Raw genomic sequence first — 72,089 nt, 5'->3', positions numbered from 1 at the left:
TGCATCCCAAAAAGCAATTTAGGAATCGCAAACGGCCGATTTTTGCGAATCGCACCGTTTGCGATTCCTAAAACACTAGGGGGCACATGCATCAATGTAGGAATTTGCATTTCCTAAATTGCTAATATTAAGGAATCGCAATTTAGGAATTGCAAAATCCTATGCATCAAGAAATCCTAATTTTTTTTAGGATTTCTTAATTTTCGGAATTTGCGATTCCTTAATTGCGAATCGCAATTAAGGAATGGCATTACATTGATTCCTATGGGCCTAGAGGCCCATAGGAATCAATGCCGTTTTGCATTTCTTTTTTTTGGAATTCGCAATTTGTTGATGCATTGCAAGGGTGCAGAGGGGGGTCCAAAGGACCCCCCCCCCCTGCACCCCTGAAATGTATTTTAAAGTGCATGTTTCGCACACACATGTCCTAAGGACATGTGTGTGTGTAACATGACACTTTCCAAAATGCATTTTTGTGCTTTTTTAAAGAATTTCGCAAATTAACACGAGGGTCAACCTCGTGTTAATTTGCACTTCCTATTTCAAAATTCAAATTTTTTTAAAAATGGATGCATTGCATTTAAGGAATTGCACAAATGCGATTCCTTAAATGCATTTGCATTTTTAGGAAATGCAAAAAAAAGCGAATTTTGAAAAACTGTTTCATGCATCCCAAAAACGTACATGGTCATTGACTGGCTGCCGCCCCCTCCGGATGACCACACCAACCCCCGGAAACAAGGACATGTAAACATTGTTATCTTTGGAAGGCGGGGGGGGGTCGCGAGACCCCCCCGGCGGTATTTATTAAGATATAAAACAACAACATTTTAATTGTATACAAAAAAATCAGCAGGACATTAGATACATGATTGTCAACAGGTGTGATAGACTATCCTTAACAAAAACTCTAATACAGATTATTTCCTAGCCGAATCTAACATGCTCATCTGAAATTTAATATACTAACATTTCTGGCCATATGGCAAGGTCGCTAACCGGTGTCAGGTCCTACTAGCTGCGCCTCACCACAAGATGTGTGCATGCGCAGCCGGGCCCGGTAATTACCCGGTCCACGCCGTGAACTCCATTTACCCACTTAAGGAGGGCCTTTACTCAGCGCCATCTGTTGACGTCATAAGTATGCGCGCGCGGGGTGGCTACCAGCCTAAGGAAAGCGTGACTCCTCCAACCTGCGCCCTTTTGAAGCACCAGTTACCTTGCCCCTGAAGTTCTAGGAAGGGCCAATGGCCCCTCCCCCTGGACGGGAACCTCCATAGGATGATGCCCGCCCCCTCAGACCTTAAAATAGCTGCTCACCGGTCATGACCTTACCGCCACAGGCCAGCATTGTTAACCGACGATCTGGCCTCCCCCTTCCTAACCCTAAACATGAACTGACTTACTTAGCGAATCCCTCTACCCACGCCCAGATATTATTAGACCACAGGACATTCGCCGCCTCAGTCAGGTGTACCCCGTCCCCCAGATAGAACTGCTTACCCCAGATACACCCGTGTGGAATCGTCTGCAACCGGGGGGCTCGGAATAGTTTGTCCAACTGTGTGTTGATCCTCTTTACCGAGTGATTCAACGCCCTGACAGAGTTCCCCCCTCGCCACTGCCACCGGGGGATAAGTTGCGACCATACTACTGTGCAGCCCGGGCAAATCCTCGTGACCCACCCAGCAGTGGAGATGATTTCCTCAATAAGGATGCGCCTCCCTAATCTGGTCAAATCATTCTCCCCCAGGTGAAGTATCACCACTGACGAGGGGGCAGGCTGCTGCGCTAAGAGTCCCTGGAAGAAGCTCCTAAACTGGCTGAGGCACAGACCCCCTCTACCGAAAAAGGAGATCAGAAACCCTTTCTGTGCGGCCCTTTTCTTACGGTCTCCTGAAAGAAAAACATGTTCCGCACGCCTCACATAAGAATGGCCCACAATCCAAGTCACCACTTCCTTGTGTCCCTCCTGTTGTTTGTGCTGTGATGGTGTTGATCGTTAACGCCCGCCGGCGAGTTCCTCCCCTGCGTCACAGGTTTGAGAAACTGCAAAAAACCAGAAAGACACCAGGCGTGAGCACCATCCTGTCACAACAAGTCAATTCGGACATATCGTTTGTAACACTCTGACGACCACCTCCCTATTCTCTTTACATTCTCTACCGGGAGACCCCTTGCCACTGCTTCAGTTGCTGCCCCAATCCTGAATGAGTGAGTGCCAAATTCCTTGGGGTCGAAACCTGTCTGTCTGACCGTCAGCTCCAAAACTCGCCTAAACTGGTACCTGGTCAATGGTGTGCCATCGGCGTGACACAACAGTGCACCCCCCGACGTGCCCTCTCGCTGCCTGTGGAGTAACTCCACGTGTGAAACCGGGCAGCAAGGGTTGGCCCGTGCCCGGTGGAGCACTAAGATGTGACCCCGAGACTCCTGGTCGGTCTTTGACCTCTGAATTGTCACCCACATGGTATCCTCACTGATCTTTACACAAGCCCGCTGCAGGCCGCCTAGCGTATCCCCTTTTGACCCTGCCACTAATTCACTAATTCTCAGAGCCCCATAGAAGGCCAAGGCAAATGCAGCCTTAAACAGAAGTACCTCCCACTCGGAGCTACAAACACTGTGAAGCGCTCCCAATAAGGCTGTCAGCCGAGCCAGTCCAATGGGCCTTCTTCCATCTGGCGCGTGACCTTGTAGGCGGCGCCAACCCCTCAAAGCCTTGCGCACCATGAAGGTGTTAGTAGGATCCCGCATGCCCTACACCTGCGCGAAGAAGGAGACCGCAGCCCTATGTCTGCTCGCCGCCGCCACTGAGCGCCATCCCTGTGCATTGATTCCAAGTAGGCCGCAAAACTGTCCTCCTGCGCCCACCTAGCCTCCCATTCCATCCCCAAGAAAGCCTGGTAAGACAAAAACGCCCCTTCATAAGCTGTCTTGGTCCTGGGGGCTAAGCTAGCAACCACGAGGTCCTGTAGTCTGGGGCACCAATCTGCCAAAGTACTGCCGAGAAGTGAGCTGGCGAGCGGTCTGCTGCAGGAAGATGCTCCCTGAATACCTGCATTTTAAAGCGAGAGAGGGAATCAGCTGCATTGTTGAGGATTCCTGGGACATGCTTGGCTCTGAAGACCACATTCCATTTTAAGCACTGTAACACAATCTCCTTTATCAGGCGGAGTATGAAGGGGCAGCGTGCTCCCTGTTGATTTATACATTCCACAACTGTCATGTTATCCGACCAGAACACCACTGATTGATTACATAGGTGTTTCGGCCAGACCTTCAAGGCCACCCATATTGGAAAGAGTTCTAGGAAGCCAATATTGGTGGTCAGACCCCACGCTTTCCATTCCGCCGGCCACCGTTGGGCGAATCACTTGGTCCCCAGAATGGCACCGAAGCCCACACTACCAGCAGCGTCAGTCCATAAACCCAACTCTGCTGATGTGGCGGGCGGACCGTGCCACACTATCCTGCCATTAAAATCCGCCAGGAATGCCATCCATATATGCATATCCTGGCGAACCTCAGATGACAGCCTCGTGCGGTGATGTTTCTCTCGTAGACCTCTCATCGCTTGTGCAATGGAGCGCGAAAATGGGCGTGCCATTGGGATGACCCGCAGGGCAAAATTCAGTTGCCCCACTACTTCCTGCAGCTGTTGCAAGGTCACCTTGTCCCTGCGTAGGCATTGTGAAAGCGCTGCTCTAAATCTAGCCACCTTGTCCCTAGGCAGCCTGAAGCATCCCTCCACTGAGTCGATTTCGATCCCAAGGAACTCTAAGCAGGTGGCCGGGCCAACCGTCTTCCCTGGTGCCAGCGGGACCCCAAAAGCCCGCATGAGCACGCAAAATTCCTGCAATGCCCAAGCACACTCCTGAGTGCCCGCTGCACCTAAGAAAAGGAAATCGTCTAGATAATGCATGACCTGTTGGTGGCCCGTCGCTTGTCTCATGACCCACTCTAGAAATGAGCTAAACGTCTCAAAGTAAGCACATGAAATGGAACAGCCCATGGGCATGCATTTGTCCATGTAAAACTTGCCTTCGAAATTGAATCCTAGGAGGTGGTGATCCAACGGATGGACTGGGAGGAGACGGAAAGCCGATTCAATGTCCGACTTTGCCATCAATGCCCCCGGCCCCAGGGCTCGCAATAAATCAACTGCCTGGTCAAATGAGGCATATTTCACACTACAAATCCCTTCATCTATTGCATCATTCAAGGATGCTCCTCTTGGAGCCGACGGGTTGTGAATCAGTCTAAACTCGCCTCTCTCTTTTTTAGGTACTACTCCCAGCGGTGAACACACAAAATTGGGGACAGGCACCTCCTGGAAGGGGCCCGCTATCCTGCCCAGTGACAGTTCCTTGCTAATCTTCGCCCCCACAACCTCAGGGTTATGCTTCACCGACAATTGGTTCCTGCAAAGTGCGCTACCTGTGTACCCCCCCGCCGGGATCCTAAAACCTTGTGAGAAACCTTCCTGTAGGAGGGTGGCCGCTGTGTGGTCCGGGTATCTATTCAACCATGGGATCATTGCCAAAACGTCTATCGGTGTGGGAAGTCCCGAATCGTCTGCACTACTCAGGCTTCCCCCTTCCCCTCTGGCCGTGGTTGCCTTGCTTGGACCTGCAGGTTGTCTCAGAATGGGATGGGTGACCACAGATTGCGCATGCATGTCTGAATCTACAGGTGCCCTGGGCCCTTGTGCAGGAGCGCTTATTAAAGTCCCAGCAAACACCCTTTCTCTCCGACCCTCCCCCCCCCCTATTTTTCCCCGAGACCTCACTCCCCTGGGAAGACCGAAAGGGCTGTTGGGGTCTGGCGGAGAACACCTTGACTGCATTATTGGCCTGGGATGGGGCTGTGTCCCCCGAGAACTGTTTATGCCAAGACATAGAATCTACTCTGTCCCATGCCAGTGATGAGTCAAATTCCTTTGCTTTCCTGAAATTCACATCATACTCTTTCCACGCATCCCCAGTGTATTGATCGCTCCACCCCGCAATCCTGCTTTGATAGCAAGCCATAGCTGCCTGTACATTAGGGGGGCGTTCGGCTGTGATAGCCGTAAGGACGGAAAAGGCCCTGATCCAATTCTTCAAAGTCTCATCTACCCTGAACCTGGAGCACTGTGCCCTCCATTCATTCGGATGCATCCATTCCTTCAGTAACTTGGCCTGTTCCATTTCCCTATTGTCTAGCAGCAATGAAAAAATGTAAACATACTTTCCCGCCCAAATCAACTCTTTCACTGCTTGCGACACATGTTGTGCCAAATTTTCACTCCTGGATGGCACTGAGCCGTCCCCCAAGAGAGGCATAGCCACCTCCTTACCATTGCCGGTTGGGCGGGACTGGAACCTGTAAGTGAAGAAGATGAGGGCACCGCAACATTGTCAGCCGCCGTTGCAGCTTTAATCTTTTCTACCAGCTTTGCCGCTTCTGCCGCATGATCTGATGAGGCAGGAAACACACCACCCTTTTGCAACCAAGGTAATAAAGCGGTTATCTGGGATACCAACTCAGCAGGGACCGGGTCCAGATTGCCAGCTGGCACATCTGGGACCCTGAGAGGCATGTCCGGTGGCGCTGGCGCGACAGCCAAGGAAGCGGGTGTCGGCGGCACACTCGTGACCGGAAGCAGCACCACAGGCGGGGGATTAGGGAGTGCCGGCGTTATGACCGGCACTGGTGGTGTGGGCACAGAAACTACTGGCAGAGGTGCGAGGGGGACCAATACCGGAGGTACGGGTGTATTCGGGACCGGCACTAAGGGCACGAGGGCTAGGGCACTGTACCTCGGCTTCTTGGCCTTCGATCTCTTTGGTGGGTTAACAAAATCCCCTCTCGGCAAAGGTGCTGCTCTCTGACGCATGGGCCTGCCCGATGGGGGCACATGCATCAATGTAGGAATTTGCATTTCCTAAATTGCGAAAATTAAGGAATCGCAATTTAGGAATTGCAAAATCCTATGCATCAAGAAATCCTAATTTTTTTAGGATTTCTTAATTTTCGGAATTTGCAATTCCTTAATTGCGAATCGCAATTAAGGAATGGCATTACATTGATTCCTATGGGCCTAGAGGCCCATAGGAATCAATGCCGTTTTGCATTTCTTTTTTTGGGAATTCGCAATTTGTTGATGCATTGCAAGGGTGCAGAGGGTGGTCCAAAGGACCCCCTCTGCACCCATGAAATGTATTTTAAAGTGCATGTTTCGCACACACATGTCCTAAGGACATGTGTGTGTGTAACATGACACTTTCCAAAATGCTTCTTTGTGCTTTTTTAAAGAATTTCGCAAATTAACACGAGGGTCAACCTCGTGTTAATATGCACTTCCTATTTCAAAATTCGCATTTTTTTAAAAATTGATGCATTGCATTTAAGGAATTGCACAAATGCGATTCCTTAAATGCATTCGCATTTTTAGGAAATGCAAAAAAAAGCGAATTTTGAAAAACTGTTTCATGCATCCCAAAAACGTATTTAGGAAGCACAAACGGCCGAATTTACCGATTCGCACCGTTTGCACTTCCTAAATAGGTTGATGCATGTACCTGGATATCTATAGAATAGCGTTTGTGAGGCTCGTGGTGACCTGCTGATGTGTTCCACCATTCAGAGACGAGCTCCGTGTGTGCTCTCGCGCATTCATCTAGACATGTTTGTGTTTTACAGTGTTGCTGCGACGACACGTTTCTAAGGTGAGTTTGCAGCACTCGGGGCAGTAAGTAGTGAGACGTATTCTAAGGGTTTGTTATGGTTACATTACTCATATAAATGGGTTATTATAAAGTACACCCACACTTGTGACTGGCAGAATTGGGTGGTGTGCATTCTTGATTCATTCAGCTCCAGGAATATTCGATTATCCCAAAACAGTGCTGGCCTTGCCGTGTGCTTTGCATTGAGAGGAGTGACGTTGCTATTTCGCCATAGGGTGAATGTTTTGAATGGTCAGCTATGTCGGTGTCTGTGCACCGGAGTTCATTTCATTGGCATGTAACAGGCAGCGTATCCTAGCCTCCTCGTCTGTCCGGACGCCCGCCTAGCCTCGTAGCCCAGAGCGGAATCGACGCGCAAATACAGGGTGTGGGAAGCAGGACCGAGGAGAACCCGCCTGCCCCGCCACGGCCCACCCCGAAAAATGAGCTGCTTCTTCGTCTGAGCACCGAGAGAAGGCCCTCGAGTCATCCAGGGATGGTGCAGCCGGAGCAGAGTTGGGCTCTTTCCAAACAAGGCCATGGGCAGCGCTGGACAAAGACGGCTGCAATGCCAGAAACCGGTCCCCGGAAGCTTGTTTCCTTTCCAGTAAAGAATTGGCTTGGTAGTTTGGTCTGCCCTGTTCCCATGATGCACTGGGCCAGGGACAGACTAATTTGCATGTAGCCAGGTTCTGAACTGGGATGGTGCAGTGAGCTAAAAAACGGTGATGGATCAAGCCCTGATCTTTTGACTGGGTAGGAGTGTTCTGCTTAATTCAGATGCTCTGTCCATCACCACCCCCTTTTATGAATCGTTTTGGCCTCTACAGGTGTGGAAGGGTATGCTCAGACATGAGTCCCTTGCTCACTGCACCATCAGGATTCAAGCAAGCCGGGCCGAAGACGGCTGCAATGCCAGAAACCGGTCCCCGGAAGCTTGTTTCCTTTCCAGTAAAGAATTGGCTTGGTAGTTTGGTCTGCCCTGTTCCCATGATGCACTGGGCCAGGGACAGACTAATTTGCATGTAGCCAGGTTCTGAACTGGGATGGTGCAGTGAGCTAAAAAAAAGGTGATGGATCAAGCCCTGATCTTTTGACTGGGTAGGAGTGTTCTGCTTAATTCAGATGCTCTGTCCATCACCACCCCCTTTTATGAATCGTTTTGGCCACTACAGGTGTGGAAGGGTATGCTCAGACATGAGTCCCTTGCTCACTGCACCATCAAGATTCAAGCAAGCCGGGCCGAAGACGGCTGCAATGCCAGAAACCGGTCCCCGGAAGCTTGTTTCCTTTCTAGTAAAGAATTGGCTTGGTAGTTTGGTCTGCCCTGTTCCCATGATGCACTGGGCCAGGGACAGACTAATTTGCATGTAGCCAGGTTCTGAACTGGGATGGTGCAGTGAGCTAAAAAACAGTGATGGATCAAGCCCTGATCTTTTGACTGGGTAGGAATGTTCTGCTTAATTCAGATGCTCTGTCCATCACCACCCCCTTTTATGAATCATTTTGGCCACTACAGGTGTGGAAGGGTATGCTCAGACATGAGTCCCTTGCTCACTGCACCATCAGGATTCAAGCAAGACGGGCCGAAGACGGCTGCAATGCCAGAAACCGGTCCCCGGAAGCTTGTTTCCTTTCAAGTAAAGAATTGGCTTGGTAGTTTGGTCTGCCCTGTTCCCATGATGCACTGGGCCAGGGACAGACTAATTTGCATGTAGCCAGGTTCTGAACTGGGATGGGGCAGTGAGCTAAAAAACGGTGATGGATCAAGCCCTGATCTTTTGACTGGGTAGGAGTGTTCTGCTTAATTCAGATGCTCTGTCCATCACCACCCCCTTTTATGAATCGTTTTGGCCACTACAGGTGTGGAAGGGTATGCTCAGACATGAGTCCCTTGCTCACTGCACCATCAGGATTCAAGCAAGCCGGGCCGAAGACGGCTGCAATGCCAGAAACCGGTCCCCGGAAGCTTGTTTCCTTTCCAGTAAAGAATTGGCTTGGTAGTTTGGTCTGCCCTGTTCCCATGATGCACTGGGCCAGGGACAGACTAATTTGCATGTAGCCAGGTTCTGAACTGGGATGGTGCAGTGAGCTAAAAAACGGTGATGGATCAAGCCCTGATCTTTTGACTGGGTAGGAGTGTTCTGCTTAATTCAGATGCTCTGTCCATCACCACCCCCTTTTATGAATCGTTTTGGCCACTACAGGTGTGGAAGGGTATGCTCAGACATGAGTCCCTTGCTCACGGCACCATCAGGATTCAAGCAAGCCGGGTCGAAGACGGCAGCAATGCCAGAAACCGGTCCCCGGAAGCTTGTTTCCTTTCCAGTAAAGAATTGGCTTGGTAGTTTGGTCTGCCCTGTTCCCATGATGCACTGGGCCAGGGACAGACTAATTTGCATGTAGCCAGGTTCTGAACTGGGATGGTGCAGTGAGCTAAAAAACGGTGATGGATCAAGCCCTGATCTTTTGACTGGGTAGGAGTGTTCTGCTTAATTCAGATGCTCTGTCCCTCACCACCCCCTTTTATGAATCGTTTTGGCCACTACAGGTGTGGAAGGGTATGCTCAGACATGAGTCCCTTGCTCACTGCACCATCAGGATTCAAGCAAGCCGGGCCGAAGACGGCTGCAATGCCAGAAACCGGTCCCCGGAAGCTTGTTTCCTTTCCAGTAAAGAATTGGCTTGGTAGTTTGGTCTGCCCTGTTCCCATGATGCACTGGGCCAGGGACAGACTAATTTGCATGTAGCCAGGTTCTGAACTGGGATGGTGCAGTGAGCTAAAAAACGGTGATGGATCAAGCCCTGATCTTTTGACTGGGTAGGAGTGTTCTGCTTAATTCAGATGCTCTGTCCATCACCACCCCCTTTTATGAATCGTTTTGGCCACTACAGGTGTGGAAGGGTATGCTCAGACATGAGTCCCTTGCTCACTGCACCATCAGGATTCAAGCAAGCCGGGCCGAAGACGGCTGCAATGCCAGAAACCGGTCCCCAGAAGCTTGTTTCCTTTCCAGTAAAGAATTGGCTTGGTAGTTTGGTCTGCCCTGTTCCCATGATGCACTGGGCCAGGGACAGACTAATTTGCATGTAGCCAGGTTCTGAACTGGGATGGTGCAGTGAGCTAAAAAACAGTGATGGATCAAGCCCTGATCTTTTGACTGGGTAGGACTGTTCTGCTTAATTCAGATGCTCTGTCCATCACCACCCCCTTTTATGAATCATTTTGGCCACTACAGGTGTGGAAGGGTATGCTCAGACATGAGTCCCTTGCTCACTGCACCATCAGGATTCAAGCAAGCCGGGCCGAAGACGGCTGCAATGCCAGAAACCGGTTCCCGGAAGCTTGTTTCCTTTCCAGTAAAGAATTGGCTTGGTAGTTTGGTCTGCCCTGTTCCCACGATGCACTGGGCCAGGGACAGACTAATTTGCATGTAGCCAGGTTCTGAACTGGGATGGGGCAGTGAGCTAAAAAACGGTGATGGATCAAGCCCTGATCTTTTGACTGGGTAGGAGTGTTCTGCCTAATTCAGATGCTCTGTCCATCACCACCCCCTTTTATGAATCGTTTTGGCCACTACAGGTGTGGAAGGGTATGCTCAGACATGAGTCCCTTGCTCACTGCACCATCAGGATTCAAGCAAGCCGGGCCGAAGACGGCTGCAATGCCAGAAACTGGTCCCCGGAAGCTTGTTTCCTTTCCAGTAAAGAATTGGCTTTGTAGTTTGGTCTGCCCTGTTCCCATGATGCACTGGGCCAGGGACAGACTAATTTGCATGTAGCCAGGTTCTGAACTGGGATGGTGCAGTGAGCTAAAAAACGGTGATGGATCAAGCCCTGATCTTTTGACTGGGTAGGAGTGTTCTGCTTAATTCAGATGCTCTGTCCATCACCACCCCCTTTTATGAATCGTTTTGGCCACTACAGGTGTGGAAGGGTATGCTCAGACATGAGTCCCTTGCTCACTGCACCATCAGGATTCAAGCAAGCCGGGCCGAAGACGGCTGCAATGCCAGAAACCGATCCCCGGAAGCTTGTTTCCTTTCCAGTAAAGAATTGGCTTGGTAGTTTGGTCTGCCCTGTTCCCATGATGCACTGGGCCAGGGACAGACTAATTTGCATGTAGCCAGGTTCTGAACTGGGATGGTGCAGTGAGCTAAAAAAAGGTGATGGATCAAGCCCTGATCTTTTGACTGGGTAGGAGTGTTCTGCTTAATTCAGATGCTCTGTCCATCACCACCCCCTTTTATGAATCGTTTTGGCCACTACAGGTGTGGAAGGGTATGCTCAGACATGAGTCCCTTGCTCACTGCACCATCAAGATTCAAGCAAGCCGGGCCGAAGACGGCTGCAATGCCAGAAACCGGTACCTGGAAGCTGGTTTCCTTTCTAGTAAAGAATTGGCTCGGTAGTTTGGTCTGCCCTGTTCCCATGATGCACTGGGCCAGGGACAGACTAATTTGCATGTAGCCAGGTTCTGAACTGGGATGGTGCAGTGAGCTAAAAAACAGTGATGGATCAAGCCCTGATCTTTTGACTGGGTAGGAATGTTCTGCTTAATTCAGATGCTCTGTCCATCACCACCCCCTTTTATGAATCGTTTTGGCCTCTACAGGTGTGGAAGGGTATGCTCAGACATGAGTCCCTTGCTCACTGCACCATCAGGATTCAAGCAAGCCGGGCCGAAGACGGCTGCAATGCCAGAAACCGGTCCCCAGAAGCTTGTTTCCTTTCCAGTAAAGAATTGGCTTGGTAGTTTGGTCTGCCCTGTTCCCATGATGCACTGGGCCAGGGACAGACTAATTTGCATGTAGCCAGGTTCTGAACTGGGATGGTGCAGTGAGCTAAAAAACAGTGATGGATCAAGCCCTGATCTTTTGACTGGGTAGGAATGTTCTGCTTAATTCAGATGCTCTGTCCATCACCACCCCCTTTTATGAATCATTTTGGCCACTACAGGTGTGGAAGGGTATGCTCAGACATGAGTCCCTTGCTCACTGCACCATAAGGATTCAAGCAAGCCGGGCCGAAGACGGCTGCAATGCCAGAAACCGGTTCCCGGAAGCTTGTTTCCTTTCCAGTAAAGAATTGGCTTGGTAGTTTGGTCTGCCCTGTTCCCACGATGCACTGAGCCAGGGACAGACTAATTTGCATGTAGCCAGGTTCTGAACTGGGATGGGGCAGTGAGCTAAAAAACGGTGATGGATCAAGCCCTGATCTTTTGACTGGGTAGGAGTGTTCTGCTTAATTCAGATGCTCTGTCCATCACCACCCCCTTTTATGAATCGTTTTGGCCACTACAGGTGTGGAAGGGTATGCTCAGACATGAGTCCCTTGCTCACTGCACCATCAGGATTCAAGCAAGCCGGGCCGAAGACGGCTGCAATGCCAGAAACCGGTCCCCGGAAGCTTGTTTCCTTTCCAGTAAAGAATTGGCTTTGTAGTTTGGTCTGCCCTGTTCCCATGATGCACTGGGCCAGGGACAGACTAATTTGCATGTAGCCAGGTTCTGAACTGGGATGGTGCGGTGAGCTAAAAAACGGTGATGGATCAAGCCCTGATCTTTTGACTGGGTAGGAGTGTTCTGCTTAATTCAGATGCTCTGTCCATCACCACCCCCTTTTATGAATCGGACAGCGGAACGGAGCACACTAATGGAGGGGTCACAAGAGCCTGCAATATATTATTTTGTCAGTTGAAAAAAAACAAGTGCCAAGTGGTATTTCTGCAGCTTCGTGTCATTTCATCTCTGCAGGAGAGCAGGGAAACAAACAAGTAGCACAGCAGGTCTGCCGGCAGCAGGAGGAGGCACGCGCATGCCTCGCACGCGGACATTGGCCGCGTGGCAGTGAAAGTGGCAGCAGGGAGAGGGGGCATGGGCGATTTCCTTTTGGGAGGATGCGACCCAGCATCGGATTGGTAACGTGGGCACTTGGGAAAAGCCCGAGGGGCCGGTGTCCAGTTCCAGCTGTGGGCTGCTTTTTTTGAGCAGTCTGGGGCTCGATTTGGTGGTTTCTGTGCATTGTTCAGATGCCAGCAGCCCAGTGGTTGCCTGAGTGGCCTCAATCACCTCCCTTTTATTAAAGGGCAAATGTGTCACTCCCTTTCTCAAGCTGGGGCCGGCCCATTTACATATGAATATTGAGCGGGGCAAGTGTCCGGAGCAAAGTGGCCTCACTTGTATTCAGGTGTTTCACTAGTGCAAGCTAGTCTGAGCATTTTTTTACCCCACCCCATTTTTTTTGTAAAAGTTCGCTGAAGCAGCGTTTTGCAAAGGCAATATGTAAATGTGGGCCGCTTTTTTTATCTTGCCGGGCCGATTTTTAATCCCAATCAAACCCTGGTGCGACCATAGGGCGCCACCATATGGCGCCGCGCGCTCGACAAGATATGCACGCTACCGATGGCATTAGGTCCCTGAATGCGTTGCATAGGATGAGACCGAAAAAGAGGACGATGAAAGCGAAGGAAGCCTTTTGGAGGTGGAAATCTTATAGGCCATTTTGAAAATGAACCGCTTACATTTTGTATCAGTCTGGTTGCAGAAATTGTTATGCCCCGTTAAAAGAATGTATTGGAGTATGGGGAGCCCGTTGGGCAACTGAGTGAAAGCTCAGATTTGGGATAAGATGAGGAAATGCAAATCCACATGTTATTAGAGGTCTCTAAATCTACACTTCCCTCTGGAGCTGCAACTGCTATGGTATTAGCTGCTTCAATTGGTTTTCCTTTGAGAAATGTAAAACCACCCTGCAGTGGGCAAAGATATGTATCATTGGATTGCACAAATAATGCATTGACTCCTGACAACCTCTGACTCCTCCCCTCCAAAACACATTTTTACTCATCCAAAAACCTCCTACTACTGTTAAGCCCTAAAAACAAAACAAACAAAAAAAACCTTCCCTCTTTTATCCCTCCACTATCATTTTCAATCAAAATTACCAGACTAAAGTGTTCACTTCTCAAATTCCATATTCAACTATACTAATTCACCACTAATCCTTTTTGGGTTCTAGAGTGGCGTGCTTCAACAACCCATCAGGGGTAACAAGCGCTACATAAATACAAACCTTTTTTCCTCCTCTATCCTTCTACTATCATTCCAAATCCAAATAACTGACTAACCTATCCACCACTTCAAATGTACTTGCATATTTCACTATAATAATTCAACACTAATCCTCTATGGGTCCTGGAGTAGCGTGCTACCCGCTGAAAAAGCGCTTTGACGCCTCGTCATGGGTAGTAAGTGCTACATAAATGCAATTAGAATACAATACAATTGTGGTAAACAGCATATCCCGCACCAGCACTTACCTTTTTGTTTCTCCTAAACCCCCAGATTCCATCTTTATATGCAGACTGAGCTCAAGTGGGCGATTGTGGCGCTGACGTGAGTGCTTGAGTTTGAGGCGGGTGAGGGATGGGGGAGAATTTAGAGAGCGACACAGGTGGAGTGCTACAGAGTGAGTCCGTTCCACCCTCGGATATTAGTTGCCAGGACCAGCAATGTGTGCGTGTGTATTTAAAAAGAGGTGTGCAGCAGCACAGTGCTAAACAAAAGAAAGGCACAACCAGCATACTTACAAATAAAGGTGGCGAGCTGCAAATAAAACAAGAAACAGCGTGGCACCATTCAATAAAAAAAAAAAGACACACGATAAATAAAGCCACGAGTAAAGGGGACTTGTAACAAAGGCTGTCTCCACAAAAGTTAAAACACACCCAAAGGCGGGACAACGACCAGTGTTTCGCAAATGAAAACAAAGCAATTTTGACAGGCACAGAAAGGAACAAATTGACAGCGGTGGGCGTGCTCTATGCCCTCCGACTGGATAAAAAAAAAAAAGACCCCACCCATGACGGTTTTCTCAATTTGGCAAAATCATAGCAAAGCAGTTCATTATCCGGCCCCGATACCATGCCTGAGAACTGCCCTATGTGGGCCTCATAACTCGTTATACGCAAATCGGAACGAGTGCAGCATATACGTCCTGCTAGAGCTCATAAACATGCCCGAGGTGGCCCTGGAGGTATACAACCTTTACAACGCAACTTTTACCACGACCTACCATTACCACGCATTTTTTACAACGCAGGATCCATTACAACGCATACCATTACCACGCATGTATTTACAACGCAGGTACTTTTACAACGCATACCATTACAACGTAAGTATTGGTAAGTATATTATTTTATTAAAAATATTATTTGGGTTTTTGGGTAAAGGGGTATTTTTAGGGTTCAGGGTCAGTTTGGGGTTTTTGGGTAAAGGGGTATTTTTAGGGTTCAGGGTCAGTTTTCAGTTTTTGGGTAAAGGGGTATTTTTAGGGTTTAGGGTCAGTTTTCAGTTTTTGGGTAAAGGGGTATTTTTAGGGTTCAGGGTCAGTTTTCAGTTTTTGGGTAAAGGGGTATTTTTAGGGTTCAGGGTCAGTTTTGGGTTTTTGGGTAAAGGGGTATTTTTAGGGTTCAGGGTCAGTTTTGGGTTTTTGGGTAAAGGGGTATTTTTAGGGTTTAGGGTCAGTTTTGAGTTTTTGGATAAAGGGGTATTTTTAGGGTTCAGGGTCAGTTTTGGGTTTTTGGGTAAAGGGGTATTTTTTGGGTTCAGGGTCAGTTTTGGGTTTTTGGGTAAAAGGGTACAGGGTAAAAATTAAATATAATTAAATTTAAATTAAATTAAATTAAATTGATTAAATTAAATTAATTAAATTAAATTACATTAAATTAAATTAAATTAAATTAAATTAAATTACATTAATTTTAATTAAATTAAATATTAAAAAATATTATATACTTACCAATACTTACGTTGTAATTGTATGCGTTGTAAAGGTACCTGCGTTGTAAATACATGCGTGGTAATGGTATGCGTTGTAATGGATCCTGCGGTGTAAAAAATGCGTGGTAATGGTAGGCGTGGTAAAAGTATGCGTTGTAACGTCATACATCCGGCCCTGGATGGGCAGTGAAAGTAGAGTGGACGGAATATGACTACAAGTCTAGTGACGCATTATAGCTTGCAACAACATTCAACTAGATTCATCAAGCTTAATTGCGCTCGCAAAGGGCCAGATTCTGAGAATCTGGCCCTTTGCGAGCGCAATTTTTGCATTTGGGATTCATCATCCCAAATGCAAAAATCGCTAATAAAGAATTCGCTCATTTGCGAGGAATTGCATTTAAGGAATCTCTATTTGAGATTCCTTAAATGCAATTCATGAACCATTTTGAAATTGCGAAATCGCAATTTAGGACCGCTATTTACCACGAAGTCAAACCTCGTGGTAAATAGCGAAAACTTAGAAAAATGCATTTAAATGCATTTTTCTAAATTGCATGTTACACACACACATGTCCTTTGGACATGTGTGTGCACAACATCAGTGTGAATTCACATTTCAGGGGTGCTACAGGGTGTCCTTTGGACACCCCTGCACCCTTGAAATCGCATCCTTATTTGCGATTAGCAAATTGCTAATCGCAAATAAGGAATGTGTAGGAATCGCTATTTATTTAGCGATTCATTCATGAATCCAGTTTTGCAAGTCCTTAATAGCGATTCCTTATGAATCACTATTACAGACTCGCAAAACGGCCCTTTGATAAATCTAGCTGATAGTCTGTAAAACAGTGCCTGAATTCCAATGTATGCACCCCAGGCGGAATGATAAACCCTACAGCCATCATCGTTTAGTGATTAAAGGGGAGTACTCTGAAGCCCCTTTTATAAAAATAAACGACAATGCATGTGGAATGCAGCCAACGCTGCCTTTAACTAGACCTAATAAGACATTTAAATAGAACTTACAGAGTTGAGGTGACTGAGTAATAATGAAAATAATAAGGGTCATATGTATCATCAGCCTGATTTGCGATTCTCAAATAGCAATTTTTAAGAAATCGCTATTTGAGAATCGCAAATTTGTATGTATGTACAATATCGCTTTTTTTTCGATTTCTTTAAATTCCTTAATTGCGCTTAGCAAATTGCGAATCGCAATTAAGCAATACTTTCCCATTCATTTCTATGGGCCAGGAGGCCCATAGGAATGAATGCGAAGTTATTCTCAATTTGCTAATCGCAAATTAAGAATCATTTCAAGGGTGCAGGGGTGTCCAAAGGACACCCTGTTGCACCCCTGAAATATGTATGGGTGCACATGTGGCGCACATACATGCCCTAAGGGCATGTATGTGCGTCACATGGCACTTTGAAAAATGCAAAAATGTGCATTTTTCAAGGAATCCGCAACTTACCACCAACTAGAAGTTGCTTCATACATTGCATTTAAGGAATCGCAAAATGTGCGATTCCTTAAATGCAATTGCAAAATAAGGAATCACCAATTTTGCGATTCCTTGTTTTGCACCAAATTTTGCTTTATGCATACCATTTAGCAAATTCGCATTCGCAAAGGCCGAAATTCTGAGAATTTCGGCCTTTGCGAATGCGAATTTTCTTGATACCTATGGCCCTTAGGCCCAGATTCATCGAACAAAAATCTGCTCGCAAAGAGGCAGATTCTCAGAATCTGCCCCTGTGCGAGCGGAATTTTTGAATTTGGGATGCATCATCCCAAATGCAAAAATCTCAATTTTAGAAATCGCTAAATTGCGATTATTTGCATTTAAGGAATCTCAAATTGAGATTCTTTAAATGCAATGTATGAAAGTTTTAAAATAGCGAATTCACTAATAGGGCACGCAAATTACTATGAAGTACAGCTTCATGGTAATTTGCAAAAACTTTGAAAAATGCACTGAAGTGCATTTTTCAAAGTTTCATGTTGCGCACACACATGCCCTAAGGGGGGCATGTGTGTGCACAACATATGTGCACATATCAATTTCAGGGGTGCAACAGGGTGTCCTTTGGACACCCCTGCACCCTTGAAATCGCAATCTCAATTTGCAAATCGCTAATTGCGATTCGCAAATTGAGATTGTCTTCCCATTCATTCCTATGGGCCTCTAGGCCCATAGGAGAGGCCCATAGGAATGAATGGGAAGGTATTCCTTAATTGTGACTCGCAATTTGCGAGTCGCAATTAAGGAATTCTAAGACATCGCTATTTTTTAAGTGATTTCTTGATGCATTCCATTTTGCTATTCCTTAATAGCGAATCGGTATTTTTCGCTATTAAGGAATCGCAAATTGGGTTGTTGATGCATCTGGGGGTTAGTTACTTAGACAGCGCTCTTTTGGCTCAGTGCTGCTCATAAAACATTTTTATTATTACTCAATCTGAATTGCCTCTGGTAATGGGGCAGTTTCCAGGCTCTGTCCGCCTAGCCCCAGTACTGGTTGATGCAGGCCCGCGTCGACTGCACAGCCGGGGCCTTTACCCTGTGTGTGATGTGGGTCTCTTCGTGTACACGCCCTCGCCTCGCCCCACAACACACTTCTCTTATAATGCAGGCTCATTTCATCACACATCACTTCCCCGCACCGTCCCGGCGCTTTGATTCACCCTAGTGCCCTGAAGCCATGACAAACTGAGCGCTCCGCTATCAAAATGCTATTGCATCGACCAGTCATTCATGACACTGAGAACAAAGAAACATGGAAACGAAACCCAAGCTCCCAGCCAGGTAAATACACAAGTCACTGTTGGCAGAGACCTGCATTCTCCCTGTGACTTGTCTCAGATGGAAAGAGAAAGTAACTTTTCAAGAGGAGCCGCCTAGCAACCTCGAGCAGCGTCCTTACGCCACTGGAGTGCAGGCACCATTGTTAAGATACCGGCCATTTGTGCATGTTTTTGGATTCCTGCAGGGCCAGGAGCTATTATTGCTGGAATAACAGGTTTTCTTGAAAGCTATTTGCTTTAGAAGTCATTTCGGAATAGTCTAGAGAGCATTAATTCTTGTTTTCATTACTTCCAGTTTATATTTTCACAGGGTGATTTTCCAGATATGTGTAGTCTCTGCTCGGCATCCAAATATAAGCCAGACCCAGTGACACCAAGGCACCCCCTCCCGCAGCGCTGGGTAAAGGTCACTTCCAGGTTGCTGGTCCGAGAATCAAAAGCTTGTTGCCAGCTGTACTTATTTTTCCTTAAGTCTATTCTTGTGAAAAGCACGCCCTGCTCGTCCGAATTCTCCTTTGGTGGCGCTTGGACATTTGGACATTGAATATTTGGATGTTTTCAATCAATCAATCCGGGGTTCGTAGGGCGCTGCTAGTCACCCGTGAGCGTCTCAAGGCGCTGGGGCGAGGGGTTGCTAATCCGTCTGGGTGTGGAAGTTCAGTCGAAGGGCCGGGTCTTGAGGTCCTTCCTGAATTAGATCAGCGACAGGGATTTCCTGAGATGCAGGGGCAGGGTGTTCCAGGTCTTTGCGGCAAAGTAGATGAAGGATCTTCAGCTGTTTCTGGTCTTGTGAATCCATGGGACTGCAGCCAGGGCGTGTTCGGCAAAGCAGAGTTGTCTGGCAGGTGCAAGGAAAGAGAGGCGGTGGTTCGTTCTCGCTCGTCCTATGTTGGGGAGAGCATTGTAGGCGTGGGTGAAGAGCTTGAAGGTGATTCTCTTGTTGACTGGCAGCCAGTGGCGTTCTTGGAGGTGTTATGTGGCTGTGGCGGGGATGTCGATGACCAGTCTGGTTGCGGTGTTTTGAATGTTCTGTTCCTGAACTGTTTCTGGGTGATGGCGGCGTAGAGTTTGTTGCCGTAGTCAAGTCTGCTGGTGATGAGTGCGAGTGTGACAATCTTTTTGATTTTTGATGGGATCCATCTGAATGCCTTTCAAAGCAGGTTGAGCGTTTGGAAGCAGGATGAGGATACAGCATTGATCTGGAGGTTCAATGTGAGTGAGGAGTCCAGTGTGATGCCGATGTTGCATGCGTGGTCCATGTGAGGGGTGAACCCAGTAGAGCTGGCTACCAGAAGTCATCCCAGGCTGACGGAGTGGGTCCCAGGATGAGCACTTTTGTCTTGTCCGAGTTGAGCTTGAGGAAGCTATCTTTCATCCAGGTGACAACAGCCTTCAACCCGCTGTGAAAGTTGATTCTAGCGGCTGTAGGATCGTTGGTGAGGTAGAGGATCAGCTGGGTGTCATTGGCGTAGGATACAATGTTAAGTCTGTGATTCCTGACGATGGCCGCGAAGGGGCCAAGTAGACGTTGAAGAGGGTGGGGCTCAGGGATTGGATATCCCAATCAACCAAAGTATCTCAGTGCTCTTATCACTCATCAGACCGTTTGTTGAGATCAAGAGGCATGGGTGTGGGGCTCGATTTCTCCAAAGTTCGTTGTGTTCAGAAACGTGTGTTCAATGGATCAGAGAGAGTAAGTGATTCCTTTCCATAGGGGAGTTCATTCAGTTGGGAGCCACCGTTGTTAATGGTCCTGAGGAATTTGACACAGGGAAAACTCCAGGGGCAACCTGGGACGTAGCCAATCAGATAGGTGTGAATTCCCTTAATGTCCATGTGGATATTAATGTTTTACAGGACTCACCGACGATTCCACCGCTAAGACGAAGGACCGTCGCCCCAATGCTCTCTGAGAAGTTTAAGAAGAAAAAATAAAATGATAATAACGCAGCATAATTATCATTTTATTTATCCTACTGCAGTGGCTCAGTCTGTTATGTGTGGACCGAGCTGGGCTCCGTGACGCCAGAGCACTACAGGTTAAAGAGGAGTGGTGGGCACACTCTGTAAGTGCGCATCACGCCTACGCCGGCTGTCTCGGGCCGGCCAAAGCATCATGTGCAATTTGCATGCTTTCCGCCCCGGCTGTATTACAGCCTGGGTGGAGAACATGCCCAGGCTCCCACTGTCTGTCTGAGCACCGAACCAAGGAACTCAGCCCATCCACAACACTGCATTGCATAATTGGTATTGGCTGTGGGGAGCCTGAGAGCCTGGGTGCTTCCTGCTGCCAAACTCAAGATGAAGAGGACAGAGGAAAGGCGGTGGCTGGCTGGAGGTGAAGAGGATGGAGGAGAGGCGGTGGCCGGCTGGAGGTGAAGAGGATGGAGGAGAGGCGGTGGCCGGCTGGTCGGCCGTCGCCAGTTAAGTGTGTGTGTTTTAAAACATATATTTTTAATTTCCCCCCTTCCCACCCCACCACTCCCATCCAGATGCAGCCGTTACTGATGAAGATGCAGGCAGATACAATGGCCTAAGCAAGGGAAGGTCCTGTCCCTCCATTCCTTCTAATTGTAAGCAAGATACTGTGGAAGAAATGGAGAGAATGGTGGAGCCTCTATGGAAATCGCTACTCAACTCGTCTAAAGTAGTCACTCCCGCGTCCGACTCCCTACGTATTAGGTGGAAGCAAAAGCAGAAGTCAGTCAGGGCTGCTGCTCGGCTGCCATCATCATGGCTGGACTGCCTGTGGGGAGCGCCAGGCGTTTCCCTGGTGGGCTGAAGGGAGGAAGGGCCGTTTAGACCACTGGGGGGCCGTTTTTGTTACCTGGAGCCGTTTTTGCAATATCGACCCTCAGTAACAAAAGCAGCTGCAGTGTTTTTCCGCACAGGCATCAACCACCCCTCCCACGCACCCCATCCTGCAGCCGGACTGATTAAATTACCAGGGTCGGTTTGCGTTCCCAGTCCGGCCCTGACTATCATCCCTACAGGACTTTACAAAATATTTTAGAGTGAGGAGCCCAGTGGCAAAAGGATTTGGTATTAAGGATTTGGGTATTGTTAATGCCAGGGTGTTGGAAATTGAATTCTTCGTTGGCGGGGGTATGCACCCAGGTCAGGCCAGCCAGTCTGCACCCGTCTGCACCCGTCTGCACCCGTCCGCATCCGGCCGGGGCCAGATATTATGCCCAAATATTAAGCTACTCCCACCTGGAGCTGAAAAGTTTGCATGCCAGCAAGTTGACGCTTGATATTGCTACTTGCTCCAAACTGGCCAACCTCGGTATTATGAAGCGCAGAGAGTTGTTCCCTGAATTCACTCTCTGGCCACCCTGCCCAGACAACCTCAACAGGCATAACACATATATAAACTTAAATCCCTCCGTTCCTGACTGTCATGGGTGGACTGAACTCAAAGTCACATACCTGAACACTCACTCCTTGGTTAAAAACCAATTAGAAATATTTCAGCTTTTGGACTCTGACAAACCAGACATACTCTTTCTCATTGAAACTTGGCTCAGTGAAGAGTCCACCCTATACATACTAGCAGCACTCCCTAGCAATTATTATATCCTTCAGGCGAATAGGGCCCCTGGGAAAGTAGAGGGAAGGGTCACAGCCATATTTCATCAGAAGTTAGAGTTCACTTCGCTCGCAGCACTGGACATTCCGTCGGTCGACTGCCTAACTTTAAAACTTGATTCCCCATGCACCCCTTTGGTCTGCGTACTAATCTACAGAACCCCTTTTAACATGCCATCATTACCCCAACTACTTGGTGAAAAATGCTCTCACTTAGAGATTAACTATGACAAATTCCTGATTATTGGGGACTTCAACTATTGGGCCAATGATACCTTGGGAGGCACTAGCTCTGTCGAACTGACTAACTTACTCACTGGGCTGAATTGTGTCCAGCATGTGACAGTTGCCACTCACATCAAATGTCATACTCTTGACCAAGGTTGGGCATTCAACTTGACAATTTTTAATCAAAGGATCTCCCCATGCACCTGGTCTGAAAACTATTTTATAAAACTCTTCCTCACCAACATGTACTTAGCCAAGCCCCACATGAAAGCGAGCCGCATGGTAAGGAATTGGAGATGCTCCAATATTGGAAACTTCTGCAGTCAACTTGCTACTATGGTCCCACCTGAACAGCATCAGATTAACAAACCCGCTGAAAGCATTATTTATTTATTTATTTATTTATGGCTTGAGTCCGCCAGTGACAGATTTGCTCCCATCAAGAAAGTCAATATAGTCAGACCCCACGATGCCCAACATTGGTTCTCCGAAGACCTAAAACTCAAGAAACTTGACCTGTACCAAGCAGAATGCGACTTGAGACAAAAATACTCCTCAGACAAAAAAGATATATTTTTAACTCATCTTAAATTATATAAAAATGCCAGTTTACTAACCAAGGCCGCCTATTTCTCCAACAAAATATTGAGCTCCACTAACAAGATATTGAGCTCCACTAACAAATCGAAGAAAATCTTTGCTATCGTTGCCGAACAATCCAAGCCTCATAGAGTCACAGCTCCCACTCAAGCTCTATGTGACTCACTCAATACCTATTTTAGTGAAAAAATCATTACCATGAAGTCTAGCATACCTGCTAATGTACCTCCTAACACTCCATTCCCTATGCTCAGGAACCCTCCAGCTCCTGGAGCAGATTCCTCCCATCACCAGTGAAGCCGTCTCCAACCTTCTAAAGTAGTTGCTGCCCTCCGTACATCTCAAGGGAAAGTCTTCCCCGCACGTCCGGTTCCCCCTCTTCCACTCCTCAACAACTCCCTGATTTAGGGCACTGTTCATAATGTATGTAAATAAGTGGAAATTGTCCCCATTTTAAAAACAAACTTGGGCAGACCGCCCCATTTCCCTGCTCCTCTTTCTAGCCAAGGTTCTGGAAGCCCATGTGGCAAGTTGTCTCAGCACCTTTATTGAACATTCCCACTATCTTGATCGACCACAGACGGGTTTCCGTTCTGCTCATTATACAGAGGCTGTAATTGTGATGGTCCTAGATGAACTCAGGAGAGGGGCCGACAAGGGCACCACTCAAGCTCTGGTACTTCTCGATCTATCTGAAGCATTCGACACGGCCTACCATGAACTTGTGGCCTACCGTGTCAGCAATGCCGGGATTTAGGGCTTGGCTCTTAAGTGGCCCTTATCCTTTCAGGTAGACCGCTCTCAAGCTGTACGCCACGCCCATCTTTCCTCCACCAAGGTTAAACTGACCTGTGGGGTGCTGCAGGACTCTTCCCTCTTTCCGCTCCTTTTTAACCTGTTCTTACTTCCCCTCATTCTCTAACTTGGCGAAAGGAAGGTTTTCACCTTTAACTATGCCAACGATATCCAATTGATCTTTGATATCGATCAGTCGGCAACCTCTGTTTCCAACTTCCAATCTACCATGCGACACATAAGTGAATGGATGAACAGCAACCATCAGAAACTGCACCCGGATAAAACTGAGCTGATACTAGTCGGAGGGCCATTAAACACATGGAATTCGAACTTTTGGCTAACCGAACTGGGAACCCCCCTCCCTTTGAGATCAACCCAAAGCCTTGCATCACTATTGATAGTGACTTATCCATGAAAGCCCAGATTGGGACAGTGGTCTCCTCCTGTTTGTTTCAGTTTCGAAGGATCAGGAAGATTAGGAAATTTCTTATCACTGAAGCCGTGACCCAAGCATTACTAGCTTTAGTCATCTCTCATATTGACTATGCCAACTCACTTTACTTTGGTATTCCGGCATATCAATCAAAATGACTACAACTAGTGCAAAACCAGGCGGCTAGACTAATCTTCCATCAGCCTAAATGGCACCACGTTACTCCATTATTTTTTTTTTTTATTTTCAAAACCTTTATTCAGAAAATTCAAGGCAGACATAGTACAGCGTGCGAGAGCACAGTGCGATACACTAAAGAAAAAGCAGAACATGCGCTCCAAGATACATTGATGTCAATTGCCAACACAGTGAATAAACAAGTAAAAAATGTCTCAGTTCCATCACAACAAGATCACTCCCACATAGAAAAACATATATCAAGCATTGGTGGCTATAAAAGGGCCAGGGAGAAGGGGGCGGAGGTGCCCACTATAGGAGGGGGGATGTAGTCACTGGCCAGCACCGGCAGCCGCCGCGGACTCAGGGCCGGCAGGGAGCATGGGAGAGGCAGCGCCACTAGGATGAGAGCAGGAGAGGAGGTAGGTGATCAGGGGGCCCCAAATATCAACAGGACGGGACCTAGCAGGAATCAAATCCAAGAACTCCGACAGGAGAGTCTGGCATCGAGAGGCATCTTCAAGCCAACTTTCAACCTTGGGAGCCGGCTTGTGACCCCAGCACATGGCCACCTTACGCCTAGCAAGGACCAGCAGCATCGCGATTAAGCAACCGGAAGCGTCAGGGCAAAACTTAACAAACCCAAGGAGGCACAGAGGTGGATCGGGCTGCACTGTCACGCCAGTGATGTCAGAGATAGCAGAACAAACTGTCCTCCAGAACTCCGAGACCTTCGGGCAAAGCCAAGCCAGATGGGCAAAGTCACAACGCATGCAGTTGTCTCCAGGGATGACCCCGAGCCTAGGGAGTTGCACCGGGGTACGGTAGAACCTATTAAGGTACTTAAAATGAATCAAGCGAAGCGGTAATTTGGTGACAGTTTCCTCGTTTGATTACAACAATAAATCCAGTCAGCTGGCGAGATCTCGGCCCCAAGATCAATTCCCCATGCCTCCCGAGCACGGTCTGAGGTGATGTATGTATTGCAACTTATATAGCACACGTATCACCCGAAGGCATCAAGGCGCTTGCCTTGGGAACCCGTCCTGGCTTTTCCCTGTGCGATAACCCCTACTGGGTATCCCCAGGGTGAAAGCCAGGCATCCCGCAGCGGTGGGCCGCCGTAGTGGAGATTAAGCAACTATTGCCCAGAGTTGCAGCGTGGGACCCCATGATTAGAATAGGCACCGAGGCGAGAATTATCGAGTCCATGGACATTTTGGGCTCAGGACCCTGCCGCGTCGGGTATTGAACCCTGGTCCCGGGCCAGACCTCTGCATCAGGATCTGCCGCTCTAATCAGTGAGCCACACTCCTCCACGGGAACAGACCCCAGAGTGAGAGCATAGAGTTTGGTAACTAATTTGTGTGGGGACGAGGAGGTATAAATGAGATCCAGAGCGGGCCTAGTGGCTGGGGGAAGAGGGAAGGTAGAGTGTAGCTTCCGACACGTGGCCCGAAGCTGGTAAAATAGGAGCATATCCCGGGGCCCGATGCGTCAGGGAGCGTAAAAAAGGCGTTCTTCGGATGGAGATCATCCACCGTCGCAAGGCCCAAACGCACCACACTCCTGAACCTACTGGAGGCCTGGAGGGAAGGGAAATCCAGGTGGTTTGTTATGGGCACAGAGTTAGCAGAGAGCAAGGCAGCATCAGACAGCCGGCGCAGGCCAGACTAGGCCCAACGAAACGTTGTGACCGTGTTGACCTCAGCTCGAGGGCACACTGCGGGTGCAAACAGAGCCGTGGACAGAGGCCAGGGAGAGGCCAGATCCCCTTCAACGGCAACATGAAGCTGATAGGGAGAAGGGTGGATCCAGAAGTGCAGGAAATTAGCCTGAGCACATAAAGCATACAATTTACAGTCAGGCGCGTCCATCCCACTAGCAGACATGGGGAGAGTAAGGATATCGTAAGCTACTCTTGGTTGTTTACGTGCCCAGACCAATGAGATAATTAAGGAGCGTAATTTGCGGAAAAAATGTGCGGTGAGGGGGATGGGAATATTCAGAAACAAATAAAGGAATTTTGGGAGAACCACCATTTTGGCTATGGCGATGCGACCCGCCAAAGTCAGCGGGAGCCTATTCCACAAAGGGATCTTGGATTCCAGCCAGTCCACCGTGCTCCCGAAGTTCAATCTCCACAATTCGTCCAGGTCTCTGCTGAACCAAATGCCCAAATAGCGCATTGGGCCGGAGGCCCATACACGTGGGAAGTCAAGGGGAAAATGCACCGTGGCGTCAGTCAGGGGGAACAGGACCGACTTGCTACAGTTTACCTGGATGCCCGACAGCCCACCAAAGTGATTGATTTCACAGACGAGTGGGCTAAGGTTCTCTTGGGGGTGATGGACATAAAGCTTTATATCGTCCGCATACATTGAGACAAGCAAGGCATGAGACAAAAAGCCAAGGCCCCTGTGAGTATGGTGCTGCAGCAGCCTGGCAGCCAGGGGCTCCATCGCCACAGCAAAAAGCATGGGCGATAATGGGCACCCCTGACGCGTGCCACGAGCAATGGCAATGGGATCCAAAACCTGGCCATTAATGCAGAGACGCGCTGTGGGGTTGGTATACAGGAGTCTGACGTTGCGCAGGAAGTGGTCACTAAAGCCCATGCGAGGTAAGATGTAGAATAAAAAAGGCCACTCCAGCGTGTCAAATGCCTTGGTGGCGTCAAGCAAGGCAGCCACGGCCGGAAGGTCAGGATTAATTTGATGCAGCACCAAGAAAATCGTTCGGAGGTTATGGGAGGTCGCTCTCCCAGGGATGAAACCCGATTGATCGGGAAGAGCGATAGTAGGCATAAGTAAGAGAAGACGGGAAGCAATCAACTTAGCAAAGATTTTGTTATCGATGGTAATAGGAGACAAGGGACGGTAGGAAACCAGGCGGTTTATCGGGTTTAAGAAGGAGGGTTAAAAGCGCCTCGTGCAGAGAAGGCGGAAAGGAGTCAAACGAGTCGTTATACATTGCAGCGAAATGCGGCTCCAGAAGTTCGTCAAAAGTCTCACTTATAGAAAGAGGCCGGCAGTTCGTCTAAACCAGGGGCCTTGTCACCGGGTAGACTATTGATGGCTGCCAATATTTCTTCTCTAGAGAATAGTTCATCAAGAAGTTTATGATGGTGGTCTTCCAGCCATACCAAGGCGATGGAGTCGAAATATTGGTCAAAGTCCACTCAAGGCGGGGGCGCACCAGCGGAATAGAGTTGCGAGTAGAAGTCAAGAAAACAGGACTTGATGACATCCGGGGAGGTAGTCCTGTCTGAACCACCATCATTTAGTGCTGTAACATAGGAAGCGGCGCGCGGAGTGTGAAGAAGGCTGGCGAGGGTGCGACCGGGGCGGTCCCCCTCACCAAAACTGCGTGCTCGGCCCTCCCTGTCCAGGAATAACTCGCGATCAGCCTCTTCGGAGAATTCGGTGTGTCATTGGCGCAGTTTCGCCAGTGTCTCTGAACTGGGGCTTTGGGCCTGGGCGGCCTCCAAATCCCTGAATTCCCCCTCGAGCTTCTCCAGAGTGGAACAAATAGAACGAAGGACTCCTGCCTGCTTAGATTACACTCCCCACGAATGACGGCCTTGAAACCTTCCCATAAGGTGGAAGCGGACTCCACCGTACCAACAGCCCTGCGCACCAGTGAAGCAGGTGCCCTCCCGCAGCTAGGAATGCCACCAAACATCATAGAGAGCATTGTCGGTACAAATAGACGAAAGGGCCGCAGCGGTGCGTGGATGGAAGGCGTGGGAGACTGACCGATCCAGAGCCGCAGAAGGAGTAACATTGAAGTCCCCGCCCCAGATAATCGCCGCAGGTCCGCACGAGGAGATGGGGTGCCAAACATGGGTGAAAAAATCCGCATTATCACAGTTGGGGCCATATACGGCGGCAATCATGACAGGCTGCGCCAGTAGCAAGCTGTGGAGAATCACATATCTACCCTCCGGGTCGAGGATAGCCCTGTCCGTCTGCCAAGGAAGGCCCTGTCGCATCAAAATAGAAACACCCCTAGAATATGAAAAGTGGTGGGCTGGGATTCCCCTAATACCTGGAGCGGAGTTTGGAGAGAGTCCCAGGCAGTAGGTGTGTCTCTTGAAGGAGACAGAGGTCAACTTTATGGTACTGTAGATGGGAATGGATCAGGCGAGCTTTGCGATGATCGTTCAGGCCCCGGATATTCCAGGACCAGCACACCAACTCAGCCATAAGGAGACTGGAGCAACATCGATAACCTGTGCAGCAGAGGTGGGGCCCCCCCAAGGAGCACCGCAATCGCAAGGAGCAGAGGGTAAGGGGGACAGTGTTCATCAATCCGGACCAGGGGGGTAGAGACCCCCAGGATTGCACCACCGATGGGTGAAGCAAGAGTGGCTGTAGGGGGAAGGCTCACAAGCAATGGGCAGAAAAACAGTGCCAAGCACGCAGATCTCTGCGAGGGATAAGGAAGGCCGAGCCCCGGGCAGCACAAAAGGTGGCGCAGTGGGAAAGTGGGTGATCCAGAGAGCCACAAGTCAACCTGAAAACCAAGCACAGTGAGCAGGAGCAGGACCAATCAAAGAGCACAGTGAAGCATGACTTATAGTATCAAGAGCAAATAACCAGAGCAGCAGGCATGTAACAGTGTCAAAGGAACGCAGCACAGTGTCAGCAAAGCAACATGTAGAAACAGTAGTGAGCAACAAAACGGTGGCACACTGAAGCCACCTCTCCAGTAGGAGAGCAAAGCACCATGCAACCCCCCCATCCACCTCCTACACAACAACCCAAGAGCACAAAACCCCAACCACCCCGCACCCACTCCAACCCCCCAAATAGGCTGAGTTAACCTCCCACCCCACCCCAGGAATCCACAACTAGGAAGATGGAGAACCGGGAGAGTAAAGGGAATCATCCCGTGAGGGCATGGCAGGGCTAGGCATTCTCCCCTGCAGAGAAGCAGGGTGGCCAAGCAGTAGAGTCGTCAAACATCACTCAAGCACAAAGTAAGGGGTCATAAACAAGTAATGTCTGCATATCTTAGTCGTTGTCGTTGAGGCGGCCAGCCCCGTCAGGCTGAGACGTGGAGGGAGAGGAGCGGGCATTCTTGTCCAATTTCTTAGCAAACGCCAGAGCCTCCCTGGGGTTAGGAAAGACGATTGTTTTTGAGCCCTGACGAACCCTGAGCTTCGCTGGATAAGCCAATGAGTACGAAACCTCGTGCTTTAGGAGAATAAGTTTAGCAGGAAGAAACTCTCTCCGTGCAGCCTAAACAGCAAGGGTATAGTCAGGGTAGAAGGAAAGTGCATTGCCCTGGTGGGTGATGGTGCCCTTGTCGCGAGCCGCCCTAAGAATGGCGTCTCGGTCTCGATAATTCAGAATCTTGGCAATGATGGGGCGGGGAGGCAGTCCTGGGCCGGGATGCGGCCCGAGAGAACGATGGGCGCGCTCTACGATAAAAACCAGGGACAGGACGTCGCCAAATATTTCCCTAATCAACTGCTTCACGAAGTCAAATAGAAAGGATAAAGAACAGAACGACCGACCAAGGTCTAGCACAACCAGAAACACAAGTACCATCAATAGTTATAATTATGGTGCAACACACTTCCCGCACCCATCGTCCAAGGTGCAATTCATAGAAAGGTGGAAGGCGCACTCTTTGAAATCAAACAAAAGTTCATTCAGATCAAGAGTGATTGTTTTCTTTATCTTGGTAATCTCTACCAGAAACGACACACAGCCAACGCATTTCCTTCCTTGTTGGAACTTCATCAGGGCTCTAAATGGATGTATGCCGATTCAGCGTAGACACTTAATCCAGTTCAAATTGATAGAAAGAGGACCGTATGCTGATTTTGATTCAATATTAGACTCAAAATCTGTGTAAGCCAATGTGGCGTAAGAAATTTGATCCAAGAAAATAACAAGGACACCATTGGCGATTAGGTTCAACAATAAATAACAGGCTCCCAGGATTGTGTGTCCGTGGACATGTAAAGACGAAAATGTAAAAGCACCTTTAAGCCTCCTCTGGAAAGGCCAGTCAAACGGTGACGAGCAGATGACAACCTAATTGGTTAGAACTATAACGTGTGTAGCGGTCCCTGGCATGATAAGCAGGAGAGACTGCTCCACGAAGTCCTCCATCTTAGAAATGTTTGTGGACTCGTAATGCGGAGGTTGCTCCTCCAAGAATGGGCCTTCAAGTCCTCATTCTTGTCTAGGATGAGGGCCAGGATCTTATCCATCTGAAAAAGTTTTTGCCGGTCTTGTGTAGCAGCATCCTCAGCATCCGAGACCCTGGTCTCAACGTGGAGGAGACGGTTGTCGTGGGCGTCAACGCGGGCCTTTACTGTGTCCAAACGAGCCGAGAGTTGGTCAAGCTAGGCGGCTATACCGATCACCGTGGATTTGACGTCCAGCATGATGGCCTTGAGGTCGTCCTCGTGGCTGGATAAGGCCCCAATGTCTGCCATAGAAGCAGCATGCTCAGAGCCCGTACCATCCTGGCGAGAAGACTTCCTGAGTTCAAATGCAATCTTAGGCTGTTTAGGATATTTTTTCCTCATGACTGGAAGACACAACAGTAGGATCTTCAGCAACCCGCAGAACAAGGGAACCTAGGCAGCCAGCCCGTGCCCGCCCGCCCAAGGGAGACGGGAAAGTTTGAGGTGCCGCCAAGTCCAAGAGCCAAGTAGCCCCTAGGAGGTGACGAAGCAGTAAAACACCGCCCTCCAGACACCCGGCCAGATCTCCACTCCCAAGAGATGAAGGATCCGCCAAGGCACGCCCAACCAGACAGGACCAGGGGAGCAGGGCGCCACCGGGCACCGGAAAGGAGAGCAGGCCACCGAGCTGGGCACAAGCAGCCCCAGTGAGACCACAGGTGCGGCGGCGGTAGGTTGCAGGGACGCCTGAGGTACAATCGTGGTGACGTACGGTGGGCCGGTATCTGTGGCGGAGAGATGAGAGCAGGCTGGAGGACTGATGTGGCAACAGGTAGCAGAGAAAGTCAATCCTGGTGTCCCAGTGCCCAGGTAAGTCGAAGAGCAGCAGACAGAGAAGGGCAGGCCCAGGGAACAAAGGGCCGGCCGCACGCGGCCCCAGAAGTGAAGAATCATCAGAGGGGGAGCACACCTAGCTGTAGCGGGGTGGGCAAGGATTCGCGGGGGCCTGACACTCACGGCCCTGAGCCCAGGCGCTCGCAGAGGCCACACAGGCGGCCGGCGAGCCGCCGAACGACAGACATCCACTCAGCAGCGCTCCAGGCCGGACGGAGCAGCCAACAAGCCCCCAACCTCGTCTGCGAAGCCACAGAGGCAGTTTCACGCACCCACCCACCCGAAGTGTCCAGCGGCAACCAGGTGTACACAGCAATCACTCCAGAGGGCGGACCAGCCTCGTGGACCAGGGGGCACAGGCCTAATGATCCAGGCAATGGCACAGCCCCTCCCAGGGAAGCAGCAGACCGAATGAGGGCCGGGATAGGCTTCACCGAAGAGCAGCAGTAGTGAAGGGTAGGCGGGCCAAAGGCAATCAGGCCCGCAGAGGGAACGAGTCCTGTCCCAACAGGCACGGCCCGGAGCAGAAGAGAGGAGGCCAGTATAGTGTGCAGGCGAGGCTCGGGGGACAGCGGGCAGCGCCCGAGCGGCAGGATAAAACAATATGCAGCCAGGGGAGGGGGCACACAAAACCGTGTGGCAGAGCAAGCAGGGAGTCGCGGGGGGCCTACCGCCCACAGTACCGAGCCCGGGCACCCGCAGCGGCCGCACAGAGCGGCCCATAGCACACCGGGGGACCCGCGCCGCTCACACGGCACAACCGAGCCCAGCGGGACAGTCCGGCCCCCTACCACGGCGGCAACCCCACTCACCCACGGCCGCAGAAGCTCCAAGACGCCAGCAGTCGATCTCCAGAAGAGAAGGCCACGGGTCCAGCGCCAGGAGGAAGACGGCACAGCTCTGCCACAGGGCCCGGTCAGGAGGCGGCAACACGATGGCTCTGCACCCTACGAACTCAGCAGCCAGGGTAAAGCCTCGAGGTGCAGCGATGGTGAGTGAATCCACAGGATAGTGTTGGATAATTAATGCTCCCCACGTTACTCCATTAATGAAAGGATTACACTGGCTCCCGGTAGCTGAACGCACTGCATTTAAGCTGGGCTGCATCACCTTTAAAGCTCCCCACTGCAACTGTCCGGTGTTAGTATCCTCTTGGGTACAAAGTTATGCCCCATCGGGACCTTAGGTCTTCCCATCTGAACCTCCTGGTCATTCCACCCTTGAAACGCAAGAAACTGGAGGCACTGAGATTTGTGGTCTTGGCCCCCCAATTTTGGAATCCTCTCCCTCTGGACATCAGATCTTTGACCTCCTAGGTTCAGTTCAGGAGGCATCTTAAGACCTGGCTGTTCCGCCAGGCATATGTCTAAATCACTTAAGCGGTAGTCCTCCTTAGACTCCAGCCCCATGAAACCATCTGGTGTACGTGTTCTTTAGAAGTTCCTTTAACATAACAGGAATCACCCTTCTAGTCAGGGTAGGCTAGATGCACACTAAAAGATAAACTGTGCTCACCTTCTAGTACCTTGGCACAGAACAGTCACGCTTATCTAAAGAGGTAATGTCTAAAGTATTTATGTAACACACACACAGTAACACAATGAATACACCGCAAAAAGACTCCGCACTGGTTTAGACGAATAGGTTATTTCATTGTGAACAAAACGAAACCAAAACGCAAAAATTCCAATTAGTAGAAGCAGAGATATTGAATTTTAGAAGAATAAATGCAGCAAAAATCGCTATTGGGGTTACTTTGGGTCGCTCTGGCCCGGGTTAAAGTTGAGGTCGACCGCGATGTAGTGCAAGCGGCTCCAGGACCCACTCAGGCCCCGGTGAACAAAGTACCTTTCCTGATCTCAAACAGCAAGATTTGTCAATCCTTTACACGAAGTGAAGGCAATGCGTCAGTTCCGAAGATGTGTGCCGAAGTTGAGCGATGTGCCGGATTCTGCCATGCAGTCGAGGGGATGCATCGATCTCACCAAGCTGCAGCGGTGGCAATACAGTGTCTGATTTGTCGATCTCTTGAGGCAAAGCGCTGGTTCTGATGTAATGCGCCAATTTTATTCCCCCAACTAGGTCTATGCACTGGTTCTCTTACACACAGACAGGAGATGCGTCGAAATCTGTGTTGCAAGTATCTGGGCCACTTTCAGTGAGCCAGGCACAGGAGCAAGGGTAGAGAATGTGATATCACTGAGTCTCAAACAACAAGAGGCAAGCCAGCAAGCCTTTGGAGATCAATTGGAGGAAGGTAGAGTCAAGCTCTCCTTCAGCAAAATCAGAGAGGCAGTATGCTTAAAGGCAACAAACAGAAAAGCTGGCCTTCCAGATCAGCAGTCCAGTTGAGTCCATTTAGCAGCACAGAGTTCCTTTGTGCAAAACTTAGTTACAAGTCCAGTAGTGTCTAATTTTAGGGAGTCAGAGACACAGTACTTATACACAAAAGTGCCTTTGAGGTGGGAGGTGACTTCAAAGCAGCACTCTGAAGTGCACAGACTCCTCCCTTTCTTCCCAGTCCTGTCTGCCAGGGTATCTGTGGGGGTAAGTCAAACTTTGGTGTAGGGACAGGACACTACCTTTTCAAGTGAAGTGTTAACCTCTTCCCTACATCCTTCCCAGGCAAGGCCATCAAAATGCTGATAAATGCAGATGGGTGCTCTGATATCACACACCTTTGAGAGTTGCGATTTGGAGCCGGAGGAAGAGTAAGCCTTCCAGGCAGCCTGCAAGGCTTTCTTCCTGAGCTGCTGGGGTGTGGGCTGCAAGCGAGGGCAGTGGCCGCAGTCAGCTGCTGCGAAGTGTGTGTACGAGGGGCCCGCAATGGTGGCCTGGTCAGATCCGCTTGCGGCCTACAGGTGAGCCTGGTGTGCCCCACTCGCAATGTCACAGTAACTTTACAGCGACCTTGCCACCTGTCCACAGCAGAAGTTGGAAGGGATCGAGTCTGGGAAGGGAGCTCGGAATTGAAACGTAAAAGGGGAGAGAGTTGGAGCGAATGGTGTGCACTAGCTGGCATTCGGTGTGCTGGAAACTCAGTGTGTCTGCCTGTTACGAGCAGAGGAGCCAGGTGCCACAGTTCAATGCAGCGTGCATCTTTTGTGCCCCGTGCTCCCCTTTCACTCCTTGGACCCCTTTGCTCTGGTCTCTCCTGCTCTCTCTCTTGTTGTCTGCTTGGCAGTGGTAGAGCCTTGGCTCTTGGCTCCCTGTCAGACTACCTTGTAGTCTTGTTACATCCTGCCGCCATTCCTGGTCACCCTGAACATGAGTGCTCTGCCAGTAAAAAGCAAGCAAGCAGGCAAACATCAAGAATTTGGAAATCTCAGTAGCCCAGCAGCTAACGCAGTAGCGCAGCAATCAGTAATAAGCAACCAGTAACCTGGAATTACCATCTGCTGTATTAATTCCACCAGCATCAAACTGCAGACAAAATGGTGGGGAACGCAATTCTAAGGCCTAGAAGGACCAGGGTTTATACTATGGACCCCATTGACATTGAGCGTCGGAAAATTCAGAGTGATACAGATTTGGAACAACCCTTATACCTATCATCGGGCCCCAGCCTTCCAATGTCCTTGGCACCTTTGGCAGCTCCTAAGGTCAGAACAGCAGAAGACCCCTAAGCGGAAGACCCCCCACCTGCTCCCAGGAATTTGAATACCAAATTATTTCAGAGGTCAGCAAACTCAGCACCGGCTGCTGGTACTGATGCTAACCTTATAGAAGTTGCTATACAGGGGGCAATCAGAGCAGCAACTACTGTACTGTCTTACACACCATCAGATACCACATCTAGTGCCTCTTAAGCTCGAACTCAAGTGTATGAGCGTAGACCGGAGCAGACGGCAAGGTTGACGGCACCCACAGCCCTGCTGCCCAGCCACGAAAGGCCTCCACTGGTTACATCTTTTACAGCTACTAGAGCAGGAGGAAGTCAATTTCTGATCTCTCCAAGTCTAATACCTCACCTGGAAATTTCATATCCATTTCACCCTGATCTTGGCTTAGATGACCTAGAGTTCAGCACAAACTCAGTTAAAACAGCTCAACCAGTTCAGTCAACTCTGAACCCAGACAATCTGTCTCACCTTCATGAAGAAGCAGCTCTGCCTGGTCCTGCTGATACCCAGCTGTTGCGAGAGTGTTATGCAGCTCAGGCCTGGCTCGGATAAGATCCTTAGAAGGGCAGGATGGATCCCCTGCTCTAATCTCTATTACGATCACTAATTCACCAACTTTATCTTTATTTTCATCTGCCCTTTCTCTATCACAATCAAGCCTTCTCATAAAAACAGTGCCTGAAATAAAGCCTGAACTACCTGTAAAGGGCACCCAGAGCTCCATCGTCTTACCAGGCAACTTAGGTTTCTCAACTCATGGTCAGCAGTTGACAGTCAGCAACTCTTCTACCTCAACATCAAAAATGACAGATGTGTGGCCTTCTCTGCTGAGCACCATTCAATCCATGGCCATTGCCCTGATATACTGCTGTAACAAACTAGACGCAGAAGTAGACATCCTTGGCTCTCTTGTGACCCTCATCAAGGGTGATGATTGGAAATTAGACACCCTGAACAGGGGTAGAACTGGCTGATCCTCCTGCAAGTCTGTCAGACTCCTGCTGTGCTTTCCAATTGTAAACAAACTATCCACCTTGCTGCAAGCTACAGAAACTCTGCTGCAGGACCTTAAGTCACAGCTTCCACTATCCAACTCCCCAATAAGAGAGCAGGGTTTAGAGCACTGCCCAGGAGCACAGATAAGCTGCAAGTTGCTTCAAAAACGCTCTTCTACAACTTCAGCTTTGGACGTTGGAACAAGTATTGTCTCACCTTCTGGGAATTAAGTACTCATTTCTGATTCCATGATACCATCACAGTCCCTTTAAAGGACCACTGATTCTTCCCCTCTGCTTAGTAATACACCACTGGCAGGGCTAAGCAAATGCTCTTGTAATGGCTAAGGGAACAAAGGAATAAGATTCACAGAGCACCCACCAAAATAAAGCAAAAGCTGTTATATCCTATCTTCATAAAAAGAACAAATACAACTAAACCACACCTCCTCCGGATTCAAAGGCTCCACCTCCAGAGCTTACCTTAAGCACTCCAGCGTCAGAAGCTGCCTCGATGGAACTACCAAACTCCCAAGTTATACCAGAAGCAGCAGCAGGCGTTAACACTAAGGGCCTGACTCTGATGCGACAAGGGAATCTTCCCGATCGAATCAGTTTGGAAATGGTTTCCGACCGACCGAGTATGATGCATTCGGATGCTTCCAGATACGATTTGGTTGGACCCACATTGACCTCTATGGAAGCCTATGTTTCTAACCGCATTTAATCTGGCCCTTGGTCGGGAAGACACGTTCCCGATCCGATTCGGAAGGAGCAAATGCCGTCAGGAGGTCTTCCTAACCGCATCGTAATCGGGCCCTAGGTGGGAATGCTTTCCTAACCGCATCGGAATCAAGCCCCAAATGGTGACCCAGATCCTGACAACAGTCAGGAACAGGGACAAGATCCCCCTGTTAATAATGAAGAGCCACTCTGAGCACATTTAAGGGCATCAACGCACATTCATTACGCAAACAACTTAACAGCCTGCCAAATAGAAGAGTCAAACAAATAACAAACCACAACAAAACAGATATCTTCCAAGCCATTGCTCCAACGTATCCACCAGGTCACCCCAAACTGAATACAGTTATGATGTCAATCAATCCTACCATTCTTTTCCGATGGACTCTGACAACTGTGCGCCTGCCACACCCCCTCCCAGGTGTTTTTTACACCTATCAACCAGAGGGAGGGCATGACATTCTAAATAGAGGCAATATTATTGGTTTACTGCAATCGATCCCTGATCTACAACATATAAAATTAGCTGAGATTTCTGTGATCGAGTGTTTAGAGCCAAGAAGAAAATATGAACCAGAACCCACTGAGGCCACGTTCCTTTCTCCAACATGGGTGGAAATGATTCTGGCAAATTTGCAGTCTTTGAAGGTTGGGGCATAAAACTCGAGAGAGTGAGGGTCAAAGGATATATGACTGTGCTCACGCACCAGCAAAATCCTCCAACTTGCTCCATTCTAAAAAGCGTACCAGGAATTCAAGGCTCTAAAATATCTGCCATGCTAACTCACACGATTTCCCAGACCAAGCCTTTGGTTGCAAAAAAACAACATGGACCACATGCTTCTGGTAAGAACCTATCTGACTGGGTCTGGCTGTCAACTGCCCTTCAGGCAAGAAATACCCTGTGACAAATCAATCTTAGCCATGTTGGACAGCGCCTGCGCAGGGCCAGTCTCAGCCTATGCTCCTGAACACACACAGGCTCATGCAAAAACTGGAAGATGACAAATTCGCAACTTTTTGTAAAGACTTCGATCTCCTTATACTACAAAAAACTTGGGCTCAATCAATTGTCCCTGTAACAGGCTATGGTGAGTTTCAGAAACCAGCCATCAAAGTTAACAGGTGTGGTCGCCCAATGGGTGGTCTAACAGTTTATATTGCTACATCACTGCACAACTCGGCGGATGACATCACTCTGAAAGTAACATGGGCCGAACCAATCTATCTTAGAATACTCCAAGACATCAAAAATCATTCACTTTTTTAAGTATTCAATGTCTACATCAATCCTACCAAATTTAGGAAGAAGAAACTGGGAAACCTAGTATCAATACAAATTGCCCTCAAACTAAAATGTTCGTCAGCAAACATCCTGTTATCCAGCGACTGTAATACCAGTCTATTTGGGGATGCAACAGGCTGTGAGGTTAATAGCCTGGACATCGAGTACAACCTCCCAGCTATAGATTTACCATCAGCTAATCGTCGGAATAAATTAGCTGAGTTTTTTCTAACAAAGGGGGCTTCCCCAGGTCTCAGGCTCCTTCATGGGCGCCTTAGCTGCGACATACCTCTCGGCGGGACAAGAGCTGCGGGAAAGTCTATCTCTTCCAGCGACTTTAGCCTCTGCACTGTTGGACTCTTCAAATACGTTGAAGATTTCTCTTTAGGATCTCGTTTTGATAGTGATCACAGACTGCCGTATATGAATTTCTCTATCTGTCCATTAAAATGGAGTTTGCTCCTTCCACCAGTTCTGGGGTGCAGACCAAAAATCTAAAATGGATGAAATGGGATAATTAAATTAGCCGGGAAGTTATGCCATGGATAAGAGCCCAATTTAATGCAGCCACAGTCCAACGTTACTCTCCTATCAGACAGTGGATGCTCTTCATTGATCAAATCCTTCAGAAACTCCAAGTCAATTTCCCGCCAGCCACACAACCCTCCTTTGTCTAAATTCAAACTGACAGAATCCTAGAAAGCCTTAACAAGCGAAGTCGACATCAAAATGCAAATTTTTGTCAGCGCTTTTCCTTGGCTGTGAAACTCAGTTTAAGTAAAACAAGATACCGCTTCAGGAAAGCAATCTGGTGTGCCAAAATGGAAAACAAGCATTGGCATAGCCAATAGGTCTCGCCTTTGGGACCTTATAAGTGTTTAGCCATGCAACAGTCGATGTTGTTGCACGAAGGATATTGTGCTGGATAACTAAACACTTATAAGGTCCCAAAGGCGAGACATGTTGGCTATGCCAATGCTTGTTTCTTTATGCCAAAGTGGCCACTTATTTGTGTTTTCTTTAAATCATTAGATACCCAACTCTTTGCATTAATGAGTGAATGGTCTCATTGCAGGGTAAACATTTGAACTGTGAGTTTCCATAGCAATTAGGTGGGAATTGTTTCTAGTCCTAAGGAAGAGTATTCATCAGCCTTGGCAGAAGAGCACCTAACAGTGCCACAGCGGGGTTCTGTCACCTGCATCAAACACAGCTGTGCGAGCAAATTATTTCTGACTAGCAGCCTGTCCCGACGTTGTCCGGGTATAAATTGCTGTCGGCCAGTAGTATATTGTTTTGTAGGATTTCGTTTTGATAGCATTTCTTATCTGTGACAGGCCTGTGAAACGCTCCGATTCACAGTGCACTGCTAATGCACTTAAGAGTGCGTGTTCAGTAGTGTGTGAACTCGAGTTTCCCTACTTTATTTTTCCTTGCAATATTATATAGCGCGAACTCGACAACATGGCATGAGCACAATTTACATTACAGAAGAACACATTCATTTGTGGTAGGCACGGGGAGACAAATCGATTTGCCTGGAATCACAGGATGTTGAGCTGATGCCGAGAATCGAACGTAGCTCCCCAGCTCTAAAGTTCGCAATTCTAGAACTTGTGGCGGGAGGTGTGTCTAAAAGTGTATGTCGGTGCTGGCCATCAATGAGAGAGACCTGTGCATTTTTCAAATCGGTGGTGAAAAAATATGAGTATGTTGCTGGAGATGTGGGCCGCCGTGCCACCAATGTACTTACCGGGGGAGGGTAAACACCAATTATTCCGCAACTTTCTTTCCGCATATCATCACTCCGCATACTTTCATTACGAAAGTACCATGACTCCGCAATGCCATTATAACGCATGGCATTACATTTGATATGCTTTTACCACGCATACATTTACAACGAAATTCGTTGTAAATGCATGAATGGTAAAAGCATGTTTTTTTAAAATGTTTAGATAAGGTGAGGATGGGTATAGGGGTATATGTTTTGGGGTACTGAGGTATATGTTTTGGGGTGTTTGGGTATTTTAAGCGTTCAGATATAGTTTTGGGTTCTGGGGTGCAGGGGTAGTTTTAGGGTTTAGGGATCGGTATGGGTTTTGGGGTACAGGGGTATTTTTAGGGTTCAGGGGTAGGTTTGGGTTTTGGGGTAATGGGGTATTTTTAGGGTTCAGGGGTAGGTTTGGGTTTTGGGGTACAGGGGTATTTTAAGGGTTCAGGGCTAGGTTTGGGTTTTGGGGTACAGGGGAATTTTTAGGGTTCAGGGCTAGGTTTGGGTTTTGGGGTACAGGGTATTTTAGGGTTCAGGGGTAGGTTTGGGTTTTGGGGTACAGGGTTATTTTTATGGTTCAGGGCTAGGTTTGGGTTTTGGGGTACAGGGGTATTTTTAGGGTTCAGGGGTAGGTTTGGGTTTTGGGGTACAGGGGTATTTTAAGAGTTCAGGGCTAGGTTTGGGTTTTGGGGTACAGGGGTATTTTAGGGTTCAGGGGTAGGATTGGGTTTTGGAGTACAGGGGTATTTTTAGGGTTCAGGGCTAGGTTTGGGTTTTGGGGTACAGGGGTATTTTTAGGGTTGAGGGCTAGGTTTGGGTTTTGGGGTACAGGGGTATTTTTAGGGTTCAGGGCTAGGTTTGGGTTTTGGGGTAAAAGGGTATTTTTAGGGTTTAGGGATAGGTTTGGGTTTTGGGGTACAGGGTATATTTATAGGGTTAAGATGGGTTAGTGTTTAAGGGTGTTGGGTGTTTTAAGGAGTAAGGGTGGGTAATGATTATGGGGTACAGGGGTATTTAAAGGGAGCAGGGTGGACACCCGGAGCTGGAATGTACAGAACCTGGGAAGAAAAAACAGTGAAATATTGGGCACAAGCTCGCTTTTTTTTCCGTAATCCCACGCCCCGCACACGCCCACGCCCCCAGCACACGCCCACAGCACACGATATGATACATGGCATGAAGGGCGGAATGTACCACACGCCCCCAGCGGTTGTCACGCCCCCAGCACCTGCCCACAGCACAACGCAGACACGCCCACAAGGGACTACTTTGCTGGCACGGTTCTTTTACCTTTGAAATGTATATGGTGGGCATCTGCATAGCCTATGTCCTTCTGCTGCAACTGCCCTTTCCAAAGCTGTATTGGGTGTTGTGATTGGTGCTGTGGTTCCTGAGATTACCCGCCTCAAAGGTTTGGGCTCTCTCTTTATTATATTAGTATAGATTACTTGGGATGGCCATGCATTTAGTGATATGGCCAATTACATTAGTTACAAGTTAATGAGCCATCCTTTCTAGTTATAGTCAATTAGAATTACGACACAAAAGTGACATTTGCAACTAGATCACTCAATAGGGAATCCCTTCACGGAGACTGATATGTTTTCTCGAGCATGATGTCTAAAGCACGGCTAATGTGATTATTTCAGTAGTATGATTGATTGGAGGTGGATGCGTGCGACCATGTGTTTTTTTTCACCAAGCTTTAAGATTCAAAAGACGAGGCATCTTATTATATGAACAAACAAATATATCGCATTAGCTGCCATCTCATTATATCATTAATAGAATTTGTGCGTGATGGGGGGTGTTCTTCAGTATTAAAGTGCATGGCATGAAAACAAACCTATTTACCAATCTGAGATGGATCAGTAAAAAAACCAATTAAAACGTAGCATGAAAGCAACCTTTCAAGGCAAAGGGGTCACCAGCAATGTGCTGCCTGGTCCTCCCGACCACAAAAAAAATGGAAAAAAGACAGTGAGCATGGAGGGCAAGGGAGGAGAGGAGGAGGAGAAAAGCAACACACGAGGGAGAACAACACTGGGGTGGGAGAGAAGCACAGCAGTGAGAAAGCAGCATGAAAAATGGCAGAGCAGTTTAGCAAGTTAGCAGTGGAAGGATGGAAGACTGCCAATCAAAGAGATGTCAAACGGGTTACACAGGCTGACAAATGGTGCGCGCGCCCGGCGCACATGCTTGTGATCACTGTCGCGGCCGCTTTGATGTTCTCAGTGGCCGCGCGGCTCACTGAGAACATCAAAGCGGCCGCGAAAGTGATCACGCAGGCTGACAAATGGTGCGCGCACCCGGCGCACATGCACCGTACCCGATCCGCCTGAAGACTTTGGGAGCACTTTCAGAAGCCCCACTAAATATCTCGCAAAGCATCGCTTACGCGATAGCTAGGCGAGACATAAAAACGAGGACTTTTGAATACGACTGTTAGCTGCAAGTAAGGAAAAGAACACAAAGAGATTCTGGTCACTGATCAATCAACCTACAATAGGTAGCAGGAGGGGCACTAATGCAAACATTACTGAAGCCAGCCTAACCCGGCTCTCCAACCATCCTCAAAATATATTGCCAAATAGAGGAACACTGCACATCAAAGCTGGCAAGGCTGCATGAAGATGGAGCCCCAGGCCCCAACAAGATTCCCACTGCTTTCTTTACATCCGTCCCTATTTTTACGGGCTCGGCGACGTCACCACTTCGTTAGAAGTGGGGAGGAGCTGCGAGCCGTATTGTAGCGGGTTTCTGTCTCGTGCTGGAAAAATTATTTTTTGCTCGTGCATTTGCAGTGCTTTATTTTGTAATCTGAATGGTGATTGGTCCTCGCGGTACGTTTTTTTTAGTAGTCTTGACGCGATAGGGCATATGTAATGTTCGTCCGCCATTTTTGGCATTTTCTGTGCGGTTTCGCGCACGGCAGACCATTAATTTTAATTAGGAGCTGTCAGGGTGCCCTTCTAAGGCAATCCAGATGGTGGGAGCGCGTTCACCATTCTGCATTGCATGTATAGGGCGCGCGTTCCTCTGCAGCCTTTGCGTGGCTGAAAAAGAGGCAGTATTTAAATACAGATTACCGAATGAGTGTGCTCGCCTGTAACTTTTCTTTTCTCACTCCCTGAATCAACCCATAAATCAGTGGTGCATTCACTCATCACTTGCAGACTATATTGTGCCAATGGTCAGTATACAGGCATCTGAAGTATTTAACCAATAGGATAAAAGTGGTTCTGCCAGACTTATCCTCTGTTCTGTGCTGTATTTCCATTTCATAGGCCTTTAAGAATTTAATGTATTGTCTTTCTATACGAGACTGAATCAAATTGAAAGTTCTCACTTTGACTCATTATACTTTTTGATAAAACCTTTTTAGTGTACCTTCAAAAACGTATCCCACCTTAGAGCCTGGCAGTCACCACAGCTCTTCCAAAGCACTTCTTTTTCAGCTGCCTAGGTTCTTTGGTATTCATAGAGGTGAAAGCTTGTTTGCCTTTCTGGGTACCAAAGTGTGGAATGTGCTGCCCCTGGAACTACAGGTCACCCCATCTCAGCCGATCGTCCCAAAACAAATTACAATTACATTAACATTTGTTTATTTTCACATGAGTTTCTCCCCTCGGTCATTTGATCCCCTTGTCTCACCATCAGCGCCAGGAAGCTCACTTACTCGGTAGCTGTAGGACTGGAATCTTCATTCATGGGATACACCCTTGCTTTTTAAATAATGACTAAAGAGTTTAGGTTCTTCTGAAAGGATCTGCCGCTGCAAAACGGGTGCAGCTTGAGACCACGTCGGCAAGTCTGGAGTCACTACGCTGCATCAATGAACACTTTCACCGCTCAGAAAAGCTACAAAAATACAAAGTGAACAAGAAGATTGCTCTAGTCTGAAGCCAAATAATTAACTTGTTTTTGTTGCTTAATTTGTGCAATGGAGTCAAAAACATCTGGGAATGTGTGCATATTTGGAGCGCCTTTGACAGGACAGTGGGATAGACCCATGGATTTATAGAAGTTTAATTTGATTTTTGAAGTACGAAAGTCATAATATTTTGTTTTAGTTCTTTTACAAGAAAAGGTGAGATTGAAATGCTGTATGACATATCTGTTTCAGTAGCAGAGTGCATTTCTTTCTAGAATTAATTTACTGGCCAGATATGAACAGGGGTTCAATAAAGACAAAGGAGTCATTTAAGCTCAGTCTCCCGAGTGCAGTGGGTCCATATGCTTGGTCGGATTTTCAGTTGACTGTATATGTTTATAGTAGGTATAGTTTTTCAGTGCAAGTCTGCATTTTTATCATGCTCACCTGATTGCATATATGATGAGCTCTGAAGCTCTTTTAGATAGGTTATGCTGGTTTTAGGATTCTGTGCCACCCAGCAGCAGGAGATCTGAAAATCAGGAAATAGGGATAGTTTAAACGAAGGGATTGGTTATTAGATCAGCACAGATCGGCAGTGCCTCATGTGCGTGTCTGCCGTGCTGCTGTGAAGGGAACTAGGCTTCAGTGGCAGGCAGCGGCTGCCTGCAGACCCAAGAAGGATGATGAGACAGAGCAGCCCTGCAGATTAGATCAGCACAGGCAGCAATTTAGAGAATGACATGCATCAGATGTGGAGTGTGCCGTGTGTGTGCTGCTGCTGTGAAGGGAACTAGGCTTCAGTGCCAAGAAGGATGAAGACACAGAGCAGCCCTGCAGATTAGATCAGCACAGATCAGGCTTAAGTGCCAGGCAGCGGCTGCTTGCAGACCCAAGAAGGATCAAGAGACAGAGCAGCCCTGCAGATTAGATCAGCACAGATCGGCAGTGCCGCGTGTGCATGTCTGCCGTGCTGCTGTGAAGGGAACTAGGCTTCAGTGGCAGGCAGCGGCTGCCTGCAGACCCAAGAAGGATGATGAGACAGAGCAGCCCTGCAGATTAGATCAGCACAGGCAGCAATTTAGAGAATGACATGCATCAGATGTGGAGTGTGCCGTGTGTGTGCTGCTGCTGTGAAGGGAACTAGGCTTCAGTGCCAAGAAGGATGAAGACACAGAGCAGCCCTGCATATTAGATCAACACAGATCGGCAGTGCTGCATGTGCGTGTCTGCCGTGCTGCAGCGACTGCTTGCAGACCCAAGAAGGATGAAGACACAGAGCAGCCCTGCATATTAGAACAGCACAGATCGGCAGTGCCGCATGTGCGTGTCTGCCGTGCTATTGTGAAGGGAACTAGGCTTCAGTGGCAGGCAGCGGCTGCCTGCAGACCCAAGAAGGATGATGAGACAGATCAGCCCTGCATATTAGATCAGCACAGATCAGGCTTCAGTGCTAGGCAGCGGCTTGTTGCAGACCCAAGAAGGATGAAGACACAGAGCAGCCCTGCATATTAGATCAGCACAGATTGGCAGTGCCGCATGTGTGTGTCTGCCGTGCTGCTGTGAAGGTAAATAGGCTTCAGTGCCAGGCAGCGGCTGCTTGCAGACCCAAGAAGGATGAAGACACAGAGCAGGCCTGCAGATTAGATCAGCACAGATCGGCAGTGCGGCGTGTGCGTGTCTGCCATGCTGCTGTGAAAGGAACTAGGCTTCAGTGGCAGGCAGCGGCTGCTTGCAGACCCAAGAAGGATGAAGACACAGAGCAGCCCTGCAGATTAGATCAGCACAGATCGGCAGTGCGGCGTGTGTGTGTCTGCCGTGCTGCTGAGAAGGGAACTAGGCTTCAGTGGCAGGCAGCGGCTGCCTGCAGACCCAAGAAGGATGATGAGACAGATCAGCCCTGCATATTAGATCAGCACAGATCAGGCTTCAGTGCCAGGCAGCGACTGCTTGCAGACCCTAGAAGGATGAAGACACAGAGCAGCCCTGCATATTAGATCAGCACAGATCGGCAGTGCCGCATGTGCGTGTCTGCCGTGCTGCTGTGAAGGGAAATAGGCTTCAGTGCCAGGCAGCGGCTGCTTGCAGACCCAAGAAGGATGAAGACACAGAGCAGCCCTGCAGATTAGATCAGCACAGATCGGCAGTGCGGCGTGTGCGTGTCTGCCGTGCTGCTGTGAAGGGAACTAGGCTTCAGTGGCAGGCAGCGGCTGCCTGCAGACCCAAGAAGGATGATGAAACAGATCAGCCCTGCATATTAGATCAGCACAGATCAGGCTTCAGTGCTAGGCAGCGGCTTGTTGCAGACCCAAGAAGGATGAAGACACAGAGCAGCCCTGCATATTAGATCAGCACAGATTGGCAGTGCCGTATGTGCGTGTCTGCCATGCTGCTGTGAAGGGAAATAGGCTTCAGTGCCAGGCAGCGGCTGCTTGCAGACCCAAGAAGGATGAAGACACAGAGCAGTCCGGCAGATTAGATCAGCGCAGATCAGCAGTGCGGCGTGTGCGTGTCTGTCGTGCTGCTGTGAAGGGAACTAGGCTTTAGTGGCAGGCAGCGGCTGCCTGCAGACCCAAGAAGGATGATGAGAGAGATCAGCCCTGCATATTAGATCAGCACAGATCAGGCTTCAGTGCCAGGCAGCGGCTTGTTGCAGACCCAAGAAGGATGAAGACACAGAGCAGCCCTGCATATTAGATCAGCACAGATTGGCAGTGCCGTATGTGCGTGTCTGCCGTGCTGCTGTGAAGGGAAATAGGCTTCAGTGCCAGGGAGCGGCTGCTTGCAGACCCAAGAAGGATGAAGACACAGAGCAGCCCTGCAGATTAGATCAGCACAGATCGGCAGTGCGGCGTGTGCGTGTCAGCCATGCTGCTGTGAAAGGAACTAGGCTTCAGTGGCAGGCAGCGTCTGCTTGCAGACCCAAGAAGGATGAAGAAACAGAGCAGCCCTGTAGATTAGATCAGCACAGATCAGCAGTGCGGCGTGTGTGTGTCTGCCGTGTTGCAGTGAAGGGAACTAGGCTTCAGTGCCAGGCAGCGGCTGCTTGCAGACCCAAGAAGGATGAAGAAACAGAGCAGCCCTGCAGATTAGATCAGCACAGATCGGCAGTGCGGCATGTGCGTGTCTGCCGTGCTGCTGTGAAGGGAACTAGGCTTCAGTGGCAGGCAGCGGCTGCCTGCAGACCCAAGAAGGATGATGAGACAGATCAGCCCTGCATATTAGATCAGCACAGATCAGGCTTCAGTGCTAGGCAGCGGCTTGTTGCAGACCCAAGAAGGATGAAGACACAGAGCAGCCCTGCATATTAGATCAGCACAGATTGGCAGTGCCGTATGTGCGTGTCTGCCGTGCTGCTGTGAAGGGAAATAGGCTTCAGTGCCAGGCAGCGGCTGCTTGCAGACCCAAGAAGGATGAAGACACAGAGCAGCCCTGCAGATTAGATCAGCACAGATCGGCAGTGCGGCGTGTGCGTGTCAGCCATGCTGCTGTGAAAGGAACTAGGCTTCAGTGGCAGGCAGCGGCTGCTTGCAGACCCAAGAAGGATGAAGACACAGAGCAGCCCTGCAGATTAGATCAGCACAGATCAGCAGTGCGGCGTGTGTGTGTCTGCCGTGTTGCAGTGAAGGGAACTAGGCTTCAGTGGTAGGCAGCGGCTGCCTGCAGACCCAAGAAGGATGATGAGACAGATCAGCCCTGCATATTAGAACAGCACAGATCAGGCTTCAGTGCCAGGCAGCGACTGCTTGCAGACCCAAGAAAGATGAAGACACAGAGCAGCCCTGCATATTAGATCAGCACAGATCGGCAGTGCCGCATGTGCGTGTCTGCCGTGCTGCTGTGAAGGGAAATAGGCTTCAGTGCCAGGCAGCGGCTGCTTGCAGACCCAAGAAGGATGAAGACACAGAGCAGCCCTGCAGATTAGATCAGCACCGATCGGCAGTGCGGCGTGTGCGTGTCTGCCATGCTGCTGTGAAAGGAACTAGGCTTCAGTGGCAGGCAGCGGCTGCTTGCAGACCCAAGAAGGATGAAGACACAGAGCAGCCCTGCAGATTAGATCTGCACAGATCGGCAGTGCAGCGTGTGTGTGTCTGCCGTGCTGCTGTGAAGGGAACTAGGCTTCAGTGGCAGGCAGCGGCTGCTTGCAGACCCAAGAAGGATGAAGACACAGAGTAGCCCTGCAGATTAGATCAGCAAAGATCGGCAGTCCGGCGTGTGCGTGTCAGCCATGCTGCTGTGAAAGGAACTAGGCTTCAGTGGCAGGCAGCGGCTGCTTGCAGACCCAAGAAGGATGAAGACACAGAGCAGCCCTGCATATTAGATCAGCACAGATTGGCAGTGCCGCATGTGCGTGTCTGCCATGCTGCTGTGAAGGGAAATAGGCTTCAGTGCCAGGCAGCGGCTGCTTGCAGACCCAAGAAGGATGAAGACACAGAGCAGCCCTGCAGATTAGATCAGCACAGATCGGCAGTGCGGCGTGTGCGTGTCTGCCGTGCTGCTGTGAAGGGAACTAGGCTTCAGTGGCAGGCAGCGGCTGCCTGCAGACCCAAGAAGGATGATGAAACAGATCAGCCCTGCATATTAGATCAGCACAGATCAGGCTTCAGTGCTAGGCAGCGGCTTGTTGCAGACCCAAGAAGGATGAAGACACAGAGCAGCCCTGCATATTAGATCAGCACAGATTGGCAGTGCCGTATGTGCGTGTCTGCCGTGCTGCTGTGAAGGGAAATAGGCTTCAGTGCCAGGCAGCGGCTTCTTGCAGACCCAAGAAGGTAGAAGACACAGAGCAGCCCTGCAGATTAGATCAGCACAGATCGGCACTGCGGCGTGTGCGTGTCAGCCATGCTGCTGTGAAAGGAACTAGGCTTCAGTGGCAGGCAGCGGCTGCTTGCAGACCCAAGAAGGATGAAGACACAGAGCAGCCCTGTAGATTAGATCAGCACAGATCAGCAGTGCGGCGTGTGTGTGTCTGCCGTGTTGCAGTGAAGGGAACTAGGCTTCAGTGGCAGGCAGCGGCTGCCTGCAGACCCAAGAAGGATGATGAGACAGATCAGCCCTGCATATTAGAACAGCACAGATCAGGCTTCAGTGCCAGGCAGCGACTGCTTGCAGACCCAAGAAGGATGAAGACACAGAGCAGCCCTGCATATTAGATCAGCACAGATCGGCAGTGCCGCATGTGCGTGTCTGCCGTGCTGCTGTGAAGGGAAATAGGCTTCAGTGCCAGGCAGCGGCTGCTTGCAGACCCAAGAAGGATGAAGACACAGAGCAGCCCTGCAGATTAGATCAGCACAGATCGGCAGTGCGGCGTGTGTGTGTCTGCCATGCTGCTGTGAAAGGAACTAGGCTTCAGTGGCAGGCAGCGGCTGCTTGCAGACCCAAGAAGGATGAAGACACAGAGCAGCCCTGCAGATTAGATCTGCACAGATCGGCAGTGCGGCGTGTGTGTGTCTGCCGTGCTGCTGTGAAGGGAACTAGGCTTCAGTGGCAGGCAGCGGCTGCTTGCAGACCCAAGAAGGATGAAGACACAGAGCAGCCCTGCAGATTAGATCAGCACAGATCGGCAGTGCGGCGTGTGCGTGTCAGCCATGCTGCTGTGAAAGGAACTAGGCTTCAGTGGCAGGCAGCGGCTGCTTGCAGACCCAAATAGGATGAAGACACAGAGCAGTCCTGCAGATTAGATCAGCACAGATCAGCAGTGCGGCGTGTGTGTGTCTGCCGTGCTGCTGTGAAGGGAACTAGGCTTCAGTGGCAGGCAGCGGCTGCCTGCAGACCCAAGAAGGATGATGAGACAGAGCAGCCCTGCAGATTAGATCAGCACAGATCAGGCTTCAGTGCCAGGCAGCGGCTGGTTGCAGACCCAAGAAGGATGAAGACACAGAGCAGCCCTGCATATTAGATCAGCACAGATCGGCAGTGCCGCATGTGCGTGTCTGCTGTGCTGCTGTGAATGGAACTAGGCTTTAGTGGCAGGCAGCGGCTGCCTGCAGACCCAAGAAGGATGATGAGACAGAGCAGCTCTGCATATTAGATCAGCACAGGCAGCAATTTAGAGAATGACATGCATCAGATGTGGAGTGTGCCGTGTGTGTGCTGCTGCTGTGAAGGGAACTAGGCTTCAGTGCCAAGAAGGATGAAGACACAGAGCAGCCCTGCATATTAGATCAGCACAGATCGGCAGTGCTGCAGGTGCGTGTCTGCCGTGCTGCAGCGACTGCTTGCAGACCCAAGAAGGATGAAGACACAGAGCAGCCCTGCATATTAGATCAGCACAGATCGGCAGTGCGGCGTGTGCGTGTCTGCCGTGCTGCTGTGAAAGGAACTAGGCTTCAGTGGCAGGCAGCGGCTGCTTGCAGACCCAAGAGGGATGAAGACACAGAGCAGCCCTGCAGATTAGATCAGCACAGATCGGCAGTGCAGCGTGTGTGTGTCTGCCGTGCTGCTGTGAAGGGAACTAGGCTTCAGTGGCAGGCAGCGGCTGCCTGCAGACACAAGAAGGATGATGAGACAGATCAGCCCTGCATATTAGATCAGCACAGATCAGGCTTCAGTGCCAGGCAGCGACTGCTTGCAGACCCTAGAAGGATAAAGACACAGAGCAGCCCTGCATATTAGATCAGCACAGATCGGCAGTGCCGCATGTGAGTGCCTGCCGTGCTGCTGTGAAGGGAAATAGGCTTCAGTGCCAGGCAGCGGCTGCTTGCAGACCCAAGAAGGATGAAGACATAGAGCAGCCCTGCAGATTAGATCAGCACAGATCGGCAGTGCGGCGTGTGCGTGTCTGCCGTGCTGCTGTGAAGGGAACTAGGCTTCAGTGGCAGGCAGCGGCTGCCTGCAGACCCAAGAAGGATGATGAGACAGATCAGCCCTGCATATTAGATCAGCACAGATCAGGCTTCAGTGCCAAGCAGCGGCTTGTTGCAGACCCAAGAAGGATGAAGACACAGAGCAGCCCTGCATATTAGATCATCACAGATTGGCAGTGTGGCGTGTGCGTGTCTGCCGTGCTGCTGTGAAGGGAAATAGGCTTCAGTGCCAGGCAGCGGCTGCTTGCAGACCCAAGAAGGATGAAGACACAGAGCAGCCCTGCAGATTAGATCAGCACAGATTGGCAGTGTGGCGTGTGCATGTCTGCCGTGCTGCTGTGAAGGGAACTAGGCTTCAGTGGCAGGCAGCGGCTGCCTGCAGACCCAAGAAGGATGATGAGACAGATCAGCCCTGCATATTAGATCAGAACAGATCAGGCTTCAGTGCTAGGCAGCGGCTTGTTGCAGACCCAAGAAGGATGAAGACACAGAGCAGCCCTGCATATTAGATCAGCACAGATTGGCAGTGCCGCATGTGCGTGTCTGCCGTGCTGCTGTGAAGGGAAATAGGCTTCAGTGCCAGGCAGCGGCTGCTTGCAGATCCAAGAAGGATGAAGACACAGAGCAGCCCTGCAGATTAGATCAGCACAGATCGGCAGTGCGACGTGTGCGTGTCCGCCATGCTGCTGTGAAAGGAACTAGGCTTCAGTGGCAGGCAGCGGCTGCTTGCAGACCCAAGAAGGATGAAGACACAGAGCAGCCCTGCAGATTAGATCAGCACAGATCGGCAGTGCGGCGTGTGTGTGTCTGCCGTGCTGCTGTGAAGGGAACTAGGCTTCAGTGGCAGGCAGCGGCTGCCTGCAGACCCAAGAAGGATGATGAGACAGATCAGCCCTGCATATTAGATCAGCACAGATCAGGCTTCAGTGCCAGGCAGCGACTGCTTGCTGACCCAAGAAGGATGAAGACACATGGCAGCCCTGCATATTAGATCAGCACAGATCGGCAGTGCCGCATGTGCGTGTCTGCTGTGCTGCTGTGAAGGGAAATAGGCTTCAGTGCCAGGCAGCGGCTGCTTGCAGACCCAAGAAGGATGAAGACACATGGCAGCCCTGCATATTAGATCAGCACAGATCGGCAGTGCCGCATGTGCGTGTCTGCTGTGCTGCTGTGAAGGGAACTAGGCTTCAGTGGCAGGCAGCGGCTGCCTGCAGACCCAAGGAGGATGATTAGACAGAGCAGCCCTGCAGATTAGATCAGCACAGATCAGGCTTCAGTGCCAGGCAGTGACTGCTTGCAGACCCAAGAAGGATGAAGACACAGAGCAGCCCTGCATATTAGATCAGCACAGATCAGCAGTGCCGCATGTTTGTGTCTGCCGTGCTGCTGTGAAGGGAAATAGGCTTCAGCGCCAGGCAGCGGCTGCTTGCAGACCCAAGAAGGATGAAGACACAGAGCAGCCCTGCAGATTAGATCAGCACAGATCGGCAGTGATGCGTGTGCGTGTCTGCCGTGCTGCTGTGAAGGGAACTAGGCTTCAGAGGCAGGCAGCGGCTGCCTGCAGACGCAAGAAGGATGATGAGACAGATCAGCCCTGCATATTAGATCAGCACAGATAAGGCTTCAGTGCCAGGCAGCGACTGCTTGCACACCCAAGAAGGATGAAGACACAGAGCAGCCCTGCAGATTAGATCAGCACAGATCGGCAGTGCAGCATGTGCGTGTCTGCCGTGCAGACCCAAGAAGGATGAAGACACAGAGCAGCCCTGCATATTAGATCAGCACAGATCGGCAGTGCCGCATGTGCGTGTCTGCCGTGCTGCTGTGAAGGGAACTAGGCTTCAGTGCCAGGCAGCGGCTGCTTGCAGACCCAAGAAGGATGAAGACACAGAGCAGCCCTCCAGATTAGATCAGCACAGATCGGCAGTGTGGCGTTTGCGTGTCTGCGGTGCTGCTTTGAAGGGAACTAGGCTTCAGTGGCAGGCAGCGGCTGCCTGCAGACCCAAGAAGGATGATGAGACAGATCAGCCCTGCATATTAGATCAGCACAGATCAGGCTTCAGTGCCAGGCAGCGGCTGGTTGCAGACCCAAGAAGGATGAAGACACAGAGCAGCCCTGCATATTAGATCAGCACAGATCGGCAGTGCCGCATGTGCGTGTCTGCCATGCTGCTGTGAAGGGAACTAGGCTTCAGTGCCAGGCAGCGGCTGCTTGCAGACCCAAGAAGGATGAAGAGACAGAGCAGCCCTGCCGATTACATCAGCACAGATTGGCAGTGCGGCATGTGCGTGTCTGCCGTGCTGCTGTGAAGGGAACTAGGCTTCAGTGGCAGGCAGCGGCTTCCTGCAGACCCAAGAAGGATGATGAGACAGATCAGCCCTGCATATTAGATCAGCACAGATCAGGCTTCAGTGCCAGGCAGCGACTGCTTGCAGACCCAAGAAGGATGAAGACACAGAGCAACCCTGCATATGAGATCAGCACAGATCGGCAGTGCAGCATGTGCGTGTCTGCCGTGCTGCTGTGAAGGGAACTAGGCTTCAGTGGCAGGCAGCGGCTGCCTGCAGACCCAAGAAGGATGATGGGACAGAGCAGCCCTGCAGATTAGATCAGCACAGGCAGCAATTTAGAGAATGACGCATCAGATGTGGAGTGTGCCATGTGTGTGCTGCTGCTGTGAAGGGAACTAGGCTTCAGTGCCAAGAAGGATGAAGATACAGAGCAGCCCTGCAGAACAGATCAGCACAGATCAGGCTTCAGTGCCAGGCAGCGGCTGCTTGCAGACCCAAGAAGGATCAAGACACAGACCAGCCCTGCAGATTAGATCAGCACAGATCGGCAGTGCCGCGTGTGCGTGTCTGCCGTGCTGCTGTGAAGGGAAGTAGGCGCATGCAGTATTCCAGCAACATGCCTTTTATTGCTAATCAGAGATATACTGTCCTAATATGAGTCAGTCCTGACATACTGTGCGTCTGAAATTCTGGTAGGGCTGAGAAGAGTCAGCCATATGTTAGGCGACCTCGTTATAAATGGATTATGGTACAATCCCGACAACTTTGCTTGTTCTAGGCAAGGGAAAAACAGATAAACTTTTATAGCTGGCATGCAAACAGTGCGAATATAAAGCACATTTTAGTCATCAGTGACATTACCGTGTACACATAAGGAGACAAGTACAGCTAGTAAGCAGAGTGCCAGTGACTGCAGTGTGTGAGTGTGCAGGGTGAACAGTGTGTAAGTGTGCAGGGTACACATTGTGTGAGTGTGCAAGATGAGTATGCAGGGTGAACAGTGTTAGTGTACAGGGTGAGCAGTGTGTGAATGTGTAGGGGGCAGTGTGTGAGTGTGCAGGAAAGAAACACTCAAACTAAGTCCACCACACACATACATAATACCACATACAGTATACATACACATACACCACACACACATACCACACACACACATACCCTGCTGCACATACAAGCATACCACTTCGACTCCTCGTCAAGGGTAGTAAGTGGTACATAAATGGAATTAAAATACAATATAACACAATACACCACGCACACACATATACTACACACAAATACCTAGCTACAGTGAAGGCAGCATTCGTTCACTCTTACAGTAGGTATGGAAGAGTACACACACTACACACAGACATACAGGCACACCCATATTCATTTAAGCTAGCAGCACAAAAGGTACGAACATCACATAATTGGAAGAAATAAATATAGCGAATATGTTGCAGGTCCTCTTACATTTGCTATTAAACAAAAACTTTTTAGGGACTTATGTATGGGACAATATGCTGCCAATTTCTTTAATGGATCCTTGTCTTAGTGGGAAAACAAAGCTTCGAATCTGTTTTCCCCGTCTCCATGAAGCATGAGGTCAGGGAAGAGGGCAGGAATGTGACACTACTCTGACAAGACGAGATAAGAAGTAATTAACAGAAAACAGATGTCCTCTTCACTTTTATGAGGCCAAGAGTGTACGAGAGTCTGTTTTTTCTACTTTCTGTAACTTTGCATGTTTTTAAAACTAAACATTTGTTGTCTTATGCCTTATATCAGTGTTCTTAGACCAATCTATAGACATGGTTAAGTCGAATACTGAAAACAGCATGTCACACCATATACACACCACACACACATACACGACACACACATACCACAAACACACACCACACACACACCACTCTCTCACCACCACACACTCATCACCACTCACCACAACACACTCACTACCACAGACTCACCCCCATAGACTCACCCCCACAGACTCACCCCCACAGACTCACCCCCACAGACTCACCACTACAAACACAACCACACACACAGCCACACACACAACAACACAACACCAGCCGTCAGTGCACCCTTTCACCCGGGCCAAACACCACCAGCCATCAATGCACTTTTTCACCAAACACAAACACCATCAGGCGTACAACACCAGGCAGCCGTCAGTGCATTCTTTTAAAGGATGTAGACACAGAGCAGCTCTGCAAATTCCATCAATACAATTTAGAGAATCACATGTATCAGATCTGGAGTGTGCCGCGTGCGTGCTGCTGCTGTGAAGGGAACAAGGCTTCAGTGCCAGGCAGCGGGTGCTTGCAGACCCAAGAAGGATGAAGACACAGAGCAGCTCTGCATATTAGATCAGCACAGATCGGCAGTGCCGCATGTGCGTGTCTGCCGTGCTGCTGTGAAGGGAACTAGGCTTCAGTGCCAGGCAGCGGCTGCTTGCAGACCCAAGAAGGATGAAGACACAGAGCAGCCCTGCAGATTAGATCAGCACAGATCGGCAGTGTGGCGTGTGCGTGTCTGCCGTGCTGCTGTGAAGGGAACTAGGCTTCAGTGGCAGGCAGCGGCTGCCTGTAGACCCAAGAAGGATGATGAGACAGATCAGCCCTGCATATTAGATCAGCACAGATCAGGCTTCAGTGCCAGGCAGCGACTGCATGCAGACCCAAGAAGGATGAAGACACAGAGCAGCCCTGCATATTAGATCAGCACAGATCGGCAGTGCAGCATGTGCGTGTCTGCCGTGCTGCTGTGAAGGGAACTAGGCTTCAGTGGCAGGCAGCAGCTGCCTGCAGACCCAAGAAGGATGATGAGACAGAGTGGCCCTGCAGATTAGATCAGCACAGGCAGCAATTTAGAGAATGACATGCATCAGATGTGGAGTGTGCCGTGTGTGTGCTGCTGCTGTGAAGGGAACTAGGCTTCAGTGCCAAGAAGGATGAAGACACAGAGCAGCCCTGCAGATTAGATCAGCACAGATCAGGCTTCAGTGCCAGGCAGGCGCTGCTTGCAGACCCAAGAAGGATCAAGAGACAGAGCAGCCCTGCAGATTAGATCAGCACAGATCGGCAGTGCCGCGTGTGCCGTGCTGCTGTGAAGGGAACTAGGCTTCAGTGGCAGGCAGCGGCTGCCTGCAGACCCAAGAAGGATGATGAGACAGAGCAGCCCTGCAGATTAGATCAGCACAGATCAGGCTTCAGTGCCAGGCAGCGGCTGGTTGCAGACCCAAGAAGGATGAAGACACAGAGCAGCCCTGCATATTAGATCAGCACAGATCGGCAGTGCCGCATGTGCGTGTCTGCCGTGCTGCAGCGACTGCTTGCAGACCCAAGAAGGATAAAGACACAGAGCAGCCCTGCATATTAGAACAGCACAGATCGGCAGTGCCGCATGTGCATGTCTGCCGTGCTGCTGTGAAGGGAACTAGGCTTCAGTGCCAGGCAGCGGCTGCTTGCAGACCCAAGAAGGATGAAGACACAGAGCAGCCCTGCAGATTAGATCAGCACAGATCGGCAGTGCGGCGTGTGCGTGTCTGCCGTGCTGCTGTGAAGGGAACTAGGCTTCAGTGGCAGGCAGCGGCTGCTTGCAGACCCAAGAAGGATGAAGACACAGAGCAGCCCTGCATATTATATCCTATTAACGACAAGGGGTGGTGAGGGACAGAGTCTCTGAATTAAGCAGAATACTCTCACCCAGTCAAGAGATCAGGGCTAGATCCAACACCGTTTTTTAGCTCATTGCACCATCCCAGTTTCAGAACCTGGCTGTATGCAAATTAGTCTGTTCCTGTCCCAGTGCATGATGGGAACAGGGCAAACCAAACTACAAAAGCCAATTCTTACACTGGGAAGGAAACAAGCTTCCGGGGACCGGTTTCTGGCATTACAGCCGTCTTCGGCCCGGCTTGCTTGAATCCTGATGGTGCAATGAGCAAGGGACTCATGTCTGAGTATACCCTTCCACGCTTAGGGTGGACAAAATTATTAACGACAAGGGGTGGTGAGGGACAGAGTCTCTGAATTAAGCAGAATACTCTCACCCAGTCAAGAGATCAGGGCTAGATCCAACACCGTTTTTTAGCTCATTGCACCATCCCAGTTTCAGAACCTGGCTGTATGCAAATTAGTCTGTTCCTGTCCCAGTGCATGATGGGAACAGGGCAAACCAAACTGCATATTATATCAGCACAGATCAGCAGTGCCGCATGTGCGTGTCTGCCGTGCTGCTGTGAAGGGAAATAGGCTTCAGCGCCAGGCAGCGGCTGCTTGCAGACCCAAGAAGGATGAAGACACAGAGCAGCCCTGCAGATTAGATCAGCACAGATCGGCAGTGCGGCGTGTGCGTGTCTGCCGTGCTGCTATGAAGGGAAGTAGGCTTCAGTGGCAGGCAGCGGCTGCCTGCAGACCCAAGAAGGATGATGAGACAGAGCAGCCCTGCAGATTAGATCAGCACAGATCGGCAGTGCAGCATGTGCGTGTCTGCCGTGCAGACCCAAGAAGGATGAAGACACAGAGCAGCCCTGCATATTAGATCAGCACAGATCGGCAGTGCCGCATGTGCGTGTCTGCCGTGCTGCTGTGAAGGGAACTAGGCTTCAGTGCCAGGCAGCGGCTGCTTGCAGACCCAAGAAGGATGAAGACACAGAGCAGCCCTGCAGATTAGATCAGCACAGATCGGCAGTGCGGCGTGTGCGTGTCTGTCGTGCTGCTTTGAAGGGAACTAGGCTTCAGTGGCAGGCAGCGGCTGCCTGCAGACCCAAGAAGGATGATGAGACAGATCAGCCCTGCATATTAGATCAGCACAGATCAGGCTTCAGTGCCAGGCAGCGACTGCTTGCAGACCCAAGAAGGATGAAGACACAGAGCAGCCCTGCATATTAGATCAGCACAGATCGGCAGTGCGGCATGTGGGTGTCTGCCGTGCTGCTGTGAAGGGAACTAGGCTTCAGTGGCAGGCAGCGGCTGCCTCCAGACCCAAGAAGGATGATGAGACAGAGCAGCCCTGCACATTAGATCAGCACAGATCAGGCTTCAGTGCCAGGTAGCAACTGGTTGCAGACCCAAGAAGGATGAAGACACAGAGCAGCCCTGCATATTAGATCAGCACAGATCGGCAGTGCCGCATGTGCGTGTCTGCCGTGCTGCTGTGAAGGGAACTAGGCTTCAGTGCCAGGCAGCGGCTGCTTTCAGACCCAAGAAGGATGAAGACACAGAGCAGCCCTGCAGATTACATCAGCACAGATCGGCAGTGCGGCATGTGTGTGTCTGCCGTGCTGCTGTGAAGGGAACTAGGCTTCAGTGGCAGGCAGCTGCTTCCTGCAGACCCAAGAAGGATGATGAGACAGATCAGCCCTGCATATTAGATCAGCACAGATCAGGCTTCAGTGCCAGGCAGCGACTGCTTGCAGACCCAAGAAGGATGAAGACACAGAGCAGCCCTGCATATTAGATCAGCACAGATCGGCAGTGCAGCATGTGCGTGTCTGCCGTGCTGCTGTGAAGGGAACTAGGCTTTAGTGGCAGGCAGCGGATGCCTGCAGACCCAAGAAGGATGATGAGACAGAGCAGCCCTGCAGATTAGATCAGCACAGGCAGCAATTTAGAGAATGACATGCATCAGATGTGGAGTGTGCCGTGTGTGTGCTGCTGCTGTGAAGGGAACTAGGCTTCAGTGCCAAGAAGGATGAAGACACAGAGCAGCCCTGCAGATTAGATCAGCACAGATTAGGCTTCAGTGCCAGGCAGGCGCTGCTTGCAGACCCAAGAAGGATCAAGAGACAGAGCAGCCCTGCAGGTTAGATCAGCACAGATCGGCAGTGCCGCGTGCGCGTGTCTGCCGTGCTGCTGTGAAGGGAACTAGGCTTCAGTGGCAGGCAGCGGCTGCCTGCAGACCCAAGAAGGATGATGAGACAGAGCAGCCCTGCAGATTAGATCAGCACAGATCAGGCTTCAGTGCCAGGCAGCGGCTGGTTGCAGACCCAAGAAGGATGAAGACACAGAGCAGCCCTGCATATTAGATCAGCACAGATCGGCAGTGCCGCATGTGCGTGTCTGCCGTGCTGCAGCGACTGCTTGCAGACCCAAGAAGGATGAAGACACAGAGCAGCCCTGCATATTAGAACAGCACAGATTGGCAGTGCTGCTGTGCTGCTGTGAAGGGAACTAGGCTTCAGTGCCAGGCAGCGGCTGCTTGCAGACCCAAGAAGGATGAAGACACAGAGCAGCCCTGCAGATTAGATCAGCACAGATCGGCAGTGCGGCGTGTGCGTGTCTGCCGTGCTGCTGTGAAGGGAACTAGGCTTCAGTGGCAGGCAGCGGCTGCCTGCAGACCCAAGAAGGATGATGAGACAGAGCAGCTCTGCATATTAGATCAGCACAGATCGGCAGTGCCGCATGTGCGTGTCTGCCGTGCTGCTGTGAAGGGAACTAGGTGCAGAGTGAGTGCAGAGCAAGTATGTGCACAGTGAGTGTGACAGCAACAGTAAGTGCACAATAAGTGCAAGAGTAACAGTCAGTGCAGAGTAACTGCAGAGTAACAGTGAGTACAGATTAACAGTGAGTGCAAAGTGACAATGAGTGCAGAGTAAGTGTGATTAATAGTGAGTGCAGAGTGAGTGCGAGTAACAGTGAGCTAAGAGTGACAGTAATTGCAGAGTGGCAATAACTGCAGAGTAACTGCAATAATGACAGTGAGTGCAAAGTGAGTACAGAGTGACAGTTAGTGCAGAGTGACTGCAAGAGTGTCAGTGAATGCAAAGTGACTGCAGAGTGACAATGAGTATAGATTAAGTGCAAGAGTGACAGAAACTGCAGAGTGCATGTAGAGTGACAGTAAGTGCAGATTAACTGCAGACTAGTGAGTAGTGAGTAGTGAGTGAAGATTAGTGAGTGCAGAGTAGTGAGTAGTGAGTGCAGAGTAGTGAGTGCAGAGTGAATGTGCAGAGTAGTGAGTGCAGAGTAGTGAGTGCAGAGTAGTGAGTACTCAGTGCAGAGAAGTGAATAGTGAGTGCAGACTACTGAGTGCCGAGTAGTGAGTGCAGAGCAGTGAGTGCAAAGTAGTGAGTGCAGAGTAGTGAGTAGTGAGTGCAGAGTGAATGTGCAGAGTAGTGAGTGCAGAGTAGTGAGTGCAGAGTAGTGAGTGCAGAGTAGTGAGTAGTGAGTGCAAAGTAGTGAGTAGTGAGTGCAGACTAGTGAGTAGTGAGTGCAGCATACAGAATGCAGAGTAGTGAGTGCAGAGTAGTGAGTGCAGAGTAGTGAGTGCAGAGTAGTGAGTAGTGAGTGCAAAATAGTGAGTAGTGAGTGCAGACTAGTGAGTAGTGAATGCAGAGTAGTGAGTAGTGAGTGCAGCGTACAGAATGCGTATGAGTTTAGAGTATTGGCTCTGTGTGCGTCTAGTTGAAGTCTGCAGTTACCTTGAGTGCGAGTGAGCGAGATAGCTCAGTGGTTGATGCCCCTGCTGCTGAGATACTACAGTTTCAGAGTGCAGTTTCAGAGTGCAGAATGAGAGTGCTGTTTCAGAGTGCAGATTCAAAGTGCAGATTCAAAGTGCAGATGCAGAGTGTAGATGCAGACTGTAGATTGTGAATGCAGAGTGCAGAGTGACAGTGAGTGCAGAGTGACAGTGAGTGCAGAGTGACAGTGAGTGCAGAGTGACAGTGAGTGCAGAGTAACAGTGAGTGCAGAGTGACAGTAGAGTGCAGAGTGACATCAGAGTGACCCTTATTGCAGAGTGACACTCATTGCAGAGTGACACTGATTGCAGAGTATTAAGGGACAATTGGCTCCCACGTTCTCTTTGCCTGAAATTCTTTACCTTTTCTTTTTCTCCTCCTAATTTCCTACCGCCGAACCTTGTTCGTGTGTGCTGTGGATAGGTGCAGGCTTGTACCCTATCAACTTTTGAATTAGACCTCTTGTTTGGTCTCTGTATTTACTCCTATATTTGAATAAAAATTCAGGCCCGGCTGGGTACTGAAAAAACTCTCGGGTATAGTACTGATTGGAGTCTATATGCCATCTGAATTGCTAGTACTTCTTTTTTTCAAGGACCACTGTTTTCCTTAATAATCTATGGCCCATGGTCCTTGTTACTTTTTGGGTTCCCTTGTTTTTTGAAACGACTGATTGCAGAGTGACACTTATTGCAGAGTGACAGTGAGTGCAGAGTGACAGTGATTGCAGAGTAACAGTGACTGCAGAGTAACAGTAACTGCAGTTTGTGAGTGTGAGCGTGAACAGTGTGTAAATGTGCAGGGTGCAGAGTGTGTAAGTGTGCAGGGTGCACATTGTGTGAGTGTGCAAGATGAGTGTGCAAGATGAACAGGTGTGACTATGCAGGGTGAACAGTGTGAGTGTTCAGTGTGAGCAGTGTGTGAATGTGTAGGGGCAGTGTCTGAGTGTGCAGGAAACAAACACTCAAAATAAGTCCACCACACACATACATAACACCACACACATAAGACCACACACACCATAGAGCGGTACAAAAGGGGGTGTGATGGACGGAGCATCTGAATTAATCAAACACTCACACCCAGTCAAACGATCTGGGTTTAATCCATCACCGTTCTTTAGCCCACTCTGCCACCCCAGTTCAGACATGCCTATATGCAAATCAGTCTGACCCTGTCATACCATACACACACATACCCCACACACACATACCACACACACACACACACACCACACACACCATATAGACACCACACACACATACACGACACACACATACCACACACGCACACCACACACACACCCCACTCTCTCACCACCACACACTCATCACCACTCACCACAACACACTCACTATCACAGACTCACCCCCACAGACTCACCCCCACAGACTCACCCCCACAGACTCACCCCCACAGACTCACCTTCACAGACTCACCACTACAAACACAGACACACACACAAACACACACACAACAACATAACACCAGCCATCAGTGCACCCTTTCACCAGGGCCAAACACCACCAGCCATCAATGCACTTTTTCACCAAGCACAAACACCATCAGGCGTACAACACCAGGCAGCCGTCAGTGCATTCTTTTACAAGGCGCACTCACCAGCAACCGTCAGTGCACTCTTTCACCAAACACACACACCATCAGCCATCTGTGCACTGTTTTACTAAGCACACATCCACCAGCCGTCAGTGCACCCTTCCACTAGGCACACACACCTCCAGCGGCCAGTGCACTCTTCCACCAAACACACACACCACCAGCCATCAGTGCACGCATCAATTGTTAAAGCATCCACAATTAACTTTTGTAGCAATAGCAGTATGGTACACTTTACTTTTAAACATATTCATCTAAAGCACAGCATGACATCATTGGTAAAATTACAATACAACTCACATAATACCACTACACACCACATGCACACACTCCATCACACACGACGAAAAGACATTGCTATTTACAATGCCATTAGCTCAAAATCAAAAAAATCCGAGCCCGATTGCATTTCTAATGCTTGTTTGGACTAAGGTGTTAACTCTACTGTTTAAACACTGTCTGGCAACTAACACCATTCCAGATTCCTGGAGAGGTTCCGTCATTCCACCAATATTTAAAGAAGGCACGAGTCTGCCCCCCCCTCTAGCATCTCATTGCCCTAATCGATGATGACGCCAAACTTTAAACCAGCTTGTTACTCAATGATCTTAGAGCTTGGGCAGAGGAATGCCAGATCATATCAAGAAAACAATGCAGCTTTAGAAATAAATATACACCATCTCGAATCTAATGGCTGTGGCCCTTATGTGCGACAAAACAATCAGAAACAACCATTGGCATTGCTAATAGGACTCGCTTTTGGGACCTTATAAGTTTTTAGTTATGCAGCACAATATCCTTGGTGCAACCACATCAACTGTTGTGTAGCTAAATACTTATAAGGTCCCAAAGGCGAGACCTATTGGCTATGCCAATGCTTGTATTTTCTTTTTACCAATGAGGCTCTGGCGTCATGCACAGGTTCGCCTCCAGGGTAACTTCTCTCATGCACTGTCTGGGGCCGAGCAGGCAATGTGAGGATCATTGTGCTTGAGGGATGTGCTATCTCTTTTCTGAAAACGTCACCGTCCACCAATGTAACTGATGTATTTTCTGCTGAACAAGAACACCCTGTAACCTGTGGGAAGCTGAGGCAGCAGTTGGTAAGAGCATCCATGACAAAGCCCAGCTAGATGTAAGATCAATTAAAGACACCAAAGATTAAAAGAATTGCCTGATGGAAGTTCGCACCTAATTCTCCAGGGGGTGGGGGGGGGGATGCTGTGGATGCTATCCCGCCAAACCCATCTTTTCTTCTCGTGAGGGGGAGGGGTAATGTAAGGTGTTAAAGAGCAGAGGAGGGGAGGGTTAGCCCGTATGCAGTTGTTATTTGAAGCCAATTTACCCACAAGAAGGATGACCTCACTTTTCAACAGTGTGTCTGGAACACTACATCGGTGTCTTAAAGCAGCCTGTGTGTATAAAGAGTAGAGTCCTCTGTAGGAATGACGGGATGCAGGAGATCTTGTAAGCTTCCTAAATATAGAACCCTCTACCCACCTCTTTATCTTGAGTCAGTGGTCACCGGCGACCCCCACTGCTTTCTGCAGTGCCTGGCTGTCTCTGAAGGGAATGCATAGATAGATGGATAATGAGGGGCTCAGCAGACATGAAGTGGGCGTCTTGCACTGTGCACACCGTTCTCCTCGAGGCTCGTTTATCTGAGGGTGCGGCAGAAAACCAGCTTTACTGAGAATTAAGTTTGGTGTTAAAATTCTTGGAGAAAAGTTTCATTACTCTGCATATTGGTTTGTGGTTTTACTGTGTTCAACAACAAAAACTGTGTAGAACACAAAGAGCGCCGGGAGGGGGAGAAGAGACGATGCAGAAGAAGCGACGGAATAGGGGAGAAGACGAGAGGAGTTTGTTGAAGCAGGGAGGGAGGATGGGACGGCAGGGAGGAGAGGCAGTGCAGAGGTGGAAAAGAGGGAAGGGAGAAAGCAAAGACTGGACAGATGGGGGCGGCATAAGAGGGCAGTGGATAAACCGATAATGGCAAAGGTAGTGCGAAGAAATCAAGTGGAAAGAGGAGGCGATGGGTGTAAGGACTGCAGAGCAGGAAGAAGGAGGAAAGAAAAAATAGTGAAAAGATTAGGGAACATGGGCGAGAATGCATAGTTGGGGGCTGTACCGGGAGAGGGAGGCCGAGGGAGTTGTGTGCGCAAGCGCTAAATGAAAAAGTTTAAAAAGCACGTGAGTGGTGCGCGCGCGACTGCAAAAGTAAAGTGAAAGCAGGTTGGCGAGTGGTGTACGATGTGCACGCACCATGACGAGAGAGGAAAGCCAGATGGCGCCTCTGCTCGTCAGTGTGCACGTAACCGCACGCTCTATGCCAGCCAAAAAGCTGTGGTAGGACTTTTAAAAGCCCACACACTAAATGTCTTGCAGATCAGAACATGTGCTGGCTCAGGAGAGACCTAATAAAAGGATGTTTACTAATAGGGAGGTAAGTAGATCAGGTATAAACTGGGTACACAGAAGAAAAAACAAGCAACCCTAACTGTTACAGTATTGACCGTAGCGGGCAAAGTTATATTTTGGGGCTGCGCTCAGGTCTACTCACTGAATTTCAAGAATGTTCAGGTTTTGATAGTCTCTTGTGCAAATGTTCATGTCTCTGGTCTTTTGAAAGGGCCTTTTTCTTACAAAGGATCTGGGTTTGTGCGGGATATAAAGTAATTTGGATCGAACTCTGGCACTGATTCAACTTTAAGTGGGCTGAAACTTCAGCAGCTGGTGTTGTAGTTACCAGAAGTGTTTCAAGCAATATCCAGGCCCAAAAACCCACCAGTCAAACTACAATAATCCCACCACAAAAGCCACTGGATCTCCCACAAATCTGGTGATGAAGCGAAAGGTAACCAGGGCCTTGTCACCTGTCTATGACAAACACATACATCCAGGCTTGTCTTCAAACATGCAGTCCCCTGCCCTCTTTGCCACTAAAACAAACTTTCACAACATTAACAGTCTCAGCTCATTAGTCTCACCTGAAGACATATTTCCGCATATTCTCACTTGGATATGAGTTCCCTGCACAATGAGAGGCGCAGACACACGCAAGCCTGCTCCTTCCAGCACTAGGTCTTCAGCAGACAGTCTTGTATCCCTTCGGTCCACTCGGAAGCTGAAAGGCAGGTTCTGTCATTAACTCAACTGCTGGTTGCCCAAGAACTTGCCTTAAAAGAAAGAAAGATTAGTGGAAACTGAGGTTTTATAATCGCCACACTCAAACAGCAAAAATAGCGACCAACAAATTTTAACTTGCTCTACAATTGCCAAACGAAGGCCAGAGCTTTAAAGTTGGGACAATCTCTCCACTTCTTCGTATCTCCAAATCAAGAGAGACTAATAGTGCTTCATCTGCACAAGAAGGCTCCTGTTTCACCTCAGAACCACCGTGCATTTCAAATCTATTAACACAAATGCAACATAGGTCCGAACAGAGATGTTTCAGGGCTCTATTGCAACTGATTTGAGCCAGATATCTGTAGCATTCAACTGGTTAATAGTAATGCATCAGTTGCATGCGCTCAGAAAAGGTAGAATCCTGGTATTTATAAAGCTAGATTTAAAAAAAATCATTTTACAGAATCCTCATTGTCAAAACCCTGACTTCTACAAATGACCACCACCTTTGTGCTCTCTGAAATGTTCTGACAACACGTTAGTGCACTATTTATCTGAAACCACGTAAGTCACCTGGTGCAATGAAATACATGGAAAAATAGCTGTCCGAGATCACAGAAATGTCCAAATTCTCAGAAGACCATTGTAATAAAATGTCAGAGCCATCTCTCTGTTCAGTACGCCAGTCCTCGTCATCTGAAACAGTGGGGGTGGGGGGGGGGGCATCATTCACGGCTATTTCCACCTTTAACTTTCTGAAAATCCTGCTGCGAGGTAGGTTAGGTCCAGTAACTGCTATAAAACTGCATTTGCACGTGGCCACCCAGGCCTTGGACTCGGAACACCCCCCTCCCCTCGAAGACTCAACAAGGTGATCACTGAGTCACTCAAGATCACACATGGACACAAACAGATGCTACGGAGACCAGCTGTGTGTTCTGAAAAAAGCAAACAAGGATTATGATGACTCCAGACGATGGTTACGCTGCAAACTATTTCACCTTGTTCTCTCCGTTACATGCAGGAAATGGAATCAAGCATGCAACACAACCTCCTGGCTAAACAAGCATTTGCAATGCAATAGGTCTCGCATTCGGAGAGTTTGAGCTATTGGTCTTGTAAATGATTTTTTTTTAATTTATGTGTTGGTTTTGAAAATAGCGAAATTAATAGCTTTGTCATTTACAATGCCAATAGTTATAACTTTCGCAAATGTGACACCTATAGCATTTGTAATGCAACATGTTTGGTATTTACGTGACTTAGATGTATTGATATTACAAATAACAATGGTTTTTAATTTTTTTAATAATTAATACTTAAATAAAAGTTATTGTAATTTGTAATGGCAATAGATTAAACTTTTGTAAATAACTTTTGTGAAGATTATGTTCAGTGTATTTTATTGTGACGAAAATCCCAGAACAGAAGTGAAATGTTAACATCTTTTTGTGACATTTGTAACAAAGCTTGAAACATTGAGAGAACATATTTGAACCAATTGTTGTTGAATGGTTGCACAGATTGATGCTGTGGTGGGCTGAGTGATGCTGGGGCGTTCAGTGATGCTGTGGTAGCGCATAGTGATGTTGTGGTGCCCCTGAGTGATGCTGTGGTGGTGCTGAGTGATGCTGTGGTGATGCGATAGATAGAGTGAGTGCGATAGATAGATGATTGAGGGCGATAGATAGAGGGAGGGCAACAGATAGATAGATAGAGGGCGATAGATAGAGTGAGGGCGATAGATAGACAGATAAATAGAGTGATGGCGATAGAGTGAGTGCGATAGATAGACAGATAGAGTGAGGGTGATAGATAGACAGAGAGTGAGGGTGATAGATAGACAGAGAGTGAGGGCGATAGATAGATAGACAGAGTGAGGGCGATAGATAGAGTGAGGGCGATAGATAGAGTGAGGGCGATAGATAGATTGAGGGTGACAGATAGAGTGAGGGCGATAGAGTGAGGGCGATAGATAGAGTGAGGGCGATAGATAGAGTGAGGGCGATAGATAGAGTGAGGGCGATAGATAGAGTGAGGGCGATAGATAGAGTGAGGGCGATAGAGTGAGTGCGATAGATAGACAGATAGAGTGAGGGTGATAGATAGATAGACAGAGTTAGATAGATAGACAGAGTGAGGGCGATAGATAGAGTGAGGGCGATAGATAGATTGAGGGTGACAGATAGAGTGAGGGCGATAGAGTGAGGGCGATAGATAGAGTGAGGGCGATAGATAGAGTGAGGGCGATAGATAGAGTGAGGGCGATAGATAGAGTGAGGGCGATAGATAGATAGATAGATAGATAGATAGATAGATAGATAGATAGATAGATAGATAGGGGGTGATAGATAGATAGAGTGAGGCCGATAGATAGATAGATAGATAGATAGATAGGTAGATAGATAGATAGATAGAGTGAGGGCGATAGATAGAGTGAGGGCGATAGATAGAGAGATAAAGAGATAGAGAAATAGATAGATAGATAGATAGATAGATAGATAGATAGATAGATAGATAGATGTTTGCTTTCTATACAACAATCACTTCAATGCCTCATTAGGGCTAGCAATAGCTATAGAAATGCAATTACAATACAATCTATTTTCAGGTTATGTTGATGTTATGGAAATTGTTGCAGTAAAATAAATTATAGTCGTAAGACTGGAGTAGAAGGGGCCCAATTAACATGTTTTGTCTGCAAAAAGGGAACACTTTCCTAATTGCCTCCGACTTTCCACAAGTAGGTCACAGCTACTGATGGAAAACCATCTTTTTGACGCAGGTTCTAAGTGAAGTGTCAACAGAGACGGGTAAATGGAATGGGTTGGCTTCAGTCTGACAGCAGACACCTAGAGCATGCCAGCTGCATTTGAAATGCAGAGAAGAGATAGCATAGGAAGCCTACAAAAGGTATTAGTCCATCAGTTAGGAACAGATGACTTGTGCTATCAAGGGAGGCAGCAACACTTTCAGAATACAGAAGCAGATTAATCACAGAAGTCCAAGAAATATAAATAAAAACAGCAGAAGGAGCAGATAGCGCTGAACTTAAGAGTTCATATTTCTCCACCGCAGATGAGAAAATAGGTCAACACATAACACGTAGTTTGTAGAAACAGAAAGATGGTAAACAAAAAGAAAGAAAAGCAAGAAAAAGATTAAACTTAGCAAAACAAAGCAAATCAATGGAAGGATCACATTTAGCAAATAAGTAGAGAAAAACAATAAGTCTGGAGTGGTGTTAATCCTTCCTGTGATTCTGTATGTGTTTGAATTGGAGGGTGTGGGGCATTACGGAAACGGGAGGGATGGGGGAGTGAAAGGCACGGACAACGAGCAGGGACAGAGGGGGTGGGGGGGAGTGAAAGGCAAGGACAACGGGAGGGAGGTAGGGCGGGCGGAGGAAAAGATGGCACCAAAGCAATGGAAAGGAACAGAGCCCGGAATGTCCGTGCTGAAATATATTTACTTTAACCCCATATAAACAATAAAAGCCATGCTGAATCTCACCATAAGAATAATCCAATTGAGAATTAAAGAAACATAGACCAAACGTAAAGGAAACATGACAGGTTCGGAACAAATTGCGTCTCAGCCCTAAGAGTGACACATAATTGGAACGAACGACTGCAGTCTAGCTCAATGCTTTAATGGTCATCTGTGGTGTTGGATGGGAAGGAATGCAAACATTGACAGTACACTCCTGGCCGAGGAAATTGTGAGCGGCAGAAGCTAAAATAGACCGCCTGCCTTCACACGGCCTTGCAGGTTAAGACTAATATTGACTGCCAATCACTCAAGCTCGTGGACCAATTTACTGATAGACAAGCTAAGAGGAAGGGACAGAGCGGAATCAGACCTGGCAACCATCGGCTTCACAGCAGCGGTCCGGGACACTGCGGATACCAGACACACTCACGGGTGCATCCATATTCAGCAATATTCACCTCTGCCAGCGCATAAACGGCCTGATGCTTTGGACGCGACAGATGGAGAGGAGTGCTTTTCACATGTTGATGGCGCATTTAAAAAGCATTGGCCGCGGAAAAAAATAATTGTAAAAAAAACGTGAGTTGTGCGCACGCGCGACGAAAAAAGTGCTGTGCGCTTGTGCGTGTGCGTGTGCAGGTAAGCTGGTCGCAAAGTAGAGTGTGAGGTGGGATCAGAGTGACGGGAGAGTGTTCAAAGACCCTGACTAGAAATAGACTGAGGTTGAAGGGGTGTAGAGGGACCGGCTGCACAGGGGGGGGGGGGGGGCAGTGCTTTAAATGGGCTGGTACTGTCCGGTACTGAGTACAGGCACTTTTTTATTTTGATAGGCAGAGTACCGGCACTTCTCAAGAGAAACCTAATACTTTTAATTGGAGAGTACCGGCACTTCTCAGAAACGAGTACCTGCACTTCTATTTTTCCATTTCAAGCACTGGGGGGGGGGGGGGGGGGGGGGGATTTGAGGTGAGAAACAGCGAGAGATCACAGAGGTAGAGAAGAGAGAAACACTGAGAGGACAGAGAGAGAGCGATAAGAGACTGAAGACATTTGGGACACTAGAAAGGAAAGAGTCCAGGGACTGATGGTCTGGGAGACAGGAGAGAGACTGGCGGGATAGCAGACGACGGTTGAGTTACTAAACAAGCTCTCGGCATTGCTGTGGGGAGGTGGGGGGGGGGGGGGTGGAGCAGCGCCAAAGAAGCTCTCGGCATTGCAGCGGCGGGGAGCATTCCTTTGACAAGTGATGCAGCAGGCGGGGGAGCGGCAGTTGCGGCGGGCACGTGATAGGCTGGCAGCACTGTAAACAAGTCTTTGGAGGAGGGCTGATTAATGCTATGATGTGAGGCGGCTCAGGGAGCAAACGGCAAGCGCGTGCACGGGCACATGCACTCGGCGTAATCCGCCTGGTGGTTTCAGAGCTTGGTTTGCCCTCTATACTCTCGTCTATTTATCACTTACGTGATAGAATAGTCGAGACCTAAAAAAACTATATTTCAAGGCAATGCTTCCTGGGACTACGAAGTGCAAACAAACCTCAGGCACAACCACAGAGAAAGGAATACAAGGAATGCAAGGTTTTGATGGAGGTGGAATGTATGTCTCCAAAAGGCCAAGGCATGTGGATGCCCCGTGGGATAAGAAAATGTAATGCCCATTGAGTCCGATGGGCAACTAGACAAGTTACATAAACAGGAACAAGGCTGTGGCAGTGTTAAGCATCCACTGCAGAAGGCTGCAGCATGCCAGAAATAAAATAATGGAAAGAAAGGGACTTACTCAAAACAAGCACTGGCGTTGCCAATAGGTCTCGCAGTAGGAAAGTTGGAGCTATTACAATTGCAAATAACAAAGCCCTTTATGTTTTTAAAATGAAAACAAAAATAAAAGGCATTGTTATTTGCAATTGTAATAGCTCCAACTTTCCTACTGCGAGACCTATTGGCAAGGGTGGATTTGGAGGGTGGAGTTGGAGGGTGGAGTTGGAGGGTGGATTTGGAGTTGGAGGGTGGATTTGGAGTTGGAAGGTGGATTTGGAGGGTGGAGTTGGAGTTGGAGGGTGGAGTTGGTGTTGGAGGGTGGAGTTGGAGGGTTGAGTTGGTGTTGGAGGGTGGAGTTGGAGGGTGGAGTTGGTGTTGGAGGGTGGAGTTGGAGGGTGGACTTGGTGTTGGAGGGTGGAGTTGGAGGGTGGAGTTGGAGGGGGGATTTGGAGTTGGAGGGTGGATTTGGAGTTGGAGTTGGAGGCTGGAGTTGGAGTTGGAGGGTGGAGTTGGAGTTGGAGGGTGGATTTGGAGTTGGAGGGTGGAGTTGGAGGGTGGAGTTGGAGGGTGGATTTGGAGTTGGAGGGTGGATTTGGAGTTGGAGGGTAGATTTGGAGTTGGAGGGTGGATTTGGAGTTGGAGGGTGGATTTGGAGTTGGAGGGTGGATTTGGAGTTGGAGGGTGAATGAAATTTCCACGAGGGAATCCGGAATTAGCAGGAGAGAGAAACAAACCATCTCAGCATCGAGAGTTGGCACTAAAGCAGAAATCTCACCAGTGGCATTTACTAACTTAAATTCCCGGCAGTAGATTGCAATTGCTTCAAAGCAAATCTTTTAGCGTGGGCTGTTTTATGGGCTCAACTTTAAAAGTTGGTCACCAGGCACCCGTTTGCTAGTCCTGAATGTTTTTGCAGGATGATACTCATATAGAAAAAGTTTTAGCTATAGCAATGTGAAAGGCAGTAATGAATCTATTTTGAGGCGGCGAGTGGGGAGGGAACATCCTAACAAGTGGCAGAGGCGTAGGAGTGGTCATTTCTCTAAAGGGAAAAAATACGTTTTAGTACAGAAACATTTACAAAGGCATGTTACATCAAATTTTAGCAGAAGTGTATACAAGTACAGAGTGACACAAATGTGAGTATTTCTGGGAACGCCTGGCAGAAACCACTTACAATGAAAAGGCTGAAAATATTGTGAATTGCTGAAAAGTCAGCAATATATAAACTGTAGTTGAATTTTATGAACTGGCCATTGTTAATATGAGCAATTTAACGTAGTGTGTGTTTCCAGCGAAATGACTTCGATCGGGTTTGTGCAGTAAAAAACTGGAAACAAAGCAGAGCCTCACGTGGTGCCAGTGTTGACCTCTGTAACATGAGCTCTTTTGTTTAATCAGCGGGAACATCGGTGCTCTCGGCACTGGCATCTAATGGTCAACACCATACTTAGAACAGTCTAACATTTGGTGGCACTGCTCATCTAATTTAGAGATGAGTAGAACAGTTGTTTAGGAATAATGTATACATCAAAATTGGTCAGAGTCCTGGCGCTTAATATTTTACAAATTAAGCACTGGGGCAACATCCAAGGTATTGTGGACTATTCACAACTCCGTCCATCTGAAGAGCTTCCTCCTTATACAGTGGATAAAGTGACCTTCACGAAAATGCTGATCCCGTTATGCCTGTGATTTGGGAGGGGGTGGGGGTTGATCAGGCAGAACTGGGCAATGAAGGCTCTGGCGTAATGGCTGGAGCGGGCGACTTTGATGCAGGGGAACTGGATTCGAGTCAGCCTTCTGACAACTTTGAAGTGGTGGTACAAAAGTAAGGGGGGGGAAATTAAAACAAAGTGCATAAAACATGAAAGGGGACCAGCGCACAAGACGGTGCTACCATGATTGAGTATTAAAAAAACGACTTGGTTCAGCGGCGCACAAGAAGACTCCTGCAGCCATGATTTAATGTAAATTTTAAAAAACGAGTTATGGGAGCGGGTGCCTGCTGTGAAAATAATGCTACAGCTGCCATTGTTTGTATTACCTGTGTTTACATAAAAACG

Source organism: Lissotriton helveticus, chromosome 5_1 (genome assembly GCF_964261635.1).
Source record: "Lissotriton helveticus chromosome 5_1, aLisHel1.1, whole genome shotgun sequence".
NCBI lineage: Eukaryota > Metazoa > Chordata > Amphibia > Caudata > Salamandridae > Lissotriton > Lissotriton helveticus.
Note: the sequence above shows the minus strand (reverse complement) of the source record.